Source organism: Nomascus leucogenys, chromosome X (genome assembly GCF_006542625.1).
Source record: "Nomascus leucogenys isolate Asia chromosome X, Asia_NLE_v1, whole genome shotgun sequence".
NCBI lineage: Eukaryota > Metazoa > Chordata > Mammalia > Primates > Hylobatidae > Nomascus > Nomascus leucogenys.
This window is the reverse complement of record NC_044406.1, coordinates 115,360,888-115,432,976: the sequence shown is the minus strand read 5'-3', so window position 1 is coordinate 115,432,976 and position 72,089 is coordinate 115,360,888. Positions and strand designations below refer to the sequence as shown.

The 72,089-nt window shown below is 42.1% G+C and overlaps 1 protein-coding gene across 1 annotated transcript; it reads right to left on the bottom strand.

The window, feature by feature from the left end:
• Nucleotides 1-21,084: 21,084 nt before the first annotated feature.
• On the bottom strand, nt 21,085-71,861 carry OCRL (OCRL inositol polyphosphate-5-phosphatase). Its single transcript, XM_030807030.1, has 24 exons — nt 71,591-71,861; nt 71,239-71,309; nt 67,086-67,165; nt 63,523-63,561; nt 54,797-54,907; nt 54,282-54,371; nt 53,486-53,606; nt 53,238-53,399; nt 51,556-51,657; nt 50,917-51,031; nt 49,675-49,791; nt 49,389-49,576; nt 47,428-47,539; nt 45,944-46,053; nt 44,228-44,363; nt 38,379-38,489; nt 37,567-37,732; nt 37,076-37,311; nt 29,271-29,294; nt 26,513-26,629; nt 25,368-25,452; nt 24,617-24,744; nt 23,676-23,787; nt 21,085-23,486 (listed from the first exon to the last, which is right to left on the bottom strand). Exons 1-24 carry the CDS (start codon nt 71,627-71,629, stop codon nt 23,362-23,364), a joined length of 2,697 nt encoding a protein of 898 aa, XP_030662890.1. The 5' UTR covers nt 71,630-71,861; the 3' UTR covers nt 21,085-23,361.
• Between the last annotated feature and the right edge of the window lie 228 nt (nt 71,862-72,089).

Below are 72,089 nucleotides of genomic sequence, written 5' to 3'. Positions count from 1 at the left end.
AGATTGCAGTGGTATGATCTTGGCTCACTGCAACTTCTGCCTTCCAGGTTCAAGCAATTCTCCTGCCTCAGCCTCCCATGTAGCTGGGATTACAGGCGCCTGCCACCGTGCCTGGCTAATTTTTGTATTTTTAGTAGAGACAAGATTTCACCATGTTGGCCAGGCTGGTCTCGAACTCCTGACCTCAAGCAATCCACCCACCTCGGCTTCCCAAAGTGCTGGGATTACAGGCGTGGGCCACCATGCCCAGCCAGAACTCAAGTATTCTTAAACATGAGTCAGCACTGCCTCTTCCCTACCTTGCAGGAGACAAAGGCTATAGAGACCTCAGTCCCTATTTTCCCTTGGGAAACTCACAGTCTAGTAGGCTCAGCCCTAAGAAATTTCTCCGAAGACATTCGGAAGTAAGTAATTGATGAACAAGATAGGGGATGATTGTGATCGTTATTAACAAAGATATAAACTGGGTGATGACAAAGAGTATACGTGTTTCTGGGGGACCAAGGGAGGTACTTTGACTTTATATGGGTTGTCAGACCTCTATGAGCTAGTGGCTTTTGAGCTGAGCCTGAAAGATGAAAAGGAAGCAGCCCACAAAAATCTGGAGGAAGAACATTCCAGGCAGGGAGAACAGCAAGTGCAAAAGCCCCAGGGCAGCAAAGGGCTTGGGGCCTCTTGGGCCAGAATGGAGGCTGGCGTCCCTATGGGGTTAGGCAGAGAGATAAGGTTAAAGAGGCAGGTGTGGGCTGATCATGCCAGGGCGTTTAAGCCATCATAAGGGAAGGTCATGAGCACAATAACAATTCATAGCATTGAGACCTTTCCCAAAAACACCCTGTCACTACACACGGCTCACTGATCTACATTCTATAAGAGCAGAGGAAAGACGTGGCACTCAGTCAACCATTTTCCCGTCATATTTCTGAACATGTTTGAAAAGCAAAGTTTCTGTCTTTTGTACTTCACCAATTCAAACTTTGAACTAGTTCATGTAGAGGTTGGGCTATGAGAGTGGGTTTGATACACTGCCTCCCAGTACCCACCAAAGGAACCCAGGATCTTCTGTTTAAAAGAACAGACCCACCAGCAAGTTAGAAATCAACCATGGCTGTGCTGGTTGCATATCAGGCTTATCTATTCACTAAAGCCCGCTCCTGAAGATTCCTATTTGACATAATTGTGTTAACCCTCTTCCTGTTGCTATGTAGTGGAAAATGATTGTTAAAAAAAAAAACAAAAAAAAACACGTTGGCCGGGCACAGTGGCTCACGCCTGTAATCCCAGCATTTTGGGATGGTGAGGCGGGCGGATCACAAGGTCAGGAGATCGAGACCATCCTGGCTAACACAGTGAAACCCTGTCTCTACTAAAAATACAAAAAATTAGCAGGGCATGGTGGTGGGCGCCTGTAGTCTCAGCTACTTGAGAGGCTGAGGCAGGAGAATGGCATGAACCCGGGAGGCAGAGCTTGCAGTGAGCCGAGATCGGGCCACTGTGCTCCAGCCTGGGTGACAGAGTGAGACTCTGTCTCAAAAATAAAGAAATAAAAATAAATAAATAAAATAAATCACGTAGTTTTGGGGGAAACATTCAATATGTTGATTTTTAAAAATAGAATAAAAACTCTGATCTCTGCCTAATTCATCTGAATTTCCTGAGTGTCTATTGATATATCTGTGATGAAGCATTTGTGTCCACATCCTGGGCAGGAGACATAGTAAACCTCGAAACATACCAAGCATAGGGACAAGTTCCCTCCTCCCCCCTCTTCCCCCAAGAATTCTATTCAGAACCAGGTTCCTGGTCTTGGTTCCTTGAACCTGCCTGGCAGACAGTCCCAGGTGTGTGTGTTTCCTTACACTTTACATCCGAGCCACTGTTCTGACTTTCAAGACTTTCCTTCTTCCTCAAGGCTCAGCCTAGAAGACAGTGTGTGGCACAGATTGCACTCAGCAAATATTTGCTCCCCTGTGTTTCCCAGCCTTTCTTGCAATTAAGCTTGGGCCACATGACTAATTCTGACCAAGAGAGTCAGTGAACTTAATGTGCATCATTTCTAGGCCAAGACAGTTAAGAGTTGGTGTGCTGTTATGGGCTGAATTGTGTCCCCCATATCCATATATTGAAACACTAAACTGCCAGTGTGGCTGTATTTGGTGTTAGGAAGTAATTAAGGTTAAATGAGTATGGGGCCCTGATCCAATAGGATTAGTGCCTTCATAAGAGGAGATACCAGAGAGCTAGCTCTCTCTCAGCCATGGGAAGACACAGTGAGAAGTCAGCCATCTGCAAGCCAGAAAGAGGCCCCTTACATGACACTGAATCTGCCAGTGTCTTGACTGTGGGCTTTCCAGCTGTGGAACTGTGAGAAATGAATTCCTCTTCTTTAAGCTACCCAGTCTATGTTAGTTTGTTAGGACAGCCCATGCTGACTAAGACTATTTACTTCTCCATCTCTCTTTTCCCCTGCTGTGGAGTTCTAGGAGGCCACATGTTTCAGGTTGGCCTCACTACGTATCATCCAACCTGCGCTAGACTTTTGTGAGAACCAGAAAGAAGCCTTTCTTGTGTTAAACCCCTGAGATTTCAGGGTTTCTGTGTTATTTCGGCATAACTCCACATATTCTGACCAATGCGCAGTGACAGAGAAAAGGACATGGCACACCATCTTTGTCCAAACAAAAGCAAAAGCAGATGTAGGCCACCAGCTGTTCTCCCTCTGGCCCATCTTGTTTCCAAGGCTGAAGGTGGCCCCAGTGAGTCCTGGGTATTAAGACAGAGGCAAACTGTGCTTCCTGGGTCCTGGGATTCAGCAAACGATGAAGATTTAAACTGCTCCAGGAATCCACTGAGGTTTCAAGTAAGAAAACAAGAGCTCCAGCTGCTAAAAAGTTGGGAAACCCTGGGAGGTAAGGCATTGTTTCTAGAAAGCCCCCATTGAAATGCATACCAGTTCCCTGGAAGGGGTCATGCATTTATCCACTGACAACCAAGAGGCACATGTTAGGGACTGATTTATCAGGGGAGGGCTAGAGGGACCCTGGGTCACAAAGTAGGAGGTAGACCGCACAGCTTGGCCCAGAGTTCTCCCTCGACTGCCTGTGAAGAGGTTCGAATTTCAGCAGGAGTAGGAGGGCCGTGTCACTATGTCAGTTTCCCTGTGACTTCTCATTGGCATGCCCCTCTTGGGCCAGGCCACCTGCATGACCATCTCTTTAGACCATCTAGGAGAGAGGATGGAAGTAAACTTTGGGGCCTTACTTTTTTATTCCCCCAGTGCTTGGCAAGACTTACTTATATGCAACTTTTTCTGACATTCCAAATTTGTCTCCTGTTTTCAAGGCCAAATTCAAGCCTAATCTCCCATAGGAGATTTTCCCTGACCCCTCCTTCCCTTTGTAATGGCTGCTGATCTCTTAATAACCCTAGCTACAGCCAACATTTATTGGGCACCACTATGTATTAAGCCCTGTGCTAGCTCATTCTTCTTGTGTACCCTCTCATCAGATCCTCCCAGGTCCTGAGGGAGGGGTTATCATCCTTACTTTACATCTGAGGAAACTGAGGTTCAGAGAGGGGCAGTGACTTATTCAAAGTCACACAGCTAGGATGTGCCAGAGCTAGAAACCAAGGTCTCTGCTCTTAACAACTGCTCTCTACTGCCTCCCACAGCTCAGCCCTCTGTCATAATCTCTTATGAATTGCTACCCAATCCCTGCAAGATCTTTGATGGTAGGGATGGCTTCTTTAAAACTAATTAATAATTAGCTTCACTCCTTTGATCAGTGCTTTACAGTTTATATAAGGCTTCTACATACATGATCTCATCTAATCTTTACTACATTCCTGGGACATTTGTGTTATCTGCAGTTTACAGATGAAGAAACTGAGTCTCAGGGAGCTCCGTGACTTGCACAAGGCATGCATCCAGTGAGTGACAATGAGTTACTCTTTCCACTACTCCAAGGTCCCTTTTACTTGAGAATGGCTCCCAGCTAATCCTTTCCTCCATTCTTGGCACCTTGGTACTCTATGCCCCATTTCCATCCAATGTAAAATAGCTGAGGTTAAGAGGGGACACTCATTTTCCCTCCAGTCCTTAGGAGTTGGAACAGAGGCCTACAAAATTACACAACTGACATTCAACAGGATGTGAGTGGGACTTCTATAGACCTGAGAACTGGCAACAAGGGCCCAAAGCTGAGAACTAGTTCCAAGAAAGAAGTGCCAAGGAACTTCCAATGATAGGGGACCAATGCTTCCTTCAGGGCTTATTAAGAGCTTAGCAAACAGGTTCTACTGCTCCCACCCCATCTAGATAAGCAGAAGGTAATGGTGGGGCACCACTGGGATGATCAAGAGACTTTGGCCCAGTGTTGTGGCCAAGTGAGGGGTTCCAAGAGAATGCCATCAAGATTGGGACGGCGTAGGGGGTCAGGTTGTGAAGTGGGGACATGTTATCTCATTCCTGGTTGGACATCTGCTTGGGTGGCAGCCTTGTGGCTCTGCCCCGAGCCTATGAGAACAACTAAAGGGAGTGGAGAGAGGACAAAGAGCGGAGGCAGCAGTGGTGTAGCCAGCCATGTGCGCTTTCCTCAGGTCAGAGGGACACCTCCAAAGGTCGTACATTTGAATTGTCTTACCTTGTGCTGTTCAAGAGGACTGGCTTCAGGGCAAGGGGACCTCAACAACAAAGGTCTTTGGAGATACTGCTGGGGACAGGTGTGTGCATAGGTGTGGGTAGGGATTGGGTTGGTTGGAAGAAGTAGTGGCCAAATAGCTTCTCCCACGTCAGGGAACTCTGAAGTGGGGAAGCCTCCAGAACCCTGCCAAGATGGTTCATGACTGTGGAAAGAGAAAAGCATTGTGTGTTTGTACCCTATTGAGTTGAGGCTCTACAATGAAGCAGTTACACAGGGCGGAACACAGTCTCTGGTGGTCACTTGCCATCCATCTCACCTTCCTTAAAGAGCTCAAGTGGCTCCTGCCTGCTTGAGACCTCTCCATGTTTAGACTGGCCTAACAGTTGGAGGAAAGGAGAACAGGGTTTCTGTTCAAATACTGCACCCAGGGCCAAGGTTAGAGGGAGGCAAGTGAGGCCCCTAGGGTGCACATTGTCAGGAGGGGCTCACTCTTAGGCATACCCCTGCCCTTGCAGGAGTGCCTCCCTAGAGTCTGCATCCCAGATACCCTCATTTGTCTTACCTATTTGTAGCTGTCACAGGGCCTGGGTCAATGCCCAGTGGTTCCCCACGGGATTCACGGAAGCTGTCAGTCCCATGAAGACGTTCTGGGCTTGAGTGCTGAGGATGTAGGGATCTGGGGTTAGCACCACCCTGCCAACATAAAGAAAGCCAAGCAATTAGCTGGGCATGGTGGCACACGCCTATAGTCCCAGCTATTAGGGAGGCTGAGGCAGGAGAATCACTTGAACCCAGGAGGCAGCAGTGAGCTGAGATGGCGCCACTGCACTCCAGCCTGGGCGACAGAGTGAGACTGTGTCAAAAAAAAAAAAAAAAAAAAAAAAAAGAGCCAAGCAAAGATTTGTGAGTGTAAGAGAGTTAGGGACACTAGAAAGGAAGACTGGAGACCTGCCTGCATCCATCCAACTCCCTGCTCTACCACGGCGTGATCCAGTCAGGTGACAACCTCTCTATGTCTGTTCCCCACCTGCAAGACAACAATAGTGCCTCGCTCATGGGGCTGCAGTGAGGATGAAATGGGATCATGTCTGCAGAACACTGGGCTCCAGGCCTCCTTGTACCGCTCACTTGCTGTGTAATTTGGAGCAAGTCCTCTAACCTCTCTGTGATTTGTCTGTAACAAACCAAAGGATGTTTTTCACTACCTGAAAACAGATAGTTAAGTGGAAATGGAAAGAATTTTTTAACTACGAAAAAGCAGAGGACTGGTCCCCATGGTTTCTTAAGGTCCATTCTTGTTTTATGTTTCCGTGATTTAAAAACAAAACAAAACAACAAAACAATAAAAACTCTTCTCTTTGGAACTGGAGAAGGGAGCCCAGAGCCTAGAAGTCGGCTTTCTGTACCACGCCCCTCTCCCTTAAAGAAAACTGAGGTTATTCTGCCCCCTGGTGTCCTCTACTGTCATTGCAGTCACTTCCAGTGCCCCATCTAGGCTTCAGATTTGGAAACACGAATTCCTTCCTTCCTTCCTTCCTTCCTTCCTTCCTTCCTTCCTTCCTTCCTTCCTTCCTTCCTCCCTCCCTCCCTCCCTCCCTCCCTCCCTCCCTTCCATTGAATGCCCCACTCTGGGCCAGGCACTGTGCTGTGCACTGTGGTTGCAAAGATGAATAACACTGGGCCCCTTCCTTGAAGGAGGACACAGTCTAGTGGGGGAAGTCAGACACCTAAACAAATCATTTAGGTACAGCTAAACAAGTGCTCTACAAAAGGCTACTATACAGTGCAAAAAGGGCGTGCTTGTCTTGGGGGAGGCAGGCGACATGTCTGGAAGAACCTGACAAAAAGAGTTGGTAGTTGAGTTGGATGACCATGTTTGAATTCTTTAGGTGGCTGGACAGGGATGGGTGTGTGTAGAAGTATGTGGGGCACATTTAAGAGGCTACAGTGTATTTGGTTTGCTGGGGGCATGCTGGGGGCATGCTGGGGGCATGCTGTGGGCTTAGGGAAACAGTGGAAGATGGAGTTGAGAGCTGGGAGGTGGTCACGGTTTCAAGCAAGGCAGTGACCTGGGTAGATTTGACTTTCTGTATGTTCATTCTGGCTGCTCTGTAGAGAAAACCTTGAAGAGGCACAGGGCTGAGAAAACTCTTTGTCGAGTTGCCAGATTTAGAAACAAAACAAAAGAGTGAAACAAAACCAAACCCCGGATACCCAGTTAAGTGGGAATTTCAGATAATAGAGAATGGTTTTTTAGTATAAGTACATCCCAAGTATTGTACAAGATGTACTAAAAATTATTCTGTGTTTATGTGAAATTCAAATTTAACTGGGTGTCCTGTATTTTATGTGGTAACCCTATCTTGGAGACATCAAGGAGAGATGATGGTGGCTTAGACAAGGGTGGAGGGAGCAGATTTGGGTCAAAGAGGAAAAATTCCAGGGATATTCAGGAGGTAGAAATGAAAGAACTGGGCGATGACATGGACGTGAGAACATGAAATGGAGATGTCAAAACAACACCCAGTCTCCCGTTTGTTCCGTGTTGGGTCCTCCACTGCACCCCATACCTCCAATCACCACACACGTGGAGGTCAAGAGTCCTTCCTAAAACATCCCAAAGAACCCGCGAAGCCAGGAGCCAAGACGTCCTCCAGGGCCCCGCCTTCCCTGCTCGTCTCCGCTTCCTGCTTGGTTCTGCAGAGTGGCCCTCCCCGTTTGTTTGGGCCAGTCATCTGCCAGTGGCCGGTGCCTGGGATGAATTAGGGCCCGTTTAGGTCTCTGTTTTTTTCCTCTTTGGACCACCCTTCGCAACGGCCAGCATGAGGTGCCCAGCCCAGGTCCCCACTGCTGACTAGAACAGATCCTTTCTGCCAGGGAGGGATGTCCCAAAGAGTCCCAGAATCCTGCACGTTTCCCTAGAGGCTTTCTCACTTCCCCGAGGCTGGGACTGAAATGGTGGCCGCGCTTCTCCAAGCTTCTTGTGACCTCACAGTGCCTCTTAGTGGTCACAGAGCACATTGCAGGCCGAGGTGAGATGGAAGACGGATTTGTAAGCACTGGGAAAGTTGTTTTTGTTTGTTTGTTTGTTTGTTTTAGAGTCTCGCTCTGTCGCCCAGGCTGGAGTGCAGTGGCACGATCTGGGCTCACTGCAACCTCTGCCTCCGGGGTTCAAGCGATTCTCCTGCCTTAGCCTCCCAAGTAGCTGGGACTATAGGCGCGTGCCACCACGCCCAGCTAATTTTTTGTATTTTTAGTACAGACAGGGTTTCACCATGTTAGCCAGGATGGTCTTGATCTGCTGACCTCATAATCCACCCAGCTCGGCCTCCCAAAGTGCTGGGATTACAGGTGTAAACCACCGCGCCCGGCCAGCACTAGGAAAGCTTTTTCATTCCTGATTCTCCCCTGGCAGGGCACAGGGCTCCTGCCTCTACTGCTGGCCACCCATCCGTCAAGCGTGCTGTTGGCACTCCTCAGCTCTTAAGGATCTGAGCAAGACATTTGTGCAGTGGACCCGCTGGTAAGGAGGTGGCCTAAGGTGACATTTCGCAAATCAAACAACTAGGCCCTGAGGTCTCCATTCTTGGTGGGACTCAGCAAGATGCTCCAGGTTGAATGGGTCAGAGACTCTGAAATCCCCAGCCTTCCAGATTTCATAGGTACCAGCCTACAGATAAAGCTTGATGTGCCAGAGGACCCGCCCACACTTGCCTGTGGACATCTCTGCCCAGAAAACTGGGGTGAGGCAGAGGGGAATCTCACAATTGGGTTCCCCACAGTGGGCATGTTGCCAGGCCGGGCGGTAGGGCTGGTCACCATAGAGGGTGGCTGTCCAACTTTCCAGCATGATACCTCCCTCTCTGGGGTCACAGCCAGTCAGAAAGAACCCCCAAATGCCCCATCCTGTATCCCTTCCACACTGGAGCCTGTGTACGGCAAGAGGTGAGGATCCATGTCCCAAGGAGAGGAGCTGAGAGACAACCAGACCCCAGATGACTTTGTGGGCCGGAGCTTGAAGCTGGTCTGGGGTGACTGAACAGGAACCTGGCTCAGGAAACTCAGCTCCCTCTCTTGTCTTCAGACTGCAGGCATGTGCTATGAGGACTGGGGACACCTCAGGATGTAGTGCAGAGGCTGAAGCTGTCACAGACTCACTGCTGGTGCCTCCCTTTGACTTCCAATGTCCTCTGGCAGCAGATGGTGAGCCATGCCCTAGGAATGGCAAGCCCCCTCCTTTCTCTCGAGTTTTGGCCATTAGTCTTTACTATACGCCCTGAAGAGTAGCTGGATTACAGGTGCGCGCCACTACGCCCGGCTAATTTTTTGTATTTTTAGTAGAGACGGGGTTTCACCATGTTGGCCAGTCTGGTTTCGAACTCCTGACCTCAGGTGATCCACCCGCCTCGGCCTCCCAAAATGCTGGGATCACGGCGGTGAGCCACATTTCTTGAAAGGGTTGTCTCCGCTTGCTGAACCTCAGGTTCCACCCAGGAAGAGGAGGGGTCTGGTGCTTCCCCGCTGCAAATGACAGGAACTTATGTGGCTCCACCCCACTTCGCATTCTTCCCAGTGCGCAGGCCGTGGGAGGTTCTGCCAGGGAGCCCTTCCCATCTGGCTGTCTCACTATGTTAAGGGGCCCCAAGCCTTCAGTGGTGAAGGCTGAGACCACAGTCTAGATCAGGGCTGTCCAATCTTTTGGCTTCCCTGGGCCACACATGAAATTAACGATAGCTGAAAAGCTAAAAAAAGAAAAAAAAAAGAAAGAAAGAAAGAAAGAAGAAAGAAAAAAATCAAATCACAAAAACATCTCATAATGTTTTAAGAAACTTTATGAATTTGTGTTGGGCTGCCTGCAAAGCTGTCCTGGGCCGCATGCAGCCCACGGGCCACTGGTTGGACAAGCTTGGTCTAGATCAAAGTTTGGCAAACTTTCTGTAAAGGGTCAGATAGTAAATATTTTAGACTCTGCAGACCATACGGTCTCTGTAGCAATCACTCAGCTCTGCTGTTGCAGCCCCAAAGCAAATATAGACAATATATAAACAAATGAGCATGGTTGGCCAGGCGCAGTGGCTCACGCCTGTAATCCCAGCACTTTGGGAGGCCGAGGCAGGCAGATCACAAGGTCAGGAGTTTGAGACCAGCCTGACCAACATGGTGAAACCCCATCTCTACTAAAAATACAAAAATTAGCCAAGCGTGGTGGCACACGCTTGTAATCCCAGCTACTCGGGAGGCTGAGGCAGGGGAATCGCTTGAACCCGGGAGGTGGAGGTTGCAGTGAGCTGAGATCATGCTGCTGCACTCCAGCCTGGGCGACAGATCGAGACTGTCTCAAAAAAAAAAAAAAAAGGATGTAAAGCTGAATAGGATGTAATGCCACTGTAAGCAAGTCTGAAGTGTGTGGTGGCAGCGACCGACTGCTTCAGATAGAGTCTGGAGACAGCTGCAGACAGAGGAGTGAGTGGGGTTTATGGAGAGAGAGAGAGAGTATAGAGTAAGAAGAGAAGTGACCCAAGCCTAAACCTCAGCACATGCCATCATCTAGTGGCGGGGCCAAGAAAGTAGAGGAGCCTGCAATGGAGATGGAGATGGAGTGGTCGGTGAGGCAGGAGGAACTCTGGGAAGAGTGTGGAGTTCCTGCAGCCCGGTGAAGGGAGTGTTCCTGAAGAAGGGGTGGAATGCTACTGAGAGGTTGGGTTAGGTGAGGACTGAGAAACGACCTTTGGTTTTGGCAGCATGGAGGTTGCTGGTGACCTTGATGAGAATCATGTCAGAGGAATGGGCTAGAAAGGGTTGAGGGGTGAGCCGGGCGCAGTGGCTCATGCCTGTAATCCCAGCGCTTTGGGAGGCTGAGGTGGGCGGATCACCTGAGGCTGGGAGTTCGAGACCAGCCTGACTAACATGGAGAAACCTCATCTCTACTAAAAATACAAAATTAGCCGGGCGTGGTGGTGCGTGCCTGTAATCCCAGCTTCTCGGGGGGCTGAGGCAGGAGAATCGCTTGAACCCGGGAGGCGGAGGTTGCGGTGAGCTGAGATCGTGCCATTGCACTCCAGCCTGGGCAACAAGAGCAAAACTCCGTCTCAAATAAAAAAAAAAAAAAAAAAGAAAAGAAAGGGTTGAGGGGTGAGTGGAGGTAAGAAAGTGGGGACAGCAAGTGGGGACAACTCGTTCAAGAAATGCGGCTCACACCTGTAATCTCAGCACTTTGGGAAGCCGAGGTGGGTGGATCACCTGAGGTCAGGAGTCCGAGACCAGCTGACCAACATGGTGAAACCCCGTCTCTACTAAAAATACGAAAAATTAGCCGGGCGTGGTGGCACGTGCCTGTAATCCCAGCTACTAAGGAGGCTGAGGCAGAAGAATCGCTTGAACCCGGGAGGCAGAGGTTGCAGTGAGCTGAGATCGCGCCACTGCACTCCAGCCTGGGCAACAGGAGCGAAACTCTTGTCTCAAAAAAAAAAAAAAAAGAAAAGAAAAGAAAAGAAATGTGATTGTGGAGGGGATGATAGAATGGTAGAGGAGGAAACTTCTATCCTTCAGCCATCACCCCCACGTATCAGGTCCAACAGTCCTAGAAGTGAGTGAAGAAATTCTATTCCGATTTTACCACTATTTCATGGCTCCAAAAGCCTTGTATTAGTTTCCCAGGGCTGCGGTAACAAAGTACCACAGTGGGAGGCTTAGAAACATGTTGTCTCACAGATCTGGAGGCCAGAGTGTGAAATCGAGGTCGGCAGGGTTGGTTCCTTCTGAGGGATGTGAAAGAGAATCTGTCTCATGCCCATCCTGAGCTTCTGATGGTTTGCTGGCAATTTTTGGCATTCTTTGGCTTAGAGATGCATCACCCTGATCCCTGCCTTTGCCTTTACACAGTAGTCTCCCTGTGTGTGTGTCTCTGTCCAAATTTCCCTTTTTTATAAGGAAACCAGTTATATTGGATTAGGGCCCACCCTACTCCCAGTATAACCTCATCTTACTTAACTAATTATATCTGTGACGAGTCTATTTCCAAATAAGGTCACGTTCACAGGTACTGGGGATTAGGACTTCAACGTATCGATTTTGGGGGGATACAACTGAACCTGTAACAAGCCCCATTCCCTTCTGGTCTCCTTCCTCTCCACTTTGCTGTGCCATTTTCTGGCCAGGGATTAGTCTGATTCTTCCCAGGTCACAACTGTGTTTCTCCCCGCCTCTCCAACTGCCTCGATTGATTCCATCGTTCCTTCTTAGCTGACCCCTCTCCAGAGAAGATCGAAGTCATTACCTTTCAGCAGCGAGATCACCTCCCAACCATTGTTGATACTTTCAAAATAACTTGAAACATTGATGGACAGTGAAAGAGGCAAGAGAGGAAAATGTGATTTAATTCTACCTGTGTTCAATGAAGAGTGCTGAAACTTCCATGAACTTTAGATACTTTTAACCTAGTTCTGAAAAAAAAAAAGTTGTTTTTGTGGACTTTTAAGGCCATAAGTAAGAGACTGTAAGGAGAAAAGCCAACCGAATTTCCCAAAATAGAAATGATCATGAAATAAGGAAAGTAACTGCAGCTTTAAATACCAATTTTATTATACAACTGGGAACCGTCATTCTCCTCTGCCATCTAGTGGCCACAGCTACAATCAGAAAATGATCCTTGCTCTTCAAAGCCAGGGCCACCGTTAGAGGTAGAGGGGTATAGCCCATTGCTGCCAAATGGCCTTTACAAGTGTGCTTGGCCCGTGGACATGCCTTAGAACTCCATGCTCCATAGTGCTGACTCCGAGGTGCACAGTCAAGATGGGACCTTTGCTGCCCAGCCGTGTCAGCAGCTGGAGGACAGATGCCTGCGGGTGCGAGGGAGAGGGCAGGCTTGTGATGTGAGGGAGCTGCGGTGAGCGGCTGTGCTGGCAAGGCCCTGTCCAGCCGCCTATGTGCTTGAGCAGGACACTGTGTTCATTCATCCCAACACACAGAAGTGCCTTTCTTTCATGAAATAATGTTTTCCTTAATCTTTTTCTGATTATAAAAGTCATACATCTTCATTGTAAAGCATTTAGAAAACCAGACATATAAATAAGAGTAAAAAAAAAAACAAAACATTGAGATTGGCTCCAGAGAGTGGCTTGGGGGCTTTATCCTAATCTCCATCCGCACCCCCATAGTGACTCTGAATATAGATGCAGTGTCAGGCAAAACCCTGCTTGCTATGCAAAGGCATCTTGCAGCTTCAAGTCAAATCCCCTAGCCTACCTTTCAATGGTTTCTAAACCCTCCTATGCAGACATTCTGAAGCCACGACTGCCCATGATGCCACCCTCTAGGGGTGACTGCTATTAACCGTTTGGAGAATGGACTTCCACTATTTTTGTGCCTATGTATTATCTTTATATCTGATATTTTAAATTTAGGAACATTAGGTACATACCTACTTATAGGCTGCCTTTTCCACCTCATGTTATATCCTAACATTTTTCCACGTCACAATTCCTCAAAAACATTATTTGAAAAGGCTCCATAATATTATATCCATAAACATCTACGATGTGTTTACCCTTCTTCTGGTGATGAAGGTTATGTAAATTGCTTCGTTTTTTGTGCTAATGAGTATGTTGAGATGAACAGGGGTGGACTTACGCCATTGCGCTCCTCTAGGATGATTTCCTAGAAGTGAAATTACGAGTGTGAATGCTTCCAGGCTCTTAATGCATGTTGCCACATTGCTTTTAGAAAGGTGACACTCATTTACTCTTGTCTAAGCAGCAGGCGGGCTTGTTTTTCCTTGCCTTTGCCAACACTGGAGTAATCAATGATGATTACTGGATGCCAGGCATCAGGCTAGCTGCTGGAGATATGATAGTAAGGGGAGGAAAAGATGTGGTCTCTGCCTCAGCAGCGTTCCTGAGCTGGTGGGAGACAGTGACCTTGATCAAATAATAAATGTGTAATTACAAAGTGAAGGAGAGGAAAGGGTGCAAGGAGAGTGTGTTACAAGGACGTGTTACAGCCTAGGCTAGGAGGTGGCCAGGGAAAGCTCCTCAGAGAAAGTGTTGTTTTTGCAGAGACTGAGGCCTTGGGAGGAGTTGGCTCTGTGGTGAGAGGGAGCAGGGAGCAGACAAGGACAGAAGTCCAGTCTGAAAAAATGGGGGATGGGTCTACGGCCACATCACCGTGAATGCGCCCCATCTCATCTGAAAGAATGGGGGATGGCAGGATGTGGGAGGAGGCTTGAGTCCATGACAAGCAGACAAGCCAAGGCTTGTGGGTCCAGGTAAGAATTCTGGGACCCAGAGAGGGGTGATGTGATCAGACTTGCCTTTGGAAAATCACTTAAGATAAAAAAAAATGTTAATCATGGTAAAAAGCACAAAACAGGGGCCAGGCGCGGTGGCTCACGCTTGTAATGCCAGCCCTTTGGGAGGCTGAGGAGGGCAGATCACGAGGTCAGGAGTTTGAGACCAGCCTGGCCAACACAGTGAAATCCTGTCTCTACTAAAAATACAAAAATCAGCTGGGCATGGGGGCGGGTGCCTGTAATCCCAGCTACTCGGGAGGCTGAGGCAGGAGAATCGCTTGAACCTGGGAGGCAGAGGTTGTAGTGAGTCAAGATCGCGCCACTGCACTCCAGCCTGGGTGGCAGAGCTAGACTCAAAAAAACAAAAAAAAAACAAAAAGAAAAGAAAAAAGAAAAAAGAAGCACAAAACATAAAATTGATCATCTTAGCCATATTTAAGTGTAGAATTCAATAGTGTTAGGAGTATTCACATTGCTGTGCAATGAATCTCCAGAACATTTTCATCTCGCAAAGCTGAAACTCTATACCCATCAAACAACTGCCCATTTCCCCAATCCCCAGCCCCTGGTAACACCATGCTTCTTTTCTCTATGGATTTGACTATTCTAGGGACCTCATAGAAGTAGAATCATACAATGCTTTTTGGGACTGGCTTATTTCGTTTAGCATAATGTCCTCAAGGTTCATCCATGTAGTAGCATGTGTCAGAATTCCTTCGTTTTTAAGGCTGAATCTTATTTCATTGTATGTAGAGAACGAACACATTTTGCTTTTCTATCCATGGACATTTGGGGTGCTTCCATCTTTTGGCTATTGTGAATAATGCTGCTAGGAACATGGGTGTGCAAATATATCTTTGAGACCCTGCTTTCAATTCTTTTGGATATATCTCTAGAAGTGGGATTGCTGAACCATATGGTAGTTCTATTTCTAATTTTTAAATAAACTTTTGAGAATCAATTTTAAAAAGCAAATTCAACAAGGCTGATTTTGTTGCCTACAAAACAATAGAAAATAACTGTACTGTGTGGTTGCTAAAAACTATCTTCTTGGATTACATTAATATAATTCAGTAAGTCCCCCCTACCACATGAACTCCTCTAAAGTTAATAGAGCTCAGAATGAATAATTAAATGTATATACATTTCAGGAACACTTATTGGATACACTTATGCTTTAAGAGACAATCTTCATTTATTAGCCAAACATCATTGAACACTTACTCTCTGCAAGGCATTGTGGGATAACTAAAATACGCCCAGCTTGGTTCCCACTCTCCTGAAGCTTCCAGTCCCAAAGAGGCAACAACATCCTTTGGTATGTAGTGTGTTAAGATAGTGGCACAGAGGGCAGGTTCTAGGAGTTCGGGGGTGGGGAGGTGGGCAGGGGTTGTGGGAAAAGGCTTCCTGGAAGAGGTGACATTTGGGTTTGATGGGGTTTGGGCAGGTGGAGAGGTGGGGGCTGGAGGGTTCCAGGTGGCTGGTACAGACCGAGCCAAAGCAGAGAGTGTGCATGTGTTTAGGGAAGGGAACGGCATGAGAAGGTCGAGTGGGAGACTCAGCCTGAGAGGTGGGTGGAAGAGACTAAGGAGAGCTTTGCATGCCAGGCGGAAGGATTGGAACTTCCGTGCTAAGTGGGCTGGAGGGCCAGGAGGGGTCTGGAATAGGGGAGAGACATCAAAACAGTGCAGTGATGTGTACAGGGAGAGAAACCGGCAACTGAGAAATTAGTTAGAAAGGAGTTAAATACATTAGGCGATTTAACTCCTTAAATGAGGCAATGAGTGTTTGAATTTTATTGGTGGGGGGGTGGGGCAGGAGTTGGAGGAGCTGGGAAATGGGCAGTGGAAAGGAGGGGCCAGCTAGAGACTGCGGTTGAGCTTATCTTGGCCCCTTTTCCATGGAGGTCCTTCCTTCCTCCCTCCTTTTTTCTTGCTTTCTTTCTTTTTTCTCACCCTTCCTCCCTCTTTTCTTCCTTCCTGCCCTTCTTTCATCCATCTTTCCTTTTTTTCCTTCTTTTAAAAAAATATTGGCCAGGTGCAGTGGCTCACACCTGTAATCCCAACACTTTGGGAGGCCAAGGCAGGCTGATCACCTGAGGTCAGGAGTTCAAGACCAGCCTGGCCAACATGGTGAAACCCCGTCTCTACTAAAAATAAAAACGCAAATAAATTAGCTGGGTGTGGTGGCATGCACCTGTAGTCCCAGCTACTAGGGAGGCTGAGACAGGAGAATCATTTGAACCCAGGAGGTGGAGGTTGCAGTGAGCCAAGATCGCGCCACTGCACTCCAGCCTAGGCAACAGAGTGAGACTCCGTCTCAAATAAAACAAAACAAAACAAACAAAAATATTATGTCTGTCTTGTAACGACCAGTCTCACCCATTTTGGTTTCCTTCAGAACCTTCCATGGTAGCCTGCACTTGGCAGGTGCTGGATAAATATTTGTTGAATTGCAATTGGTAACTGATTAGAAAGTGGGGCAGGGGCCAAAAATAACCAAAAGCTTAGGCCTGGGTGTTGGGAGAGAGGAGGATGCCAGGAGAAGCTGGTCAAGGTCAAAGAAAAGTTGAATTTGACCTACCAGCAGGCAATCTAGCTGACATGAAATCTTGGGATGTAGCTAGAAGGGACAGGGGTTTTAAGAAGCACCCTCACCTTCATGCCCACTCCAGCTGGGGAGACAATGGCTGTGTTTAAGAGCACAAATTTGGGCTCTGAAGTCATTTTCTGGTCAGCCACTAGCCGAGTACCAAGTTATGCTGTCTCTCTGAGCCTCAGTTTTCTCACCTATAAAAGTGGGCTAATGGCCGGGCACAGTGGCTCACACCTGTAATCCCAGCACTTTGGGAGGCCAAGGCGGGTGGATCACGAGGTCAGGAGTTCGAGACCAGCATGGCCAAGATGGTGAAACTCTGTCACTACTAAAAATACAAAATTTAGCCAGGCGTGGTGGCACGTGCCTGTAATCCCAGCTACTCGGGAGGCTGAGGCAGGAGAATCGCTTGAACCCAGGAGGTGGAGGTTGCAGTGAGCCGAGATTACGCTACTGCACTCCAGCCTGGGTGACGGAGCTAGACTCCTTCTCAAAAAAAAAAAAAAAGTGGGATAAGGTAGTACTTTATTAGGCTATTGTAAAGGCAAAAGTGATGTTAAATGTATTTAGTATCTGGGATAAATGACAGCTAGAGTTATTAGTTATTACTCTTCATAAGGTTAGGAGAAGGAGCATACAGAAGTCACATCATGTCACTTCCCTGAGTAAAGCCAGCCATGGCTCCCTGTGGTGTCGAATGAAATGTAAGCTCCTGCCTGGGGTTGCTCAGGCCCTCTGTGATCACGTTCCTGCTCACCGGTTGTCCAGCAAGTCCTGTCCCTCACAGAGTTCTGCCTGGCTGTCCCCTGAGCACAGCCAGCTGTTTTGCTGCCTTAGGGCCTTTGCATTTGTCTTTTCCTTTGCTCAGAATGTCTTTTGCCAGATCTTGCAAGTGTGGCTCTTTTCAGGGGTATTCAAATCAAGATACGGTGTCTTGGCTTCCTGAGGTTTAAGTCTCAGCTAAAACATCATCTCCTCAAATAAACTTTTCCTGACCAAGGCCCCAAGCTGTACCCTCGAGTTCATCCCCATTTGATACTCTCCACAGTACTTGTCAGGATCTGTAGTGACCTTGGGTACTGTTAATTTGCATGTCTGTCCACCCTCATCCCTGCCCTGCCCTCTTGATGAGGCAGCATGAGAGCGGCAACCTTGTCTGGTTTAATTCTAGATCCCCAGCACCTTGAACAGCACAGGGCGCACAGGAGCCACTCAACAAATACTTGTCAAGTGAATAACCCATACTGAGATGTCAGAGGAGGAGTGATGGTTGATGGGGAAAAGTCCAGAGAGGGTGGAGGAGAAGGGCTCAAAAGTGCAGGTGGAAGAGCTGGTCTTGGCGAGGAGGACTGCTTATTCTCAGACAGATGGAAAGGGGGAGGGATGAGGTTAAGCTGAAGACATTTTGTGCAGGGGGCAAGACCGTTTTGACATTTTCACAAAGTAAAGGGTACAGTCACTTGCTGGGAGTTGAAGGGCAGCAGAAGCGAGTTCTGGGCCTGGAGGCCAATGGAGGGCTTGGGAATAACTGCACTAGCTGCCATTTATTTAGCACTTAGGCACCAGGCACTGTTCCAAGGCCTGGAAATGTAGTAACTGATCTCATCCTCATGATGATACTATGAGGAAAGGTGCTATCATTACTTTTAAGGTGTGGATACAACTTCAATACATATAATTTTTCTTCTCAATTATACCCAATAAAGCTGGTGAGAAAAGACATGGAAACCAAGGCACAGAGACGTCAATTAACTTTTGATCAGGGTCACACATCTAGGAAGTGGCAGAGCTGGGATTTGAACTCAGGCAGTCTGGTCATTGGAGCCTATGTGAAGAACCACTATAGCTTCCTGCCTCCCCAGGCCCCGTGGAGCAGGTACGTGAGGTCATCAAGAGAGGAAGAGGAAGATTGCGGAAGAGTACATGGCAAGCCCAGGGGCAGTCAGCCAGCATGCTATACCAGGAAGCTCAGGAATGAGGGCAGAGAGTCACTGGGACAGGGCGGGTGACTTAGGGTTAGGCACAGCAAAGATGGGGACTGAGGCAAGAAAGAGAGAGGAAGGAGTTTTCTGGGTAAATGTGCCGTTTACCCAGAAAACTCCTTCCTCTCTCTTTCTTGCCTCAGTCCCCATCTTTTCCCCCTGAGGTTGGAAAGAGTTCAGCTCACTGGGAGGAGTAAAAGGACAGTATCAGAGTATACTGGCAGGGGTGAGGAAGGGTTATGGTAGGCAGAGGTCAGATCCTTTAGGGTGGTATTCTCAAAGTGTAGTCCTGCATCAAAATACTCTTGGGTCCTGATTTAGAATGCAGACTCCTGTGCCTCATCTCAGACCAACTGACTCAGAATTTCTGGAGCCTAGGAATCTGCTTTTTAACAATGTCTCCAGGTGATTCTTCTGCACATGAAGATTTGAGACCCATTGATGCAGGGCCTGGTGGGCCATGGGGAAGCTTAGGTTTCATCGTAAATGTCACTGAAGGGTTATCAACAGGGGAGGGATGAGACTGATGTAATTAAGTCATGCTGCCTGCTGCGCGGAGAATGGATTGGAGGGCAGCAAAGTTAAAAAGACCAGGCAGGGCATGGTGGGCTCATGCCTCTAATCCCAGTACTTTGTGAAGCCAAGGTGGGAGGACTGCTTGAGCCCAGGAGTTTGAGACCAGCCTGGGCAACACAGGGGGACCCTACCTCTACAATTTTTTTTTTTTTTAATTAGCCAGGCTTGGTAATGTGCGCCTACAGTCCCAGCTACTCGGAGGCTGAGGTGGGAGGATCACTTGAACCTGGGAAGTCAGGCTGCAGCAGTGAGCCGATCATGCCTCTGCACTCCAGCCGAGGCAACAGAGTAAGACCATGTCTCAAAAAAGAAAAAAGAAAAAGAGAAAAAGAAGAGTAGGCAGGAGGCCATTACAACACCCTAAGAAGGGATGATGGTGGTGGCCTTGACCAATAAAATTGGCAGTGGGGATGATGAAAAGTAGATGTGTGGGGCACGTTGCTGAGGTGGTCGGTCGGTAGGAAAGAGAGAAATCAAGGCTAACTCCTAGATGCTTAGCCCCAGCAACTGGGCAGATGGTGTTGACATTCTCTGAGCTGAGGGAAGACAGGTAGAGGATCTAGGTTGGGTGGTAGTAAAAGAACCAGAAGTAAAAGAATTCCACTTTGGACGTGTGAAGCTTGACATGCCTGTGAGACATCTGAGGGGAGATGCCAACTAACTAACTGGATATACTGGGTAGGAACTCGGAAGAGAGCTATGAGGTGGAGACATAACATTTGGAATCAGGGGTATTACAGACATTTACACCCATGGAAATTGATAAGATGCCACCAAAGGAATTAATGAGCAAGCAGAGTAGAACTGCTTGAAAAAACAAATGCCACTATGCCATGCAGTGTCACTAACCTAAGTAACCTTAGGTCAGTCATTGTCCCCTCTGAGACTTCCCCTATCCAAACAATGAGATCAGATTAGGTCACCACTAGGGTTCTCTCCCTTTTAGTGATGCCACTGTTGCAATGTGTGGCTTTTACATTATGAGGCTACACCAAGAGCCAGTTCTTCAACTTGCCCTGCAATCAGAAAGGTCCTAATGGGTCTCCTATAACAGAAGCCTCGCAGCTGGGGATGCCATTTCCTCTCCAACCTCTGGAAAGATCGACCACCTGCCTGCTATTCTCATTGCCTGCTACTATGTAAAAACTTCTGGTGTCAGTCTCCATCTGCTGGGGGGAAAATCACTCTCAGAAAGAAACACCTTCTCCTGCCAAGGCTTTGGGTGGGGCTTTGAAAGTTGTTTATGACAACACTGAGTCAGCACATTCATCAGGGTGAAGCTCACAGTTGGAGGGAATTGGAAGAGGGCCTTAGTAGAGAAGAAACCTCCAGCTGAGGCTTCTTCAGTCTCAAAGGGAATGGAATCAGAATCCACAAATACATAATGGAGATTGGCAGGGAAGCACTGGCACCATGCTCAAATCAGGGGTTTCCTCCCAAAGTGTTAGGCAGTTCAGATTAGAACAACAAAAAAGTACTAAATTTATGGACTTGATCACCCCAAGAAGTCATAAAAGTTCAAAACTGGTTTTCAAAAGCTGCAAAATAGGATTATGTGAAAACAAGCTCTTTGGGGAAGCGCGTCTAAACTACTGAGACTACTGAGCAGGGGTAGCTGAGTTCTCCCCAGATGTGTATCTTAGGGTTTGTTTCTGGGGCAGGAGGGATCACAAATCTGACCTAGTGTGACATTTACATGCATTAAGAATCAACATCCTTTCCTCTAATTGAGTTGTTTTGTTGCCTGAATCCTTAGGGTTAAAATAAGGGTACTTGGCTGGCCTCTGAGAGTATAGGACACCTTTATTAGCCTCTGAAAACGCATGGTTTCTTCTCATCTCTGAGGGTGAATATACTAAGAATTCTTATAAATGGTATTTCCCTGTAAGACAGGTGATGACAGTGCAGGCACAGCTGATGGGGACTGCAGTCAAGTCAAATGGAACCCAGTGACACATAGGCCCTCCCTCCTGAGTGCTTCCTCACCAAAATCACACTTTGATTTTTCACACAACATATATTTATTCAGAAAAAAATTTGCAATAAATTATAATAAAAAAGATGACACGAAACATAGAATCCCACTAGCAGCTTTGCTTAGTGATCAAGACGTTTTTGGGAAATATAACAAACAATTATAGAATAAGAAAACAGTGAAAGGGAGACTAATGCAATGTCACCACATGGATTTGAATCATTTCTTCCCTAAGACAGCAGGTGCAGTCTTTCCCTACCAGCTGAATCTGAAATCCTTACTTCAGAGCAGCTACAAATTAGTACCTTAGAGGACTTGGGAATTACAGGTTGGGGTGCTGGAATAGGCATAGTAGGGAAGCAGATTTCTTCTGTCTGGGTCTACGTCTTGTCTCCTCTACCTAGAGATTGTCTAAAACTCTCAACCCTGTATATGTTCCAGGATGAGCTGAAAAAAGGTCGAGGCAGTACACCAACTTAGTGTTTTGATCTGATGTAGAAAGAGATAGGATACTGCATACATGCAGCACAGAGCCTCCACTAACCACACCCTTGATCACCCAAAGATCCCAGGTCAGCGATATGCTAGAAAACAAGCCCAGGAAAGGTATTTCCCTGTGGTATGACCCTACCCCAGTGTCTATCATCTGCCTCTTTTTGTGATCACTTTCTGGCCTTGCGGAGATGACAAACCTGTTCTGCTCTCAGTCTTCCATTAACTAAGTTCAACACCCAGCCCCTGACCTATCATACCTCCAGATCTGTGGCACCAGTAACTTGACTCCTATTGCTTTAACTCTCAATCAGGAAAAGGTTTAGCCATATTGCAGAATACGTACCTTTTTTTTTTTTTTCCCAAGAAACGGGGGAAATCACTGGTGGTGCCTTGGATATGCTAGAAATGTCATGGAGTCAATGCTCAGGATTGTACATAGAGCCTGTACGTTATGCTCCTTGCAATTAATGTAAACAGGCAAGGGTGGTTGTAACAAAAGAAAACCAGGAGGAACCCAATTGCATCAAGCAGTTTTGCAGTCAGTGGTTGGTGGCTTGTTTGTCAACCAATATAGATTAATTTATTTAAAAAAAGGCTGTACCACAGAGCTTGAATAACTGAAAAGCTCAGAGGGTCATCTTGTATGGGAGAGGTAAGGTGCTTGGTTGGTCCTGTTGGCCAGTCTCTTTACACAACACTGGATATGGTGACTGGGAGCCAAGGGGAGTCTCTGAACCCTTTACGTGCAGGAGCTGGTTGTAGAGCCCAGAGTCAGTCCTGCTGAGGCAGGTGACATCTGCCCTTGGTACTTCAGAAGAGCAGAGAATGGATTCTAACAGTCATCCACGATACCTTTGCTGTGGGAAGGAGCAATAGCTCTAGATGGGCCTGCGTGAGGTACAAGACTCCCTCTTTTACTGTGGGGCCAGTGTTGCTCTGGAGGTGGATGTCTAGGCAGGAGATGGGTCTCAGAGACACCCAGGAATAGTCCTTGTGTAAAATTTGAATAATAACAGGAAAAGGATAGTGGGAAGCAGGACCTGTCAAACATGAATGCTCTCACTCTTCAGATACTCAAAGTGCTTCCATTCTGATTGTGATTCTCTCACATCGATGAGATGCCATCTCTAATAGTCCCTAAAGTTATGCTACTAAATGTGATCTAAGAGAATATGGTTCCACCCAGTGAGGAGCCATGAAAAGGCCAATGTTACAGAGACATAAAGATGCCATTGTAGTAGAAATGCACAAATGCATGTAATAACTGCACGCAGACAGTGAATTCACTGTTGAGGACACCCAAGGAGTCACTAGCCTCACTCAGACTTCGTTCAAAGTGACAGAACGAGGGGAGTGGAGTGCAAAGGAGTGATCCGGGAAGGGGTGGGTCAAAAGTGCAATACAAAGGACTCTAGACAAGTCTCAGCTACAGCAAGTAGTGCTTGTAGGCCTAGAATGGGAACATCTCAGAATCTAGGCCTAGGGTACTAAGGACAATCGTGACAATTGGGTAGGAGGGCAACAAACACATTCCTAGGTGAAGGAGTGTAAATACAGATCTTTTTGCCTTATAAAGAGAAAACACAAAAACACCAAAATATGGTAACTTTGGCTTGGCAATATAAGTCTAAAAGTATTTTGCTGTGTAGGATATGGTAAAGAAGGGATTAGGAAACGCTCTTCCTTTTTACCATAAACAGAACTTGAAATTCTGCAATAGACCCTTCCTGTGGCATGACTTTTTAAATCATTCTGAAATACTTGGAGCCCGAGATCGTCTGCTTCTAGAATATGAGAATAGTAAAAGGCTTAGTCTTCTTCGCTCCCAAGCAGAAAGCCCAGAAGGAACTGAATAGCACGCTGGCGGTCACTTGGAGTCTGTCTTGCCATAAGGTTGGGTGGAGGCCTCAGGAGAAGACTAGTGAAGAGAGTAGCTAGAAGACGAGAGAAAGACAAGTGGAAACTTTTGTCAGACATAACCTAAGCAAAACTTCAGGGCTGGAGGGCCTGGGGACAAGGAATATTGACTGCCATGTGCCTGCACATGCAGTAAGGTATATACTGGATACAATGCACGAAGAGTATTCTCAACAAACGCCCCGTGTTGCATGAAGCACTCTTACCGATCATGTTGGCATTGACGCTATTGTATTCAGAGAATTTTAAGAGTTCTCGAAGGAATGCCATCAAGTAACGGAAAACATTTCTATGGCATCTCGGAAGCTGGGAGATCACCTGTTTTTAAAAATAGGGGTAGGCAGTGAGAAAAACAGGTGGAAGATGAAAGTAAGAGGAACTTACAGCTGCTGTAATAGTAGTCTATAATCCAACCCTTGCAGGACCCATTTCATCTGTCTAACTTCTATTATCTCCTCATGGTCAACACAACACCTTCCAAATTATAACTTCAAAGTAAGAGCGGCTGTGCTGTTTGGTCCCTGTCCACTCAAGGACCAGGCCACGTGGTCATCACACATTCACACGCACACCCTGCCTCACAATAGGTCGGTGTTCATCTGCTCTTTTCCCATTTCTGCAGGCACGTAGCCATGGCACCTACAAGCTGAATGGTTTTCCGTTCTTTTTTGTTTGAATGGTTTTCTTTACATGTCACTTAGCATGGATGGGGACTCCTCCCAATACTCACTAGTCCAATTCACAGGTACTCTCAGCTACTGTGCATTAAAATCATTTCAGGATTAAAAACACACACCAAGAAGAGAAAAAGAAGAAAGGCTCCCAAGTGTCACCCATCCTTTCTGGTAATGTCAGCAAGAATTCCACGTACAATCAGCTTCAACAATTTACCCCAGAGTAGAGGGATCCACCCCACTATGTTTTCTGTAAACAGAAATAGGCCAGTGGGAAAAAGGTGGCAAATACCACAGGAAACAACACAACCTAAAATTTAAGGGTAGCAACTCTCAATGTTGGTGTCCTGCCATTAATAACAGATGCAGACCCATCCTACCAGACAGCTGGCTGCCTATCTGGCTCTGTAAAACTGACGACTTCTCTATGGGGGAATCTGTGTCAAACACATCCCCAGGTCAGTAGAACCCACCTGTCGGCAGATCCGGGGATCATGAGCAGAGTCAAGACATCGCTGATACAGCTCGTAACAGATGACTGGCTCTGGCAGGGCTTCCAAGAAAATGAGCAGTGCTTCAGCCACAGAGTGGTTGCTGCCAGCTGAATCAACTTAAGTCAAGGGAAAGGGGCTCCAGGAGAAAGGCCACACAGACCCCTGACGAGCTCCTTTCCTCAAGCTCCTACAGGGACTGTTTCCCTCCTCTTATTCGGGGGCACATTGATCCTAATGGGGGTTTGATATTTTATTGATTCAAGTGCCCTGCAGCTGAGTTGTTACAGAATTGGTCAAAGACTCTTGGTAGCTTTGGCCCAGCTTCAGGGTCAGGGGAATATAGCCTGCAGAGTGACAGTTGACACTGGAGCAGTCCTATAAACCAGGTGCCCATGTTTCCCATCCTTCTCCCTGCCCTGTCAACAGTACGTGTGGTGGCAGGAGTGACTGATCACCTGAAGGAGAATAGTACCAGTGCTGTGGCTTCTATGTCCCATGCTTTTAAGTCATTGTTATCTACCCCTTGCTTCCTTTTAGTAAGAGCTGGATATGGAAAGAGGTCAAAAGTTCCTGAAAGGAAATGAGAAACAAGTGGATAGTCAGTGGTTATCTTAAAATAAAAGACATTACAAAGAAAATACATATAGAACCACAAAAATCAAATATAGGTGCAAAGAAGAGTTTGACCAAGTACTCATCCAGCTTCTTAAGCTTTGGTCGCAAAGGATACGGATTGTCTCAGGAATGCTGGTATCCAGACAATCAATGATCTGCTGGAGCTCTTCCTGCATTCCAGGGGTCTGGAACAGGTCCTCCTACCAAAGAAGTCAGAATGAAGGGACAGGCAAGATAATCACTCCTGAGGTTATGATGATTACCCAAGGATCAGAAGAGCAGCAGGAAGCAAAAGGGAAGGGTGGTATGTGTGTTAATAATTACAAATGGAGGTGTGAAAATAACACATTTTTCCTTTAGCATTTCTCTAATCCGTGTGAAATGTTATTTCAAATAGGAAAATGATCTTTTCAAAGGTTTTAGCCTATACCTAATAAGGCAGGGGACTAGATGGCTAGAGCAGGAAACCAGGTGTTCTAATTCTAGCCTCCTTTTAAATTTTTTTTTATAGAGATGGGGTTTCACCATGTTGCCCAGGCTGGTCTCAAACTCCTGAGCTCAAGCAATGCGCCTGTCTCTGCCTCCCAAAATGCTGGGATTACAGGTATGAGCCACCGTGCCTGGCCTACTCGCAGCCTCTTGACAAGAAGCAGAAGGCAGAGTCCAAACAGAATAACCACATTCAAATACTAGTACTACTGAATGCTGGGGAAGAAGGAAATCGCATGCTCATACTAAACCTTGCTTTCAAGTTACATTATTCTTCAGGAGGTAAGAGAACATTACCTTTCAATTTAGTCCCAAGAAATGTCTCTTTTGGGGGCGAATGAGTTGGGGTGGCATTTTAGATAGGATTTAAAAGAAAAATTAGGACCAAGTTAAAAAATGAGTTAAAATCTGCTTTGGATTTTAAAATCTCTAATGCCTACATGACTCATAGCCAAAGTAGGCATTATAGACTCAGGTGTGCAGCTGTCCAGGGAAAACGAGAGAGTAGCCAGGAGACAGGTGCTCTTAATTTGGCCCTGGTTCTGCCACGACTACACTTAGGCCTTGGTCTTAGTAAATAACTTAGCTTTACATGCTTCAGCTGTGACATCTGTGACTACGGACACTTCCACCCACCCAGTCAATCGGACAGTGCCACTGTGTGCAGGTAGCTTGGGAAAGTTAAAAGCGCTATGCTGATGTGAGGTGTTATGATTTCCTATAGTAGTTACACACCTTCCAAAGTTGTAGGGAAGGTCTACTCTCACTTACTTGGTGACAGGCGTATTTGAATAGGTGATCTACTAGAAGCCAGATCTCCTTGGGGACCTGAAGGGGTCTCTCGCTGGCACCTTCCTCCAAAGGAACCATTTGCAGAAGGGATTTCTCCTAATGGATGGAAAAGTATGAGAATCAAAGGGGTCTCAGAATAAAGACTTTGGTGTATAACTTAAAAGTCCTTCAAATTCTGGTCATGCAGGTACAATGTGATCTTCATCTCTTAAGATTTTCCATTTCTTCTCACTGGGGACACCCCTGGTCAGAAGGCACTTGATAGCGAGTCCCATAGTTAAAGGATGTCGTTTCCTAAATGCTTCACTTAATTGTTCTGCATTTCATTTGCGTTTATGATGTTTATTACGTGGATGCCTTGTGTTTAAATCCTTTCAAAGGTGACACTGAGAACCAGTGCTCTGGTGATACAGTCACAGTGGAGTCCATACAGCACTGGTGACTTGGGGACTATTAAATTACTACTGTCAATATAGTAATTTGAGAGATCAGGGTCTACACTTAGGTTTCTGTTTATTTCTAACTTACTCTTCCTTCAGGTCTTACCACAGATACTGTTGTTTGTTTTCAATGTTGATTTAAACGAGCTTCTTTGATTTTCAGGAATTAAAGACAATTCTCCACAACATTAGACCCACATATGTAAATACTTCAGGCTTGATGGAAGTTCTAATCTTAAGGTGCTAAAACTCATAAGCCTTAAGGTCCAAAAATAGTAAACTGCATACAGCTAAGCAAGAGGCAGAAATCCATGAAAAGTTTAAGGTCTGAGTCCAGAAGTTACAGTCTCTAAGAATAGCTCAGCCAAGATTTCTAGGGGCTTTTACTCCTTTCATCTATCTTTCTACTATCTGTTATATTCTTCTGAAAGAATTTTGTAAGAGAAAAACCCAGAAGTGACATAAATTAAATCAATCACTATATGTGAATTGGAAATGGCTAGGAAATAAACTCAGTTATCTTAGGTTCATGTAGTCAAACATAAATTACATGAAAAAATGTTTGAAATAGTAAAGCATCTGAAGGCACCCTTCATAAAAATCCCAGTGGAGAGAACCATGACCAATTTTTTTGCATCCTCCCCCCTCCCCCGCCTCTAGCTTGAGGTCATATATATTCTGTATGTTTAACTAAGAAATTCTTGCCTAACATTGTGCAACTTGTGAATTCCATCCACAACCCCCAGTCACGTAGCTTTAAAAAAAAGAAAAGGAGCATGTCACTACTTTGACAGAGACCACATACACTACAGCTGAGCTGAGGTCTCTTCTTAACATTGTGTTCTTTAACAAGCACTGATGACCTTTAAAAGCTGCTGTGCCTTTCTAAGGGAATAAGAAAGAGAAGGGAGTGTGACAGTTGGTTACCATTTAAAATCTTTTTTTTTTTTTTTCACATTCAGTTTGCTTCCTTTCTTTCCCTGGGATTCTATCACTTGATATTCATGTTCCTAATAGTTGCCAGAATGTCTATCAATGGCTCATCCATTTACTTCTTTCCAGTTGCAAATATCAAATCCAGGCATCCACATGGTATTTGAGCCAAAACACTGTCCATCATGCACTCTGCTAACTCTCTGGACGAAATGCAGCATGTGTACTGATTCTTTAGCAGATGCCTCCAAACTTGCCATATAGAAATTATGCAGCACTGATTCATGTACTTTTTAAAAAGCCTGACATCCAACTGGAGCTTTTCCTGTACTAAGGCATTAAGGCAACACAAGGCACTGTCTCAGATAAAAAGACAGCACATGGACTGCTCTTAACAGGGAAGGGCTAGGAAGCACAGCTGTCTCAAACCTTGGTGGTTTAAAAAGGTTAATAAAATGTCAGTAGATTATATACACCATCCACTATTCATTTTCAAATTCCTGTATGATAATATGGAATGCCACAGTTGTGTCTCCAAAGTCTAGAGAAAGATCATGCACAAGAAACAATACTTGAATAATTTCACAAATTATCCTGAACTCTAATTTTCAAAGGAAAACCAAGGTACTTTGTCTTCTTTCAACAAGACACATTCAGCGCCTGATAAGCCCACACTCTGTAACCTTACTTAGTGTTAATAACTAAAGCATGAAAACAGTATACCATCCCCATCATCAAAAGGCATTAAATTCCACCAAGTGGGTAGGGTGTATGACTTCAGCAAGTTTTTCAACCTCTCTGGGCCTTGGTTGTCTCATCTATTAGAATGGAGAAAATGCCTTACCCTGTCTGAAGGTAGAGGCCTGAACCAGATGATCTTTTATGATCTTGTTCAGGTCCACGATTCTATTCTATGCTCTATTTCTTGATCATATCTGTGTATTTTTTTCTGAAATTAATTGCTATGATCATTAACCTCAAATCATTTTTAATGCAACAGAAAGCTACTTCTTCAGGTTTTATTGTCATTGGAAATGGAGGACAGCTAACTGGTACCCCCCCTCCAATTCATGAGCATTCAGATACATCAAGACGGCTCTGTAGTTACTTCTCATTTCAAAAATACAAATCTAGAACCTTGAGTCCTACTGTTTTTATGTACCGAGTCTCAATGACTTGACTGCTACAGTAAATATCTTTCCTGTACTTCAAACACACTTAAGGACAGCTGGCAGGACTTGACGGGAGTCTCACCAAGTCAGAGGTCTCTGATATGGGAATGCCTAGGGACAAATTCCAGGGACCACAGTAAAGTGTTAATCAAGCACAGGGAAACTCTCATAACCACCAATGGATTGCATTACCTTTTCTAGGAAGCTGTCTTCTTCCTGAGAGCGGAGCAGGAAAAGAAAGTCATTGACAGACAGAATATGATTAGAATTAATTTACAGAATTAGAAACAGATCAGTATTAGAACTCACTATCTTACCAGATATACATGCTTTAAACAGCTTTGAATTCTTCAAATAAATTATGATTGTTGAAAATGAAATACATTTTTCATACACAAAGTTCTCTACTATACATTTTAAATTTTTGTGCAGTTTGAGAATATCACTCAAGAAATATGTGCAGTTCTAGACTTCAGTGCCCTTTGGCATCTGCCAACTGACCCAGCCAAATGCCCCTGATGTCTCTTCCTGTCTGCTGCTTGGAGGCAGGTGCATTGAGATATATACCTCAATGAAAGAATATGGCTGTGGGCCCAACAGTGGCCATCTGGAAGGAGACGGTAAACCACTCTACTTTCCATTTTCATTCTTCTCACCCCAGCCAGTCTCCTAAGCAGCATCCCAGATTCCTTTCTATCTCCTCATACCTACTCCCCTCCTTAAAGGCCCCCAGAGTGCCCAGATTTGAAGGTCCTCCTGAACTATAAATGAATTTCATTTCAGACCTTTGTGGGTCAGAAGATCCATCATTATCCCATTTTTATTTTCCTATTGGGCATAAGAGAAAAAAGAGAGGCAGGGGATAGGTAAGAAGGTATCTTTTTAATCTTCCTATCTTTTATGCTGTTATTACAATCCAATAATAATAGCAGCCATGATAACTACCACCACCACTTAGGGAGCATCTGTCATGTACCAGGAACTGTGCAAAGTGCTTATATACAGTCATTTAATCTGTACACATGTGCAAAGTAGATATTATTCCCATTTTACAGATGAAGAAACTGAGGCTCTGAAAGCTTAAATTATTTGCCCAAGGCCACACTCACTATTAGGTAGTAAGTGGCTGAATCAGGAATGGATCCCAGGTCTGACCAACTCCACAGTCATTATCACAATGTTCCGTTAGACAATTCAAAAAGGACAATGTGACTGCTTCCTGGACAGAGCGGTAGAGGAAAGCTGTGAGAATGTATTCTCCATAACAGGCTAAGAACAGTGAGAAACCCCACTTAAAAGACAGTGTGGTTAATGGAAAGAGTATAGGCACTGGTGTTGGACAGGGTTGGGTACAAATCTTCGTTCCACCTCTTGGCAATTTTGTATAGCCCTCACACAAGTTACCAAACTTCATAGAGCCTCAGTTTCTTCATCTCTAAAATAGGGATAGTAATATTTACCTTGAAGCAGCCTAAAACCAACGGGTGATGGGGCAGTATGCCAGCAGAAGGTCTGGGTTCCTCAAAGTTCCTCATACCTCCCCAGTGACTCCCAACCTGGATTGTTTAGAATCTGACTATGGACCACTAAGCACTCAAGTCTAAATTACATGTCTTAGTTCTGATAGGTAAAAGGAGAAATCCCAATCTTACTGTCTGAGATGCACGGGAGCTGGGAGTGGAGAGGGAGGAGGAAAAGTATGTGCTCCCTGGCATTCCTAGTGGTAATACTGAATGCATTCCTCCCAGACTATTGCTATCCATGGGGATTAGGCATTTTAATATTGGTAGATACTTCACAAATTAAACATGCTTTTGTGGGTTTATCTAGACTCTTAAATATCACATGAAATAAAGCAATTAGAATAATGGTCTTTATAAGGTACATATTTATAGTACTATAATTACAATACCTTTTAATGTCAAGTTGATTTTGAATGCCCAACATCTGATACAATTTTAGACTAGAACCTCTTGTAAAATTTAGGACCTGTTATCAAATGAAGAATCTATCTGACACATTTTATATTTTTCCTCCCATGAATATCTAATACATGATATGAATAAAACTAGACAGAGATTTTGTATACTAACCTGTCAAACCAGGCTCTCAAAAAAGTTTTCTTTAAGCAGCAGCCAACCTCCGGTACAAGGCTTTGTACTAAAATGCCTTTGCAGGGGAAGGCAATGAGAAATGAGGATAAAGGAGAAAGACCTGGTTTGTCCCTGACTCTGATTTGCAACTGAGTTGGGGTGAGGAGTTCCAGAGTTTACAGACTGGAATTGTTATAATTCATGAATACGAGTTCTCAATAAATCATTGCTAGCCCTTTGAAAGACTCACAGAATTTTAAAGGGTAGAGATGGGGAGAGAATATTACAAGTGGAAGAGGCAGAAATAAAAGGCACAGAGACAGTAAATCACAAATTGATATTAGGAAGAAGTTAGTCATCTGTTTGTGGGGGGCATGGAGAATGCCAAGAAAAATAGTGTGAAATAAATATGAAAAGGTATGTTGAAGTCAGACTTGGGAGGACCTTGCATGACAGATTAAGGCATCTGGATTGTATTCAGCAGGCATGGGGAAGCCACTGACTACCTTTAAGCAAGGAAGTGATAGGCCCCAAAGCAGTAGTACAGAAAGATCAATCTGACAGCCCTGAATAGGAAAAAATGAAGGGCAGAGACAGAGAGAGAGAAAGAGAGACAGTGAGAAAGACAAAGGGATCATTCAAAGGCTACCGAGGTAGGTCAAGCAGAAGGTAAACATCTTAATAATGGAAAATTTTATATATATATATATATATATATATATATATATATATACACACACACACACACACACACACACAGGTATATATATATATATATATATATATACAATTTCTAAGTATATATATTAAAGGGTATGTTATATATAGATAAAATAAAAGATATATACATACACTTACAAATGAATGAAAACAAGAAAAAATTCTGAAAGAATCAAAAGGACTTCGATTAAATACTGATGGAGGGACAAGAGATTTACTTCTCTAGGTACAGGCACAAAGAAACAACATAGAAATTACATTGAATTCAACCTTGGTCTCAATTTTGAAAACAGAAGCATCACTTAACCTTTATTTGTAAACAGCTTACTCCTATAATAATCCTAAGGTTTCTACTATGAATCACTTAGTTCAACCAATTTTAAAGAGCAGAGATGCCCACTCTCTGCAAAAGGCTATATATGGATTACATTCAAAAAGGGAACTTAGTTCAGGATTTCCCCAGTGGGACAACACTGGCACATAGCAAATACAATGCAAATCATTCTTTACCCCAACATTCACCCTCAGAAGACTGTTCCCCGTGGTAAATGCAGCTGAAATAATATAAAAGAGTCAATTAGAGGTGGAAGATCCAAATTTAAAAATAAAAAGCATAGCCGGGCATGGTGGCTCACACCTGTAATCCCAGCACCTTGGGAGGCCGAGGCGGGTGGATCACCTGAGGTCAGGTGTTCAAGACCAGCCTGGCCAATACAGTAAAACCCCATCTCTACTAAAAACGCAAAAATTAGCCAGGCGTGGTGGTGTGCGCCTGTAGTCCCAGCTACTTGGGAGGCTGAGGCAGGAGAATCACTTGAACTGGGAGATGGAGGTTGCAGTGAGCCAAGATTGTGCCACTGCACTACAGCCTGGCCGACAGGGTGAGACTCCATCTCAAAAATAAATAAATAAATAGCTGAAAACTGAACGGAAAATGAAGTTCTAAAAAGGATTAGTTCATATGAAATAGAGAAGAAATACAAGCCATATATTTAACAGAGTAAGAAATGGATGGTTAGATTAGTAAGACAAAGTAAAAACATAGTGAAAAAAACACTATGGACAAATTAACAAGTTATTCCTGTTATTTCAAATTTTTGATATTGTTCCCCCAACAGATATGTCCCCAAGCAAATATAGTTTCTCTACCCATCCCTCAACTTTTTTCATCTCTGTATTTACAACTTAGCCATATCTGGCAAGTTCAAGTCTTGTCTCCTTTCAATTAGTCCATTCTACAAGCAACACCAGAATGTTCTTCCAACTATATCAATTTGCAACCTCATACTAATCAGCAAACCCTTCTGATGGTTCTAGATACCCTCTGGCTCAAGCATAAACTTATCTATTGACTTCAAGACTCTCTACCACCCACCCCATTCCACCTAACCAGCTTCATACATTCTTATCTTTGATCTTCACTTGTCCCAGGGAAATTGTACAGTTTTTCATACATGGTCTTTTCACTGTCACCTTCTACCCTTTATTCAAGATGTCCCTTAAGCCTGGAAGAGCCTGCTCACCCACTATATTAATACGTGTTTCCTAAGTACTTGGACTTGACAGAAAATACTTCTATAACCCCAAATCACCTTCCTAGTTCACTTTATTCTTATGTGCTAAACTTATTTCTCAGTCATGTTAATGTTACATGTGTCAAATATTCATTAAAATGAAAACAGGCTGATTCTGATTTCTACAGGGATTATCTGGTCAGTCAATAAGCTTTTATAGCATAGAAGGGCTTGAATAAACAACATAGGAAAGGAACCTATTGTTAATACAAACTACAACCTTCATAAGTCATTTTAAATGACTTTCCAAAATACTGACTTACCAAGCACACCAGACATTAGCCAGTAAAGGTGGTTAATGTTCAGATTATCTTTAACCAAACTCCCTATTACCATGACTTAAAGTTCAGCCATATTTTACATGCAAAAATACTTTCATCACCACTAAATTATGGGAACTCACATAAATTCCATAATATTTTGTATCCAGTGTGTAATGAATCAATATTGAGGATTATTTGCTACTTAAAATTCTAGTTAATATAACAGAAAAATCTATCTTAATTCTGAAAAACAATAAAGATGATTACAAATGGTAGATTTTCATCCGTTTCCCACTTGTGCTAATCTCACCTATTCTAGGAGTGGCAAAGTCACTGTTATGAAAAGGGCTGGAAGGATGAAAAATAATTATGTCAGTTATTTCATTCTGCATTTGGTGGGAAGACAGTGTGGCATAAGGATCTTTCTAAAACAGTACGTAGAGAGACAACACATACATTGAACTCATTTCTGGCTTTACCAAAATTTTAGAGCAAATAATACAACAGAGGGCAGGTACCATTATTAACAGCATCATCTCATGAGATTTGAAATACGATATTTGGTCTTGGGGAAAAAAAACATGAACACTATACCTGAGGAATCATTTCAGAAGGTCAAAATCAAGTCACAACAGAGTGAGAAGGTATTAAAGATGGGGTACTAATTGTTTTTAGATTTCTTGTTTATTGCTCCACAGTAATGCAGGTTGAGTATTCCCAATCCAGAAATCCAAAATGCTCCAAAACTCGAACCTTTTTGAGTACTGTCATGATGATCAAAGGAAATGCTCATTGGAGCATTTCAGATTTCCGATTTCCAGATTAGGGAAGCTGAACTGGTAAGTATATAATGCATATATTTGAAAATCTGAAAAAGATTGAAATCTGAAACACTTTTGGTCCCAAGCATTTTGGATAATGGATAATCAACCTGTATAGATAATTTCCTCATCAATGAGATACAGGAATTTAATAACACTGAAATGCAACAGACTGTGAAAAGAATCAGAACCCTAAATCCTACAAAATAAAAGCTTTAAAAGAAAAATGGCCACACACATACAATTTAATAAAAACTCAGAAAATCTGTAATTAAAAATGATCAGGGTTCTATTATTTTAACCCTGAATCACTTGTGCACAAAAAGAAGGAAAAAGGCTTCCCAAAGAGCCATTCATTCCTCTAATGATTTTGGTTCCTTTCTATTCATGGGCAAACATGGTAAAATTACCTGATAGTATACTTTACATAAAATAAAAACTTTACGCTGGTTGAGCCTCTTCTGGCCAATCCCAGAATATGAAAAACTGCAAAGTTTTTCATATTAATGGCTTTGCAGTTTTTCATATTAATGGCAAAGATATTCTAATATCTTCACTGACTCTGACTAAAAATAAGGGTAGGTTCCTGTTTACATGAAGGCGGAAGGAGAGAGTATAAATGGGATAAGTTTAAAAAAAAAACAAGAAGGAAACAACCAGAAGAATTTAGGAAATGGTGGACCCTTGACTGGACATTTGTACTGGACTCCTAAAAAAGTCAATGTCACTAAAGAAAGTGGGAACTGTACTACTCCAATAGAGACTTCAGAGACCTCACCAAATACTATATGAACCCAGATTGGATTTTGGTTTAAAAAAAGGTGTAACAGAAATTCTTGGGACAACTGAAGAAATCTGAATATGGACCGAATGTTAAATGATACTATGGATTACTGTTAGTTTTCGTATACATAATAATGGTATTGTGCTTAAGTGTGCCCTTTTTGTTAAGAGATGCAGGATGAAGTGTTTAGTGGTGAAGTGACATATTACCACTTAATTTTACATGACACAGCAAAAAACATCTGTGTGCATATATGTACAGAAGGCATGTGGGGGTGTGTTGTACTGTTCTTTCCATTTTTCTGCACATTTGACATTTTTCATAAAAGGTGGAACAAAGAAAGCTGGGAAATTATGTCTGAGATGAAGGAAAGGGGGCATGAGAAATAAAAACAACTTCATCATCCAAAATGTATTCTAAAAGGTGAAAGACTAAAATCTAAAGGACAGAAATATAATGTTAGGAGAAAAACAATTATCATGAAAAACAGCAGAACGGTAGGATATGAATTTCTGAAGAAAATGGTTCTCTCTCAAACAGAGGTAATATACTCAGTCATGAGGGCTCTGGGGAAATAAGTGTAATTCCAAGAAAGAATGCCGGGGCTGGACTCAGTGTTTTAATCTGCTATCTGAGTCACAGCTAAAACAATTCCATGGCAACAGAACAGATCGGACTCAGACAAGCCAGCAGCCTGCCCGCTGGTCTAGACCTCCCTGCTAGATACAATCACTCACTCTGGCTAGGCCTAAAGGATCCATGTGAATACTAACGGTAAGGATAACGTATGCTGTCACCTCACCTAATTTTCTTTGGTAAAAAAAACCAAGAATACACTTTTGTAGTCCAAAGAGATTCTGCATACAATCCAACAATATTTTCATTTAGAAGGAAATTTCTTAATACAATGAACTTCATTACTAAATCAATTTATGTTACTGAAGATAGTAAGTAATTCCTTCCTAAAAACATTAATATTATAGCTTGGCTTGGGGGAGAGGTGGGAAAGTCAACCTCCTTTTCTTTCTTAAGCACATCACATCAAATAAGTATCAAATTTCAATGTACATTATAAGCACCTGGAATGCGGATAAAATGCAGATTTGTAGGCTCCATATCCTGAGATTCTGATTCCATTGCCAGAAGTGAGGGTACCTGTAATAAGCACCCCCAGGGATTCTGATTCAAGTCCTCTAGGGTTCCAGGATAGTTCTATGCTTCCATAAACAGCAAAGTTTTACTCTGATTAGACATAATGTGATATTAGTGACGAATACTAAACTGGGAGCCAGGAAATCTGGGTGCTAGATTTGTTACTGATGGTATTTGACTTTGGGCACGTAAATGTCTCTGTGCCTCAGTTTCCTCATATGCTCAGTGAGGATAATTCTGCCTGCCCCACTTAGCATACCTCACGTACATGCTAATTTATACAAAAGTGACTTGAGAGTATGAAGAGCTTAACAAACAAGCATTATATCTTTGAGAGGGGAGTCTTTAATCTTATTTGGTGAGCTTAGTATTACCTATTGTCCTCCCAACAAGAGCCAACTGCAGATTAGTCCCCCCTCTTTCCTCTTAGGCTTAATCTAATCAAAACAGTGCTAAAGTAACATTCTTCTTTATCATTTGACATCCCCCGTGGCCAAAAGAAGACAGAAAGCACAAAGATAATGAGGACGTCACTTAAGTATTGTGAAAATTAAATGTAAAAGAGGTTTATGTCTTGGGACAGTTCTTACCAAGTCTATGAGTTTGGTAACAGGAACTTCTCGGATTGGTCTTTTCATACGGCACAGAGCCTCTAAGGATGTGCCAAAACAACTTGGGAGGTAATTTCCACTGATGGTCAAGAAGTAATCTTTGCCTCGATCCAGGTGAAGGACGAGAATATCTTCGATCTTATCTTCCCCGGAGTTCAGGATGGTTACAGAGTCTTTGCTGACATACACATCAAGAGAAATGTCCACTGTCTCATCTGAAATTAAGAGATGATACATGGTAATAGAAAAACCTCCAGTGGGAAAGCAAAAAGAGTATAAGAACCAACAGAAAAGTGTCCTCTAAAAAAATCATTAAGCAATGAGGGGGAAGAGACAGGACACACACCAGAGGTATCACCAATATGACAGTAAAGGTAAGAGACATGTGGTTAGAAAACAGAAAGTTAAACCAAGGGGATGGGAGTCATGAGGACATCACCAGCAGAGACAATGGTAAAGGGAAAACTCACTTGGCTCCAAGTAGCCCTCAAAAGGTTCAGCCCGAAGCCATGGCTTGCAGTACTGGCTGTCATTAAGTTTAGGGATGAAAGAAAAATGGCAGGGAACCTGTCCATTGTTGCTGATCTGGAACTTCTCCTTTTGTAGTTGCCGAAACTTCACATTTTCAAACACAAACTGGGGAATAACAGACAGACACAAACATGCATCACTAGTAGGGGAAGTAAGTCAGTTGGATTATTCCATAGAGGATATGAGGAGTAAGGTAATTGTTAAGCAGGTGTGCAAATGCCATAGACATTCACCAACTGAACCAACTTCACACCATCCACTTGCATGTATTATTATACTCACACCAGCAGGGAAGGAGTTAGGTGGCTCTTGCTACTTCTCCAGGCTACTCTGATCATTCCTAGGATCCTAAGAGGGTAACCCAACCTTGGTTCAGAGTATTCATCCTGTGACCAAGTCCTGGTTTCTGAGATATAAATTAACTAGCAACTCTGAAATATTAAATAAGAGCATCTAACAGCAGAGGGCTTACTATGTGCCGAGTGCTGTTCTGAGAGCTTTGCATGTATTAACTCATGTAATCCTTACAACTACCCCTTAATCCAGAAAAGGAAACTGCGGCTCTGAGCGGGTAAGACACTTGCCTGAGGTCATACATCTACTAAACAGTAGTGCTAGAATTGGAATGGAGGCAGTCTGACTCCAGCGACATAGGCTTAACCACTTTGCTATGTTGCCTTTTCTAAGTAGCAGTTTCTTCTGTGCTAACCACAGTGAGCAGTAGACAGGGAGATCATGTATTTTTGCTCACCTCCCTCCTGCTGAGTTCTAAGGAAGGAAGGAAGTCATTTTCCATTCTGTCCATGATGCGTACACTATCTTCAAAGACTTTCCGGTACCTTCGTTCATCCACAACCTTCACCTGAAAGAAAATGTATCCTCTTTTCAGTCTTATATCCTTCTAGCTCATCTCCCTTGGAGATTATCTAACAATTTAAAACTGGTCATTACAGTAACCATTTAAAATAAACTGTGGTGCAAACAACATCCTCAAACACTTTCTATATCTTGCTTCATCCACAACTTTCACCTGAAAGAAAACAGATCCTTACTTTAGTTTTATGTGCTCTCAACTTTCATATCTCCAAGAGTCTCTAACAATTTTTGAGGTCACTAAAGCAAACACAAATTGAACAAAGCATTATAGAAGCACACGCTTTAAGGTAAAGGTAAGATTAATTGGCTACCGTCCTGTAAAAGTTAAACCCCTACGTTAAGAAGCTTGGCAATAATAAATATTTGGGAAGAATATTTTCTTGCTTCATTGTTAAGTTATTTGGTAATGGAAAAAATGTGGTAATTGTGGTAAAAATGATTGCTTGCACTGTACAAAATGACAGTGTCAACACACAGCAATTACTGTTTCTAACAATCATAACTTGGTGAGGTGGCAGAAAATATTATTAAAAAGCTTTTAACTCTATTAGATTCTATGTACAATACCAAGAAGTATAATATCACTGCTCAGATTATGTAATAGCAGAAATATATTAATAAATGGAACCTACAGCCATTTTAGAAAATGGCTGAAACAAAATGTCCTAGACTAGAGTAAAACCATGACAACAGATAAACACATCTCGACCGATAAAAAAATTTTCCACCTGACACAGCACTTTCAGCTTCCTGATATAGCTGTGTTTTTTTAAATATTAAAACTTCATACAAACCAATGCCAAAATTAACATAACTAACAGATTTTAACTTGAGATATTGGTTTCTTTTTTAGACTAGGAAATTTCACAAAAATTCATGTCAAAAAAAATTGATACATACAGCAAAGGTTCTAAAAAGATGTGGAAAGAGATGCTAGTGAGGCTGTGGAGAAATAGGAATGCTTTTACACTATTGGTAGGAGTGTAAATTAGTTCAACCATTGTGGAAGACAGTGTGGCGATTCCTCAAGGATCTAGAACCAGAAATACCATTTGACCCAGCAATCCCATTACTCGGTATATACCCAAAAGAATATAAATCATTCTACTATAAAGACACATGCACACATATGTTTACTGCAGCACTACTTACAATAGCAAAGACATGGAACCAACCCAAATGCCCATTAATAATAAGACTTGATAAAGAAAATGTGGTAAATATACACCATGGAATACTATACAGCCATAAAAAGGAATGAGATCAGGCTGGGCACAGTGGCTCACACCTGTAATCCTAGCACTGTGGGAGGCCAAGGCAGGAGGATCACTAGAGGTCAGGAGTTCGAAACCACCCTGGCCAACACGGTGAAACTCTGTCTCTACTAAAAGTACAAAAAAAAAAAATTAGCCAGGCATGGTGGTAGGTGCCTGTAATCCCAGCCACTTGGGAGGCTGAGGTGGGAGAATCCCTTGAGCCCGGGAGGCGGAGGTTGAAGTGAGCCAAGATTGCACCACTGCACTCCAGCCTGGGCAACAGAGCAAGACTCCACCTCAAAAAATAAATCATGTCCTTTGCAGGGACATGGATGAAGCTGGAAGCCATCATCCTTAGCAAACTAACACAGGAACAGAAAACCAAACACCGCATATTCTCACTCATAGGTGGGAGTTGAAGAATGAGAACACGTGGACACAGGGAGGGGAACAACACACACCGGGCCACTCGAGGTAGTGGGGCGAGGGGAAGGAGAGCGTTAAGGTTAAATAGCTAATGCATGTGGGGCTTAAAACCTAGATGATGGGTTGATAGGTGCAGCAAACCAACATGGCACACATACCTATGTAACAAGCCTATACATTCTGCACTTGTATCCCATAACTTAAAGTAAAATAAAAATTTTTTAAAGTGTTGAAAATAAGAACATCAAAGCTGAGTCAAGTATCTCAGACTGGGGAAGTTTTTCACATATTTGAACTGTAACTCTTAGAGAACCAAGGATCAAACAATCACTTTACCATCACCAGGGTCCATACTATAGCATTAGGTTAAGATGAATTTTATACTTTTACAAAACTTTGCAACTTTTAATTTCCAAAAGTATTTTGCACATGTCTTTTTATTTTCACAACCTGGAAGGCTACCAAAACAAGGAATATTTTTGTTCTGATAGTTGAGAACATTAAGATACAAAACAATCAACAAACTTGCTCACTGCTACAGTTAATACCAAAGGTGACATCTGGACTAGTTTAAGACTCCTTCCAATATACTAGATATGTGACAGAATCAACTTGAGTATGTCTTAAAAGCACAGCTGCCTGGGCCTACTAATCACAGTCTCTAGGGGTGGGGACACATGCATCCACACTTTTTTTAAAGCTCTCTAAGCAATTCTTACATCCACTGAAGTCGGAGAACCAATGCAACAGATCACAGCACCAAGTGCAATGTTGGAACCCTATCCCAGCTCTAGCTCAGCCAGCCCACAGAAAGTCTTCTGAAATTAATTGGCCACAGTGCACTTGGCTCCTTTGTTAACAGTCATTGGTGCCAATGGTGGTGAAAATGTGGTTTTTAAAGTCTCTAATCATAGCATGCCCAAGAATCCAAAACATGGGGTGATTACTCAATAAAATCAAACTTTTTCTCAGCGGGTTATCATGATCACAGCACTTAATGGCAAATCAAGGATAATGAGGGGGGGAAAACCCCAAAGAATTTCACAACCTGACACATCCATTTTAGTAAAGGAAATTACTGACAAAATTAGGAATTTGAAAAAAAGTACGGTGAGCTAGGTCTTTATGTAATAAGATGGGAAGTTCTCCAAGACACACTGCTGATTAAAAAAAAAAATCAAGTTGCAGACCAACACATACATATGAGACCATTTATGATATAGAGACACACACAAATCAGTATTTTGTCTATGGGTGAACAAAAAAGCATATACAAAGGTCTAGAACTGCACTGTCTAGTACAATAGTGACTAGCCACATAGGAAATTTTAATTTAAATTGCTTTAAATTAAATTAAATTAAAAATTCAGTTCTCAGTTGCACTAGCCACACTTCAAGTACTCAATAGCCCCCTGCGGCTAGAAGCCACTGGACTGGACAGCACAGATACAGGACATTTCCATCATCACAGAAAGCGCTATTGGACAGCACTGGTCTAGAAAGATATAAACTCCTAAGGGTAGTGGCCTGGCTGGGGAATGGGGGTTTAGGCAAAGTTGGGAGTAAGAGACAGAACAGGGATTGAAGAACTTCTGCCTTATCTGTCAATTCTGCTTAAATTTCCTTTTAATTTTTTTAAAAGCACTTGTCATTGCTGTATAATTTAAAAATCATTAAAAACTCAAAAGGCAGATCTTTATTAAAGATATACATAAATACACAGGAAGCCTGAAAAAAAATGTAAATATCCCACTAGAAGCTCTGCATTAATGTGTATGGAGTATTAAAAACATCCCAAGGTTGGCTGGGCACGGTGGCTCATGCCTGTAATCTCAGCACTTTGGGAGGCTGAGGCGGGCGGATCACAAGGTCAGGAGATGGAGATTATCCTGGCTAACATGGTAAAACCCCGTCTCTACTAAACATACAAAAAATTAGCTGGGTGTGGTGGTGCCCGCCCGTAGTCTCAGCTACTCGGGAGGCTGTGGCAAGAGAATGGCGTGAACCCGGGAGGCAGAGCTTGCAGTGAGCCAAGATTGCACCACTGCACTCCAACCTGGGTGACAGAGCGAGACTCTGTCTCAAAAAACAAACAAACAAACAAACAAACAAAAAACATCTGAAGGTTTTGAAAAGAAATACAAACAAAAAAGCCAGACATAGCTGATCTAACCAGAGGTTAGTATTTGAGGAAAGACATCCTCTCAAAATGGATTAAGAGAATTCAAATGAAGAAAAAGGGGCAGCCTGCAAGTTCAAACTAGAAATTAGATGGGCTAAAAGAAGTTATCTAAAGGTATATTTCATCAAGATCTATAGAATTATAGAGGTATTGTGGGGTAGTAGAAAGAGCACAGAGTTGGGAGTTAAGCCAACTTGAGATTGGAATCTCAGCTCTCCTCCTAGTTGAATGCTCTTAAATAAGTTATTTCAACTTGCTGTTCTCCATCTGCTCATCTGTTAAATGGGAAATACAGTTGTCCCTTGAGATCTGTGGGGGATTGGTTCTGGCACTGCCTGTGTATAATCAAATTCACGCATACTCAAGTCCCACAGTTGGCCCTCCTTATACGTGGGTTTCACATCCTGTGAATACTGTATTTTCCATCTGCATTTGGTTGAAAAAACCTGGGTATAAGTGGATCTGTGCAGTTCAAACCCATGTTGTTGAAGGATCAACTGTATTTAACTCAAAGCGTTGTTGTGAGGAGTAAATGAGATGTGTGCAAATTGCCTCACATAGTCCCTGCCACACAGCCACTAGCTGCTATCTGAGGAACAGTTACTATTATTGATGATTATTATTTTAAAATTTCAAAATGGACAAAAGTAAAGTCATGATTGTCTTGATAAAATTTAAAATCTATTCTAAGACCAATAACTAATTCTGATCTTAAATGAAAAGCCCCGAAGTCTTTCTTCCTTAAAACAGGAGCAGGATAAAACAGGTTGGCGATATCTATCTCAGAAGCCCCCTAAATCAACACACACACAGAGGAAAGAAACCTATCCCATTATGCTCTTCACATGTCTGAACTCATTAATCTTCATGAATATGTACCAATATTACCCACACTTAATAGAGGAGGAAACTGAGGCATAAATATGTTACATAAATTGTCCATGGTTACACAGTTAGAAAGTGGTTGAACTGGGATGCAAATCCCAGAAGTCTACTACAAAGTCCATTCTACTAAGCACTGCACTATATACATTCTGACAGATTATAGGGCTGTAGATCTGAAAAATCCACAAGAAATAACCTAAATGTACTGGCTGTAACAAATTAAATCAGCATGATTACAAGATATAACCTACATACCAATAACCCACAGTTTAAAAATACAATGGGAAAAAAAACTTTACTCACAATACAGACAGAAAATTAAATAACCGGCCATTAATGCAGCCCAGGATAGAACAGAGTTAAAGAAAACATTGACTGGGCACGGTGGCTCACGCCTGTAATCCCAGCACTTTGGGAGGCTGATGCAGGGGAATTGCTTGAACCCGGGTAGAGGAGGTTGCAGTGAGCCGAGATCACACCACTGCACTCCAGCCCGGAGGATAGGGCAAGGCTCCGTCTCGAAAAAGAAAAAAAGAAAAAATAAGTGTAGGGATGACACTATATCCCTTAAGACAATATACAGAGTTGGTTGTATTCTGATCAGTCTGTGCCTTTGCTCCTGCTGTCTCTACCCTTCCACCCAGAATCTCTCTCCTGGTGTTTCCCTTCCTTACTATCTGATGAAACTTAGCTTTTAACTCTTCATTATGCATGCCTACTTTAGGAAGCTCAAGTTACCACCTAACTACTATGTAGCATGAGAAACATCTGTGTCACTAAAAGGCCTGGAGCATTAAGAGCTCTACGGACAGCATTTGGGAGGGTTGGGGGCACTAACCTCTCAATGCTGCAAATGGTTATCTGGTTATGGAACATTTATGGCTTGCTGAATTACTGATCTGTTCTGAGTCTAAATAATCCTCTAGTAATTGATACTTAACACACAAATAAATGAATGTACAAACAAGTGTTTACCCCAATATGGAAGAGAGCGCTAACAGGCTTGTGGTCACTGGTTTTCAGTTCCATGTGACTCCGATAATTAAGCTGATTAACATTTGTTCCTCTCCAAAGAATTCGGTCACACCAGGCTGGAACCCGGCATTTCCCACTGTAAGTAAAGAAATGAGTTATAAAGAGAACATATCACACAAGAACATAATACCTACCACACTGGTTTAGATCAGGGTTAGGCTCTCTTGTTACATGCTCCCAAAGAACCGTGTACTTCTCCTTCCCTAACACCCCCTAACTATCATCTTCCCTACTATTTTGCAAGCTCTGTGAAGGGACTGTATTTGCTTTTTTGCCACTGAACTCCTAGAACCTAGCATGGTATCTGGTGCAAAGTAGGTGCTCAATGAATAGCTATCTAATGAATGAATGGTTCTGTTAAGATTGGGAGTACATCTTCAACAATGTCACCACAGGAGAAAATAGCACATTCTTAAAATATCCTCAGAAGATTTGGATTATATTTTGAACACTTCCTTTTCCTTTACTCTATGAGCATCAACAACACTTCACAACAGATAGATAACTAATCAAGTCTAAAATTCCAATCTTCTCTTCCTAGACTGGGCTTAATCTTTGGAGAGGAATAACAGTATTGATTTCCCCTTTAAACCAGACATTTATGGACAAGTCTAGCATCTTCTAATAGAGACGAAATAAAATCAAACCATGCAAGTCTGAGCAAATGTCAGTCCACAGAATACCAAGGGTAGGGAAAAAGAACCTATTCATCATTCTATTAAAACAAGCAACACCTTGTACACCTGATCCAGAAGGTGACACAGATATTTCTCATCAGTAGCTCTGCAGCTGACTCTAAAGTCAGGTGAGTGAAACAAACATGGCAAAGTGTACAAGATCTAACAGTGCCACTTCATTTGCTGGCCAGTTACCTAGGAGCATAGGAATATCGACTCCCCACCCATGCCAGTACTCTCAGAGTTCAAAACAGCTGAACATGCGTGGGGATTCTTTCTCTTTCAAGTTTCTGTGCTCAGCCAGCTAGGAGAAAAAGGAAGAAAAAGAAGAAAAGAAAAAGAAAAAAGGAAAGGAAAAGAAAAGAAAGAGATAGTAGGTAGAGGACAAATAGTCACTAAGAACTTACTGGGGGCACTTTACTAGGATGATTAGGAAATCAAAAGGGTCTACTAAACAGTGGTTCTCAGTGTTCTCCAGCTGTGGCAGATATTAGGTCCAAGCATCAGTATTTTTTGAAGTTCTCTAAGGGATTCTAAAGTCTTTTAAGGATTGAGAGCTACTGGTGCTAGAAGAACCTTTCATGGCTTTGTTTTTGCCTTCTGCTATCCTGAGTTAAATAGCTGAGTAGTTTGGGGAAAAAAAAAGAGCCAGAACAGGTAACAGGTAAGAAACAAAGGCAAAATCAGGAAGGCAAAAATTTAAGCTGCTGAGGTGAAAAAAATAAGGCACTGTAGGTAGCCCATAAAACTTCAACAATCTTGACATATAAGTAATAACTTCCCTAAGATAGGCTCACCTTTGAGTATAGATGAATGAAACACTCTTATTGTTCTATAATAGCACTGAGGCACTGAGCCATTAGGTTTATATATCTGCTTATGGCATGGCCTAAAAAATTCCTAGCCCCTTACCAATATGGAGGGTCAGAAATAAGATCAAGCCTTAACCTTTTCTGTGAGAAGGTTATTACTACTTTACCTGGAATCCCACCGGTCTGTTTTAGAGTCATACTTATAAGTGGGGATGAACTTGATTTCCCCTTCATTGAAGTCAACAAAAGCTTTTTTCTGTGTGCGCTGAATATTTAGCTACAGATAGAAAGAAGCATCAAATAAGCAGGATAACACTATCTTAATATAAGAGATAATCAGGTTGATAAGCCACTGTTCCCATTTCAAAGTATCTAGTTCCACAACCTTTACAACTGTAGTGAGAGTACATAAATGAAATTTCTATACCTTATGAATTAAATCTCAGCATTCCCACAGCATCTAAACTCACCCTCAGATAGGATGCTTGTTAGTAGCACATCACTATTCTTTTATTGCTAATAGTGGCAGAGGGTAAAATGGAAAAATGAAATCTGAATAATTGTAAGTTCCTTGGAGCTGGGCAGAAACCACCCAGCATAATTTTAATTTAAAGAAAAAGCACACAAATGTTGAATGAATAATTCCGCAAATCAAATTCAGCGAATAGTTTCAAATTGTTTTGAAAGATCCTCACTCAAATATTTTAACAGAGTTACGTAAGACTCAGAATTTATCCTAAATGTACCCCTTTTGGAGGCAGAATAGAGAAAGAAAAAGCAAAGAAATTTGCCAGCCAACCACAATGTGAAGATAGACATGGACAAGAATGGCTCACTACAAAAACCATTCTGCTGCAAATCACCTGAATGTTGGCTACGTCTGAAGGTTGAAAAGGCTCTCATAACGATTTAAAGATTATTCGAATGAAGTCAAAACATTTTCTTCCCTCAATAAGAAGCATTCACTTTTAGCAGCCAGTATCCATATGTTGAAGTAAAAATTCAAGTCACATGCCAGGTTCTGAGGCAAATTTACTGCTTCAAATATATGGAAACCAGGTTCTTGAATATCAGGTTTTATGTAAATGTTACCCACTCAATGCTTTTTCTGCAGGTTTTAAATACCAGCTAGCTTCAACTTATCATCTAGTTCCCATGAGCCCATGGCCTATGCTGTTGATTCCGGACAAATTTCTTTTCTGTGCTTCCCAATTCCCCTCACAGGGCCTCCCTCTTTTACCTCCAAGCTGTTCCTCAGCCTGCCAAGTAATCATAGAACAGTTTTCACTGTTCCATCTGCCAAACCACATCAACATAGCTGAAGGCCCACTTCCTCCAGGAAGTGTTCTCCAATTAACCCCACCCATTCGCCAACTCATTTATACAAATCTCTGAAATCTCTTAATGATAAAGACGTTTTGAATAAATGTTGTATTTACTTTTTATCACTAATGTTATCTTCCCTCCTCCCATCCAAGCACTTAATAAAAGCACTACAAATCTTGTATGTAGTCAATGCATCACTAGTCACACTGTTTTCACAAGACAGTAAGACGTTTCCATCACTCCCTAGAGTAAGATATACCTCCCATAACTCTAACAATCTCATCTCCCATCTAGGAAAGTCCCTATAAAATGAAACTTTACTTACCTGGTCGAATTTCAAGAGTCTCTGAAGGTCTTTCTTATTAATAAGACTTTTCACCTCACTGGCATCAGGCATGCAGAGTCTATAATTCAAATCTCCCAACCAAATGACAACACTAAGGATCAAAAAAATGTATGAACAGAAGTAGCAGCGATTAGCATAAAAAAACAGAGAAGGATGGAGAGAAGAAAAATGGGTAGATTATTGATAAGGGCTCACTCACCACTATCTCACAAGGGGTTTAAAGTTGTAACTAATCCTTTGAGGGCAACTACTATCAACACCTGAGAGAGACAATGGATTACAAAATAGGTGGGAGAACAGGACTCTATACATGAAGAATGAAAAGGGGAAATATTATGTATGGGATTCAGAAGCCAAGGAGTTAATGGACTGAGAAGCATGCAGTTTATTTGCTGGACTAGCTTCAAAATTTTGCCTGGCTGCTAGCCAGGTCTTTAGGGGAAGAGAATCTGAATGTTTTCTGCCTCTCAGAGTCCTGAAGTGCTGCAGGCTCTCCACTAAGTTCTGCATGGTCTGAGTGACAGCTCTCCCAGGCAGGACCCACTAAGAAAAGTAGGTCCAGGGCTCTCTAGTGAAGCCTGATCCGTCTACCACTGCCCAAGTTACAGGCAGGAAGGAGACCTGCATTCCATGGGATCCTCAGCTCCCAATAACAGCAACAGGCCCTTAGATGGGCTGAGAGCCCCACAAAGGGAGACAATGCAATTAACACATCAAAATGGACTCTCCTGTTGAGTGATCTCAAGTTCCCAATGGGTCATTCTGACAATCTCAAATGCAACATGAAATTTATGGAATCTGGGAAAATAAATTTATGGAATTTCATGGCAACTTCATGACCATACATTTTAAGGCCTTGACTTTACCACTGTGAAATAGAATTCCACATGATCCTAATTATTGAGACATTATGGAAAATAGTTGAATATCCCTACTCTTTCCTCCTCTTTCCCCAATTACTCTACTCTCTATATTAATTTCTTTAAAACTAATCATTTTCTACCACCACCATATCTACTCCTCAACACATCTCTGCTTCTATGCTTATTAAATCTCATTCTTCACTGACCTCTCTCTGCTGCCTGTTTTTAATAAGCACAGCCATTAAAAATAATAATGTAGATCTATATATACTGGCTTGGAAAGGAATCCACAATAAATAGAATAATACAGTCTTATACACCAAGTACCTATGTGTGTGTTTGTATGTGAATAGACAAAAGGCTGGAATAGTGCTATTTCATAGAATTATAATGCACCTCACAATATAATTTTAAGTTTTCTAGTAGCTGCATTTAAAAAGAAAAAAACAAGTGAAAATATCAATAAATTTCATTTTACTCAATATATCCAAATTATTTCAACATGTGATCAATATTTTAGAAATCAAGATATCATACATCTTTTTCCTAAGTCTTTAAAATCCAATATATAGTTTATGCATACAGTATATCTTAATTTGGACCAGTCACTTTCAGGTATCTAACAGCCATATATGGCTACTGGTTGTCATATTAGACAGTACAGATCTAAAAGGCTACACACCCAACTGTTAAGAATGGTTTCCTTTGGAGAGAGGGACTGGCTAGGTAGAGAATAAGAAATGAGGAAATTTAACTTCTAATTTTATCTTTTATTACATTTGCAATGAATATTTCTATTTTATCATAAAAACAATAAAAACTGACTCCAACTACAGACCCTCCAGCATTATTCTAGGTGCCCCACTAATAGAACTATCCTTTCCTCTGATATCAAGTCTAATTTCTCTGCCTCAATGATTTTTATTACTCAAAAACCCTCTCTTCTTTATGACCCCAATCCCTCACTGGTAATCTTTCACTCTTCACAGCTCTACAGTATCTCACCACATTTAATCTCTTCACTATCCAAACTCCTGTAGCCACTACTCAAAGGCTACAGGTGAGTTAACCACTTACTCATGTTTCATGATGTTCAATTGCGGAAGGGTCTGATTTGGGACCACAAAACTCATTCTCGCACAAATGTCCTTATAATCTTGATTCCTTCTCTCAAAGTCCTCCACGTGGGCAGCCAGATGGGAATTGACAATGCAAAAGGTGGTGTTGTGAAATACAAATCTCACAGCTACCCCACCTTTGTTTCCCTGTTAGCAAGAGTAATTATTCAATTAGTACACAGAACTAGCAACTGAACTTTACATGAACATGAATAATAATCAAGCTCATTTCCAAAGTAACTCACCATTTTCCCCATGATTCCAGTTCCAACTGTTTCTGTAGCAATATCACGAATATATCGACACTGATCCTTTCTGGCAAATATAAGAAGCATCATCCCAACAAGGCGCACCAGTTGAACCTATGAGTTCCAGGGAGTTATAAAAGGTTAATGTTAATACCAATCTTTGCCACATTTCTAATGTCCCACGACTAATTTTCCATCAAGATGATATACCAGTGCCCAAATCTGACTTCATATCCTCTAATTTCTCAGTGGACCCCATCAAGTGGAAACCAATATTCTCTGGGGAGGCTCTAATCTGGCACTGACCAATAAGAGTTAAAAGCCTGGAGGGACAATGAGTACTTTCAGCTCTAGATCTATTCTTTTAATCACTTCTTAGCCTACCAGGAGTAAGCAGCATTAAAAGTTCAAATAATAAAGCCACTATCCCAGGTTGTTCCTTCCACCTTTCCTTCCTAGTTTCTGATGTCTAATTTTCTAAGAAATTGAAATCAACCAGACAGCAATCCTTTTTACTTCACCTATTTTTAACTTGTGAACTACAGCTAGAAATATGTCTGAGATATGCCTTAGTCAGGGACCTATATGAGAGGAATAACATCCCCAGGAGTTTTATTACCTATATAAACTGTTAGAAGATGTAGAGAAAAATTACTCACATTACTTCTTTTAGAGAGCTTAGTATGATAGCCCTGTAATTAACTCTTCTGGTAGCTACATGCCTCTACCACATACCTTCTAAAGACAAACAAATTGGCCCATCTTGCTAAAGTCGACTCTCCTCTTAACTTAAAACCAAGTTTAGAACTCGTTCAAATTCCACACCACTTCTATTCTTGCTCTGATTGCAACACATGCACCATGCACCCACGTTTCATATTGCTTTTCTGTAAAGCATTCAATTCTGACCATGTCAGTGAGTAATCTAAATCTTCAAGTTTTATTGCATAAATCAGAAATCTTATATGTAATTATTTCAAACTAAGTATTGATATAAGAATAATAAAATTCTTTTTTTCCCCTAAAAGCTATCTAAGCAATGAAAATATAGTATCAGAGAGCTTAGGCATTTTTTTTTCTAGGAAATAAGGATGAATAATCAATCTGCCCTACCCCAGTATTACACACAGAGAAGAATTCAATTAAACTATTCTTTTGGAACAAGTTGTAGATAATGGAGTAACTCCCGGTGAGCCCTATTTAGTCATATACTTAAAAAGATAATTAAATGCGGCTTACTTTCTTATACTTGGCTTTGGAATGCAAACCTCTCTCTACAGCCATGGACCATTCTTGTTCCTTCACAGATTCAAAGTAGAAAAAGGCTTCTGTGCTCAAGTCCAGTTCTTGGAATCTGAGGAAAAAAGGGATGTGAGATCTATACATATCCCATAATTATCTCTGGCTACCTCCTGTCCCATATGTTGAAACATTAGATGAAAAAAAGATGGGAGAGAGAGAAATTTTATAGAACTGCTCTGTTCACCCAGGTTATCAGTAAGAACAAGTAGCTTTCTTTTCTAAAGAATTCCCACAAGTACATTCATAAGCTATGCAAAAAATAAATCAAAATACCTCCCACAGAGGATAACAGTAGAGCTTTGCTCTTATATCCTAGAAGCTGTCACTGTTAGAACTGACCTCAAGTCTTAGTTTCCATGCAAAATATATAGATTCCTATGGGTTTCAAGAAAATTAGATGCTTCCTTACACCATTTTAGGTATCTGTTCCTTTCTGTTCTCACAAATTTGACCCGCAAGTTAACTCCCCTGTATAGTCTACAGTAGATTTTACCAGTCTTTTTTAAAAAAGGCAAAACATCATGTAAACGAACACCAAACATATAGCCAAAAGGAAATTCCAGAAGTGTTCTTTACCCAATGCAGTAGATATCAGGAGGATTGGGATCACAGTTCAGCCAAGGTTCTAACCCGCTATCTGGAGACTGGCCATTCACATTCCAAGTTCCAACAAAAAATCTAATACATAATATAAAAAGATAATTTGAAAACAAAGATCAAGTATAAACCAACAGAAGGTCTTTCTTCTCGCTTCCATACAAAGGTATGTTCACAATATGCTAACATAATTCCTCAGAATGTTTTGCCACATATGTAAGAAAGATCTTTTGCATCTAGAACACAAAGGCAGTGGGCTTATTTTCTCTAAATTTTACATTAAGTAAAACTACAGAAGGAAACCAAGTCTTTATTTTTAAAAAATGCAAAGGTAATTGCTATACCACATTTCCTTTCAATTAAGCTCCATCCAAACTCCTACTTGAAAGGAGAGCTTATGGATGGAAAAGAGGTATCTTCATGCTGTAAGCTAGTCAAATATGGATAAATGTTCTATAAGGGGCTATAGTTGACTCCAGAAACTCACTTCCTGAAGGATTACAAGGACATCTGTGTAGGAAATTCTGATGAGGCAGACATAGTATTAAGGGGGAAAGCAGAAGGGAAAACTCATGACTATCTTAACTGTTTACACACAAATATAAGCATAGTGGGGAATTTGAGGAACTGGAAGTTTTAGCATAGTGATATAGTTATGACTGAATTAGAATAAATGAGGTATGACAGGATAGCAGATGGGACTAGAATCTTGGACTAGAAGGGTACATTCTGCTCATGAATAACAAAGAAAGGTGGTGTTGCTTCATGCACTGGCGATACACGCCACATGGTATCTCACGTGCAGCATATATACACAGGTCCAGAAAAGAAGATGTCAACAAGTAAAGATGAAATAAATAATAATACAGATGAAAGAATCCAAGATAGACCTCCCAATCAAGAGGACTGGGTGAAACTTTATTTACCAAAGTAAGTAAGTTAAGAGCTAGTGGTAATGATGGACTTTAATTTTCTAATACTGGCTGAAAAAAAAAAAACTTAACAGGCCAGATATATAAACATGCTTGCTTATGGAATGTGCTAGGGGAAAATTCTCTAGTACATGTGACCTTGATTTGGTTCTCTAGGACTCAATAGAGACATTAGTAGACATGGCATTATTAGTAGTTAGAAAATCCAAGGGAAGGCCAAGCATGGTGGCTCAAGCCTGTAATCCTAACACTTTGTGAGGCCGAGGCGGGTGGATTGCCTGAGCTCAGGAATTTGAGACCAGCCTGGGCAACATGGTGAAACCCAGTCTCTATAAAAAATACAAAAATTAGCTGGATGTGGTGGTGTGCACCTGTAGTCCCACCTACTTGCAGGGCTGGGGTGGGAGGATTGCTTAGGACTGAGAGGTTGAGGCTACAATGAGCCATGATCTGCTCTCCAGCCTGGGTGACAAAGAGAGACCCTGACTCACAAAAAAAAAAAAAAAAAAAAGAAAAGAAAAGAAAAGAAAATCCAAGGGAAACTGTAGCATCTGCATTATTTCTGATATGCATGTTATTGGCCAGCATAGAGACAGGAGCTTGAAACAGGCAACCATTCCTTTTTATCATATTTTGATTCTTAATTAGGCTAATGTCTTAAATATCAACAGGCCACTGTCTGTTATATATACTAACTTTTTAGACTCAGGAAGCAAAAGAGACACTAACCTGAAAGTCTGAATGTTGACATATTCTTTCTCTCGCTTCGCCAGGATATGTTTGATGAGACCCTCCCGCTGCCCAGATTGGGTATTTGGTACAAAGAGCTTCCGCATGGTGTTAGTCACTTTGGGCTGCTCCTTGTTAGAAGCTTCTTTTTCACGTGGAAGCCTAGCAAATAAATGAGATATTCAAAAGTAAAATTGTTTAAACTATAATTCTCCTACAAGGGAAATATGTTTTCACATGGGACTTACATTTTATTCACTGAAGAGGGTGGAGGTGGGGGTTCCCGATGAATCCCAGTAGGCTGATTTTGTGAATTTATCTTCTTGTCCAAATTCATGGAAGAAAAATTGTCTTCAAATCCAAGAAGCCCTGAAAGACACAGACCCCAAAGTCAAACGTGGAAAAAATCTAACATCCAACATATCCAGGGTAACAGGGCTTTGATTTGATCACAATTTGATCAGTGGTATTACTAAACAGAAAACTATCATAAGGGTAGAAATTACTTGGATTGGAGTTCGAAGAAGCACACCTATCCCTGAAGCACTGATATACTAATTAGAATAGAAGTTTATAAGAACTTGGAACAGACTACTAATAGCTAACATTTATTGATGACTGAGCACAATGCCTGGTTGAGAGTAAGAGAATATATCATTATCTCACTTAATCATCATAAAAACCCCAAGAAGTACTATTAAAAATCTTCCCATATTACAGAAAGGAAAATGGAAGTTCAGAATTGTTGAGTAACTTGATGAAGGTTGTATAACTAATAAGTCCTTTACTTGGGATTCAAATCCAGGCTGTCTGGCTCTCGAGCTTGTACTTTCTACCGCCCTGCTAAGCTGGCTCCTGAACAGCTACCATGCTACAGAAAGGATAAGGAGTGAACATGGTCAGTGGGCCTGGACTTGATAAAACTACTCTGCAGGAGAATGTGTCTGACATTGGCTTTAATCTACATCACCATATTTGGCCTGACAAAAATCTACTGACTCTGCAATGACCATAGCAACAAGGAAACCAGGAACATTTTAGTACCTGAAAAAACAGAAGGTTTGTCCTTAGTGTCTAATTTCTGGTACCAGCTAGATGAGTCCTTTTGCTCTGGAACAAGAAGTTGTGACTGAGCTAGAGAGATAAGGTTCATGGTCAGAAACTGGGAAGTCTTTCATTGAGTAGAATGTACTATAGCCAAAAGCCATTCTTTCAACATTCCTTATATGCAGGGGCCAGCACCATTTTTTGATACAGTGGAAGAAACTAAGGAAATGAGGGCAGCTCTGGGGTCATCTAGGGGCAGAAGGAGAATTATAGTCTATGGTAAGCTGTTCTTGCCATGACACTGAATATTCTGAAAACTTGCCTAGTGTCCTTAAAGCTGGGCAGATTTTTTCCCTAACCTATCCCTGTGTTCACTCCTGAAGAAAAAAAAATCAGCTATCAGGGCTTAAAGGGTGAGGTATTTTGCCAACGGCCACTTTCCTCTGTATCAGCATGTCAGAATTCCACTCCTGTTGAAATAGAAGAAAGAAAATTGCTGAGTCTTGAGTTACCTTTCTGAGCAGCAAGGACAGCTGAGAGGAACTTCAAACAGTGTTCCTCATCAGGGATTTCAAAGCGGCGCTCTCTGATCCAGTCCCCCTGAACCCGAATTTTGCAGCCACCTAAAAAGAATTGAAATCCATACATATACTGCTATGGGATAAAATGTTTTACTGGGATCATATTCTCAACTTATCAGGTTAATAGAAGAAGGTCCAGATCACAAATATTCCAGATCTCTAATATAGGAAGCACACATACAAGATCAAGAGAGTCAGTATGACGGTGGTGGAAGGGGTGATGCAGAGAGGGAACCCTAAGGGAAGTGAGAACTCCTAAGGCTGATGAACCGTGTCCATGAGCAGCCCGATCTAAGGATATGACACATACTAAAATCATACTTTCCTGCGTTCTGATCTATCTCTCAGACATCAAAGCAGGGACCTTCAAATTCCAGCGAAAGGTAAATTCCTCAATCACCCTCCCTCCCATTCCTTAGCTGGAAATTCCTACCATTTCAAGTCCAGATCACACTGTCCGAGTATCTGAAGCACGAAGGGAATAAAAGAAGTAGGATGGTTTGTCCGTAAGTACAGATTAAATTTACAAAATAACTTAAAAATAGTGATACTGGTTTGAAGTATTCTGAAAAGAGGCATCTACAACTCATTACCTCAAGTTTAAAATGTATGTCTTGAATAAACATACAAAAACAATATAATGACCTATGCTCAGAAGTGGTTTGGTTCAAGTACAGCCAATTGGAAACTAGGACAATTAGAAGCAAAGTTAGCTAGGGCTTTAATTTCTTATGTATATAACATATTGTCTCCCCTTTTCTGATGCCCTATAGTTATCATCTATATCAACTGTTTGGATGTGGTGATCCAGGAAACCTATGTACTTCTTTCTATTCTTATTGTAACTGATTTATTACATACGTTGTTTTCTCATGCCTCTGGAAACTACAAGCTCCTTAAGGGCAAGAGGCCGGGTACACATGCAGGGTGCACATACAGGGAACCCAGCACTTTTAGGAGTCTAGGGTGACCAACTGTCCCAGCATTGTATGGCACTCAGAGGCTTCCTAGGACTTAGGACTTCCAATGCTAAGACTGGGAAAGTCCCAGGCAAATAAGGCTTGCTGGTCACTCTACTGGTGACAGTAACATCAGACTTCACAGACAGAAAGTATTTAATGACTGATGAACTGGACTCTTTACCACATGTAAATAACAAATACATGAGAAAATGAAACGAAAATCCTAGTTTTTTATGGTGGAAATCCACTTCTGAACCTTTGGCTTTTTGTCCTCTGCATTTCTTCTTCTTTCTGTCTTTGTAAAATGAGTTACAAAAAGGAAAATAAAATAATTAATTAGAAGAAAAGAGATAAAAATGGAGAAAAATGTGAAAGAAGGCACCCAAATAGACTACGGATAAGAAAATTAACGAGGGTGCCACTGTAGAGAGGAAAAAAGGGAGGGAAGGAAAAAACTGTCAATTATAGCAGCCATGAAGATATAGGGAAAACTCCTTGAGGGCCTAACAAGTCCTTTCTCTCTCAGATTATTTATACTAAATGTGGTTTTAAAAGAGTAGTTTCTATCTGACATAAATTTAGAACAAAAACCCTTATTATCTCACACACACACAAACACACAATTCTTGAAAGACATATTTTAGCAAATATATAACTGACCTATTTAATGGGCCAGAAGATTCCAGAAATTGCTTACAAAATAACACTTGATGCTCCCTCACCATGTTGCTTAAGAGAACAAATTACCTCAAGACTCAACCTTCTACTCTTCTTGTCCATCCTAAAACCTTCTGGACCTCTGTGATCTGCAAACACTCCTACATCCTCAACTTCATCTGAATATTCTCTGCATCTCTCAGTAGTTCTCAACTATGCATGCATTAAAATTACCAGAGGCACTTTATTTTTGTTTTTATTTATTTTTTGAGATGGAGTCTCGCTCTGTTGCCCAGGCTGGAACACAGTGGTGTGATCTCGGCTCACTGCAACATTGTCCCACGGGTTCAAGCAATTCTCCTGCCTCAGCCTCCTGAGTAGCTGGGATTACAGGTGCCCGCCACCATGTCCGGCTAATTTTTGTATTTTTAGTAGAGATTGGGTTTCACCATGTTGGTCAGGCTGGTCTCGAACTCCTGACCTTGTGATCCGCCCACCTTGGCCTCCCAAAGTGCTGGGATTACGGGCGTGAGCCACTGTGCCTGGCCACCAGAGGCACTTTAAAAACAATATTGAACCCAGGCCCCACTCCAGGACAATTAAAACAGAACCTCTGGAGGTGAAGCCCAGGCACTCGTAGTTTCTGAGTGATCTGATCATAGGTCCACATTAAAATTCACAGTCAACTGCAAAACTGGCTGGTCCCTAGGAGGAGCACTTCTCCTACAACCCTCTTATTTTTTATTTATTTATTTATTTATTTATTTTTTGAGAAGGAGTCTCTATTGCCCAGGCTGGAGTGCAATGTCGTTATCTGGGTTCACTGCAACCTCCACCTCCCAGGTTCATGCGATTCTCCTGCCTCAGCTTCCTGAGTAGCTGGGATTACAGGCACACACCACCACACCCAGCTAATTTTTGCATTTTTAGTAGAGACTCGGTTTCACCATGTTGGCCAGGCTAGTCTCAAACTCCCGACCTCGTGATCCGCCCACCTTGGCCTCCCAAAGTGCTGGGATTACAGGCGTGAGCCACCGTGCCCGTCCTAACCCTCTTAATGGAGTCTGTTTATATTCTCTCACACCTGAAGTAATTTTGAGTTGGTGTCTTTATTTGTCCTAATAACACCATCAGACTACTCTTTCTCCTTCTCCCTCAGGCAAAATCCTTTCTCCTTTGAAGCTCATCCATTGGGATCTACCGTTTCCTCCCTTTCCTCTACAAGATCATGCACCATCCTGCCATTAATTTTGGGTCCCTTTAAAATTAGCACAGAAAACCCAGTCAACACCTTCAACTTCCTCATCCAATGACATTCCCCCTCCACCTCAGCCACCACTTCCTCAGTTGCTACTGGGACCCTCTCAGTTATACCCTGGATTTTGTCATCATAGAAACACCACCACTTCATAAACCTCTAATTCAAATATCCCACCCTGACATGTTACTCCTTCCAACTTACTTGCTCATTATCCCCACTGTAACTGTTTTTTTTTTTTAGCCTGATGGGAACCTCCAGCCCATTGATTTCTCCGTTTTCTTACTATCCGTCAGCCCCTTCTTGCTCTCACTTCCCCTTTTATCAAACAGATGCCATCATTACACTCTTGCAAAAACCCAGAACTGCCTTACCTCTCTGTTCTTCCATGGCACCTACCTGGCTAAATATCAACCCTCAGAAATCCAACTAATTGCCTTTCTGTACTTATACCTGAACAACCAGAGGGGGTAAATATGCACACCCACAACCAGATGGCTATCATTATACATTCCTGATTGCCAATCTCAACTGGGTCCTCTATCATAGGAAGCAACCTAAGTTCCTACAATCAGTCTCCAACTACTATCTGAAACAACGGTTTCACACCTACTCATTTATCCTCAAAATTTGGATGCCCCATCTTCTTGAGCCCTCTTAAACAGAATGCTTCAGCTCATACTTCAGAGAAAAAATAAAGCTATCACATGGAAACTTACCTGTATTTGTACTCATCTCATCCTTTCCCTACTGATACAAGGAAGAAGATCCCTCCTATCAAGCCTCCTTCACTTTGAATTACAACCCCTCTGATTCTCTCAGTAATCTTACTCACAACTAATCCCTAGACACACCCCCATATCCTTAACGCTTTCCCTTTCACTAGCTCCTCCACATTAGCATATAATCGTGTTCTAAGTCCTTCTCATCTGAAAAACAAAAATCCTCCTGGATCTCAGATTTCCCTCCAATTCCAGTCCATCTCTATATTCCCCTCCAGTTATGTTTCTTTAAAAGACACACAGTCACAGACCTCCCATTTCTCATTTGAATCCATTCCAATATGACTTCCATACCCACTACTTATCTGAAATTGCTTTAAGTTCACCAATAACCTCCATCCCATGGATATTCTTCAGTCATCTTATTAGACCTATTAGCAGAAATCAACAGTTAATCAGGGCTTGATATAATCTCTTCCAAAAGCTTCTATGATACCATACTCATCTAGTTTCTCTCTCATCACTAATTTTGAGTGCCCTTTGTGAAGTATCTCTTCCTCTATCTAACATTTAAAAGTGGAGTTCCTCAAGTTCAAACATAAATCTTTTTTCTCATTCTATACCAGTATTGTCCAATGGGACTTTCTGTGACTATGAGCATGCTCTAAACTGTGCTGTCCGATATGGTAGCTAACAACTTGATATGTGACTACTGCAGCTGAGGGACTGAATTTCTCATCTTATTTCTAATTATTTTAAATAGGCACATGTAGCCAGTGGCTACTGTATTGGATAGCACAGTCCACACACAATCACATCATCTCTTATGATTTTGAATATCATCTACATGCTAGTGACCCAGACAACTTTCTTCTGAGATTCAGATGCATACATTCACTTGCCAATTTATCATCTACACTCAAGTGTCTCAAAAAAAATCTCAGCCGGGTGAGGTGGCTCACGCCCAGCACTTTGGAAGGCCGAGGTGGGCAGATCACTTGAGGTCAGGAGTTCCAGACCAGCCTGGCCAATAAGGCGAAACCCCGTCTCTACTGAAAGTACAAAAATCAGCTGGGCATGGTGGCGGGTGCCTGTAATCCCAGCTACTCAGGAGGCTGAGGCAGGAGAATAGCTTGAACCCGGGAGGTGGAGGTTGCAGTGAGCTGAGATTGCGCCACTGCCCTCCAGCCTGGGCGACAAGAGCGAGGCTCCATCTCAAAAAAAAAAAAAAAATCTCAAACTAAACATGACTAAAACTAAATTCATGACCCTTCCCCCTTGAGGAAAACTCATTCTTTCTGCAGTATTCTTATTTCTGCAAATGGTACCATCATCCACAATCACGTCAGAAACCCGAGATTCATCCTTGACACTTCCTCTCACCTCTTACACCCAAACCAATTCCTATGGATTTTACCTCCAAAAACATCTATCAAGTCTGACTGCTTCTCTTCGTTACTAATGCCACCACACTCTCTAGCTTATACTACAGAAACAGCCTCCTAACTGGTCTCTCTGCTTCCATGCAAATGATGACAACCCAGCATAAAATCCTTCATATGATTCTCATTTTTGAAATCTCAAAATTCAGATTTAATACAAGGCTTACAAGATCCTGCCAGATCTGCCCCCAGCCTGTTTTTCTTACCTTGGTGCCCAAGACCTGTTTTAGGCACCCTGGTCTTCTATCACTTCAAAGAAAGTGTCAAGCTACTTCCCAGCCTGGAGCCTTGTGATTCCCTTTACCTGGTAAATTCTTCTCTCTCCCATCTTAACCTGCCTCTTACTTAGCCCCTCTGGTCTCAATTTAAATGTCAATTCTTCGAAGAGGTCTTCCCTGACCACCCTCCTAATATACTTACTCCTCTCATAAACTCTTAGTACTTTTCCTCAAGAGCATTTATTAAAACTACAATTATCTGGGCCGGGCATGGTGGCTCATGCCTGTAATCCCAGCACTTTGGGAGGCCGAGGCGGGCAGATCATGAGGTCAGGAGATCGAGACCATCCTGGCTAACATGTTGAAATCCCGTCTCCACTAAAAACACAAAAAATTAGCCAGGCGTGGTGGCAGGCGCCTATAGTCCCAGCTACTTGGGAGGCTGAGGCAGGAGAATGGTGTGAACCTGGGAGGCGGAGCTTGCAGTGAGTCAAGATGGCACCACTGCACTGCAGCCCGGACGACAGAGCAAGACTCCATCTCAAACAAACAAACAAACAAACAAAACTACAATTATCTATATCTTATCAGTTTAAAGTCTGTTTCCTATATTAAAATCCTTAAAGTATCATGACTGTACTGCTTTCTGCTATATCCCTAGAGCCTAGGGTAGTTCCTGGCACATAAAAGATAGTCATATTTTTATAGAATGAATGATTGAATTATAGGTATCTGTGTGACACTAGTACTGAATTGCACAGAAGCAAGAACCAAAGTAGGAACAGCAACTTTATCTTTGTTGTTCTGTACTGATTCTGCACTTACAAAAGTGCCTGACAAATAGAAGGCACTCAACACATATTTGTTGAATAATGGATAAACAAGGGACAGTTTAATTTTAGGAAATTAGTACAATACAGTGTACCAATTGGTCAAATAAGGAAGAATAAAATCATCTCCATAAATACCAAAAAGACATTTGCTAAAATTCAGTATACATTCATAATTTTAAAAAACGCAAACTTGAAATAAATGCAGTTTCTTAATTTAAAAAAAAACCCTGTCAAATCAACAAGCAATAATGTCATTAACAGTGAAATACCACCTGAGGCATTCTCACTGAAATCAGGAGCCAAACAAGAAACATCATCATTTACCACTGGTCCCAAAATTCTCACTGGTATAGTGTACAACAATAGTAGCTACTAGAAAAGAGACAAAATTATTATTTATAGATGATTAAGGTTAGCTATCAAAATGAAAAAACAAAATGAAAAGCAAAAAAGATTAAAAATAAATTTCAATGAAGAAACTGGATAAAAGATAAATATCCACAACTCAACAGCTATTCTGTATACTAGTAATAAACAATTAGAAGGACATAGAAAAAACCTCCACTCGCAATAGCAGCAAATAAAATCCACCACAAAATACTTAACCTAAAAACTATATATATTAAGAAACTATAAAATTTTACTGAAAGATATAAAAGAGGACCTGAAAAAAGATATATCATGTTCCTTGACAATGACTTAATTTTATAAAGATGTTAATTTAATAAAATTTGGCACAGACCTGTGGTGAAATATTTGGTCTTTAAAAAGCATATTATAAAGTAATTGTAAATGACATAAGAAAATGGGACAATATAATGTTAAATGAAGACGCAGGATAAAAACTATATATGAGGATTCCAATTATGTAAAAATATAAAGACTGGAAGGAAATACATAAAAATGTTAACCACAGTGGTGATCTCTAGATTGCAGGAAAATAATCTTAATTTGATACTTTAAGCTTTTCTGAATTTGTAAATTGTATATAATGAAGATGTATTACTTCTGTGAGAAAAAATTATTTACAAAGCATTTAACACCAATATCCAGACAATGGGAAAATGCATATTTACATTAAAATCAGGCCTGCCTAACAAACCCAAGATCTCCTTCCTGCAACACACCGTGTACCATAAAGGTTTATGTATGAAGCCCAAGGATCACGATAAAATATGGTTTCAGTGCAAATACTACTAACTGGGTAGAAATAACAAAGGATTTTATTCAAGTGGTCACTTACCTATTTTCCCCCTATGAGCCAGTAACTAGAACTCTGGACATAGCAACACATGGCTAATGTAGAAGTGGCTACAACAAAACTAATGCCGAAAATTAGGTGCTTATAAGAGAAAAGGCACAGCTCAGTTTAACTTTTCAGCTTTGAATCAAATACCTCTCCACATCAAATATAGGACATTTCCATCTCTTATTTCAGCAGCAATGTCAGTTGTTATGGAATTGCCTTTGTTCTAATTTTGCTTTTTTAAGTGTCGTTTTTGCCTTCTCCTTTCTAAGCACAATAAGAAATAGACATTAAGTTATTTTCTCTCTTGGATACTTGCAGCTGGGGTTTACCTGGCCTTTCAGGCACAGCCTTTAAGACTTCTAAAATCCACGACCAAACGAAAAAAAAAAAACAAAAAAAAACTCAAGCCAGAAAAAAAGCCTACTTAAACTGTTCAATACAAATTAATAGTGCCAAGGGCAGGGACTCTGTCTAAACAAAGTTATGTAAACCCCTACTCCCTAGCTCAGTGCCAGTTCCCACTCATCCAAGGACTCAACCTAAGAGATAAGGCAACCCATTTGATTTAGATTTATGTGGTCAGATACTCTTTTCCATAGCAACCTCACAGTAGCATCGAGTGCCCATTTTCTCCACTCCATAAAATAGTACAATTAGATGATAAACAAAGAACAGCTTGCACAGAAAGTCAAAGATGATTTGCTTCAAACAGATAAAAATGAGAGAATGGAAACACTGAAAAGAAGATCATGTTCCCTCTAATAAAGAGATGCCTTGAGGGGATGGGGCTTAAATAAAAGACTAAACTTTTTTTTTTAAAGGAATGCCTGGACAAGCAATTTAAGGGACTCTTCAGCCTTCCAAAAAAATACAACAAATAAAGGAAAACATTATGACTTAACACACAAAATTTAAAAAGAGGGTAGGGAAAAAACTTAAAATGTAATAGCAGTTAAAAAATGACCAAAAAAACTCCACCAATAAACCTTATGTGCTTTAAACATTAGCCCTTCCTACAATTATCAATTCTGCAGCAATGATTTAACTGACAGCAACAATATCGGTAGCTCAAGGAAGTTCAGCATTAGAAAGGTAGATCATTATTTTTTATTTTTATAAAGATTCTTACCAGCCACCTGCTTTTTCTTAGGCTTAGCCTACATGTTTTTGTGGTGCTAATTTGTATGGCTGCTACAGGAGACTACAGGAAAAGACGGTAAAATAAAAAATGTGCCCCAAAAGGTGTCTTAAATGTAGTGAGTGTTCAAGTAAATATTTGTTGAATAAAAATCAAGCACATTCAGAAAGATACTCACTGTTAGAAGCTATGTCAATCAAAAGAGTTTCTTCTGCTTCTGAGAGGGGAAAAAAAAGACAGTAGGATTAGGGAAGAGAAAACCACTCATTACAACCAAAAGAACACATGCCTAACTAAATAACTGCTTCTCTCAGTCACTACTCCTAGGTCTTAGAACATATTTTTTTAAATCCTTTTTCGTTTAATATTTTTTAAAGGGATTTTTTATAGCACTGGGTTCTAAAGACTATGAGCAAATCAACTAAAATAAAAATGAACCGAAGAAGTAACCAAATGGAACTCCTCAAAGCAAATCAAGGAACGAGAAATTAATAGTACAGAACATAACAACATGTTAATTCAGCGAAAGCAAGTTTAATTCCCCTTAACTGTAACATACTGATTTAACTCTGGGTCCTTTAGATACTTCTTTAGATACCAGAAGGCAAAGGAAGTGACCCTGAAAGCCCAGAGGTGAATTACTTTCTTAACTCAGATCTATTCTCTGAAAATTTCCCAATGATCTTATCACCTCTGCCCCTGCCCCACACATGGGGGCAGAGTATACCTTCAGGTTACAACTACTACCTGTGGGCCCAAGGCCCTCCATACCAAACAGGGTGCAAAGCAGTCTGCAAGTTTAGATTTCTCTTATCTCTCAATAGTTCTCCTGGACTTCTTCCTTTACAGCAAGCGTCTAGACCCAACCTATCTCTTCCCCTCTGATTTCTCTGGATTTGACCAAGTGCACCTGCCAGACCCTCCTGGCAGATTGAACTCTGGGTACTGACTCCTTGGGATTAGCCTGGATCTACCTTGGTCAAATGGAGTAGTCTCACCTTTTTCACCTCCCTCCCAAGACTGAATTGTTTATTTGGCTCCATTACTCAGGTACAACAGAAGCAACTGGCAAGGAACTAACTCATTTAATACTAAAAAGTAGTCTCGACATTATTATTAGGATGATTAAACAAGGGGAATTAGGGCATCAACACATAGATATTGTATGTTTACTACTGTTCTTCATTAACTTTTAGTTCTGTAAAACCTGAGTGTTTACAGATGGTTTTCTTTTTCTTTTTCTTTTTTTTTTTTTGAGATGGAGTCTCGCTCTGTCACCCAGGCTGGAGTGCAGTGGCGCGATCTTGGCTCACCGCAAGCTCTGCCTGCCAGGTTCACACCATTCTCCTGCCTCAGCTTCCCAAGTAGCTGGGACTACAGGCGCCCGCCACCACGCCCGGCTAATTTTTTGTATTTTTAGTACAGATGGGGTTTCATCGTGTTAGCCAGGATGGTCTCGATCTCCTGACCTCATGATCCGCCCACCTTGGCCTCCCAAAGTGCTGGGATTACAGGCGTGAGCCACCGCACCCAGCCGGTTTTCTTTTTCTTTAGAGACGGCCTCACTCTCTCACCCAGGTTAGCATGCAGTGGCACAATCACAGCTCACTGCAGCCTCGAACTGCTGGGCTCAAGCAACCCTCCTGCTTCAGCCTCCCAAGTAGCTGGGACTACATGTATCTGCCACCACGTCTGGCAAATGTTGTTTTTTAAATTTTATTTTTGTAGAGATAGGGTCTCGCAATGTTGCCCAGGCTGATCTTAAACTCCTGGGCTCAAGCAATCCTCCTGCCTCAGCTTCCCAAAATGCTGGGATTATAGGCACAAGCCATCGTGCCTGGCCACAGTTTACAAAATAGATGCAGGGGTCAGGAAATAGAAAGGAGATGAAAATCATAAGTAAGTCTTCCTTCAGTCATGGGGAACTACGTTACACGTGTGCACATATTTTCCCAGATTCTAAGAAGCAGCACTACGATCTAACAATCAGCAATTGATTTCTTATTAAAAATACTAAGAGAAACAGGGTAAAAGAGATCCTAGAGGTAGAGTAAAAAGGTACAAAGCTAATAGGATATTAATTTAAAGTCATGTTCTTTGGCTCTTCTCCTCTGTGAAGGCCTACACCTTGAAAAGTGAGGTGGCCACAGCAACTTACTATGGAACGCAGCTACCTTGTTTAGTATGTCTCTTTCACATAGGGCAGGCTAAATAGCTATCACTTCATTCTTCTATACAAATATGGACACTATTCATTGAAGTTATTTTTAATTCTTAACACATGCATTCTTAAAAAGTCATATCCACTAGCTTAGTATTTTCACTTACAGGAATACATCCTGAGGAAATAAGAGATGTGCAGGTATATTTAGGGGCAGAGATGTTCATCATATTACTATTTATACTAGTGAAAAATAACCCAAATGTCAACATAGGGGAATAATTACATTATGGACCATTCATAAACTGGAATGGTATATAGCCATTAACGGCATGGAAAAGTGCTCATAATACGATAGCATATAGAAAAGACAAAAAATTGTATGAGTATCACTCACCCTGCAATGTATGTGTAGAAAAAAGGAAAATGTTAGGTGTTTATCTCTGAAGGACGGGAATTTAAGTGACCTATTTTCTTTACACTTTTCTGTTCTTTCCAAATGTATTACATTATGTACATGTCACTTAGTGATTAAAAAAAAAGTTCAATGTAGTTTAAGAAATAATCCAGGCAAGGTAAGATTTAAGTTTTCCAAGACAGGCCAGGCATGCTGGCTCACACCTGTAATCCCAGCACTTTTGGAGGCTGAGACGGGCAGATTGCTTGAACTCAGGAGTTTGAGACCAGCCTGGGCAACATGGCGAAACCCCATCTCTACAAAAATTACAAAAAAAAAATTAGCTGGGGGGTGGTACACCTGCAGTCCCAGCTACTTGGGAGGCTGAAGTGGGAGGACCACTTGAGCCTGGGAAATGACCTTGTCTTGAAAAAACAAGTTTTCCAAGAAGCTACAGTTGATACAGAATGCTTCTGCCAGATAAAGCCACTGGTCCTAGTGAAAACAGAATGCATTTGTTCTCTAGTATCAATTTCCTTTCTAGAGCAATGTGAGATGACAGAAGCAACACCTCCTACACAAACCTCCCAATTTTTAAGTTTCATTGTAGCAGATGAAACAACAGATTTTCTATGCTCTGTCCCCAAATTTGAGGGCAGGAGGCCAAATATTTCCTCCCTAGAGTCAATTTTCTTATGATTCACCAATGTCAAGGTTTGAGAATCAGCACAATTGAGTGTAAGGTATTACAATCTGGCAAAGTATGTTGCCAAATGTCTTAATTTCAAATAGCACATGGAGAAAGTGCTGAATGTGTGGGAATCCAAGTGACCTTGGTACCTTATAATGAGCACTGTGTCCGTTAAGCCCAAGAATGTTATTTAAATCCACATATAGGTCAGTCAGCATAAAAAACTACCTACACAGGTAACAATCTACATACATCTCTAACCCAAGCCAAGGAAACAGGTGAGACTATAGACACACATATACAAATATATTTCAATATAACCCTTCAGCATTCTTAGAGAAAGTATCATCTCCTCAATGTTATCTTTTTATGCAAAGAGTAATACATTTCATTTTACATGCAGTGACAAATTTAAATATGTACGGTATTACATAATGCAGTAATGACCAAGAAAAAACATTATAAAACCAGCTAAGCAATTAAAGCTAGTACCTTGAACACATCTGAAGTGGCTATTTATAGGAATGATATCTTGAACATGCTGTTCCTTCTCATGCAACTGGATTATTAACCTAGGAAACAGAAGAACGCATCAAAGAATAGCCACTGAAAAACCCATTTAGCAACAAAATACTTCGCTGTCCTGTTACACAAATCTAGTCTGTATTTATTAGACTTGCTGCATCTAGTTCCCTGGATCTGAGCATCATGACAGCTGGATATTGCTCTAGGCCTAAAAGGATGCTAGTGGTGATGAACATCTGATTACCCACACTGTTCTCTAGGCCATATATCCTAAAAACAGTGTACAAGCTTAAGAGCATGAATTACACAGTATATAGCTTCAGAGTATGCATACCAGAGTGAAGAACTGACAACTAGATGTGAAGTGCATGAGTGCAGGGACCACAGCTATCTTTACACCATGGAATTTCTAGTACCTAGCACAGACCTGGCACACAGCAGTTGCTCGTGTGTGTGGAATCAACGAATTAGAAAATTCATAAATTAACTTTCCAACTATATTCCCATGGCTTTTTACCAAAGAATGGATCTGTCTCTTCAAACAAGCATTCAGGTTCATGGAGGAGTAAGAGGGGGTGCTCAGCCAGCTGGATTGGCCAAAATATCAGTGACCAACAAGGTGGCAGATATCACAACTGGATTGCCTTCAAATCCCTTGTGTTTCTTCTCTGGTTTCCAAGTTTACGCTGGTATTTCTACATAAACATGAGTAAACCTGACTCCTCAGATGAAATCCATACTTCTAAATCCATACGTACTCCTGAAATATTAATTTTTCATTTATTATTTATCCTTAGTGGTCCAGAAGCAAGGTGCAACCTACTGGTAAACAGCCATTCTGAACGTCAACTAGCATTCTCAAAGTCAAGCACTCTTCAAGTATTGTTTTTAGTTTTTTGGTCAAGAACACTCTGTTTCTTCCCGAGTTTCATCTCAAATATCACCTCCTCCATGAAACTGTCCTCAGTATCCCCAAGCAGAACCAGCAGCCTTATCGCCTTTGTTTGCCCCTCTAATAAAACACTTATATACTCCATTATGGTTATATTTATTTCCCCTCACTGACTTGAGCTCCTTGAAAGCAAAGACCAGATCATATTCAGTTTTGTCTGCAGCCTAACAGATGCTCAACTAGCTTAATTACGTTGAATAAATTAACTAGCTTAATTAAGCTATAAGCAGAGGTGAATTTTTAAATGAAACTGTCCGACTTCTGACATTAAAATGTCATTGTTTTGAAGGGTTTGATTTCTATTTTGTTGTCTTTTGGGGGTGCTTGTTGCTTTTGCTTTTTGCATTTTTAAATGTGTTAACTTTGAAGAGGATAACCTGGGATAGGATAAGTAATTACTTAGATAGAACTAAGGGAAATAAAAGTATTAATGCTATTTTTCTGCTCTGATCCTTCTTGCCTAATTTGCAGGGGTTTGTATTCTAAGGTGATTACAGGAATATGGGGCAGGCCCCTTTCAATCTGGAAAGTTCATGAGTTGAGTGGAGAGTCCTATAAACCCAGATGGAAATCAGAAACCAGATAAAAGGCTGAGAAATCAAGGGTTGAGGAAGAGCTTACTTTGAGGAAGATAAACACAAACCACTACAATCTCAAAATACGTAAACAAGAAATGGTGTTGAACATTAGCATTAAAGCTTCATCTGGACAGTACTGTTAAAAACTATTACAAAACAAATAAACTGAGAATTTAAGTGAATTTCACAAACATTTATTGAGTATTTACTACGTGTTACCCACTAAATTACAACAAAAGAGTAGGGCTAAGAATAAGCATAAAAATTCTACCTGAGTGTAATTATTCATTTCAGAATATAAAGATTAGAAATAATTGGTATACAGCAAAACAATGGAATTCAGAATTTGGTAGCTGTCAAACAGAAAAGAGTGACAAATCCTGAATGCCAACTCTGCCTTATCCCTAGGAAATACTTTGATTTGTTCAAGGAAGGTTAAAGGTCAAACAGGTTTTGTCACAATCTATTATCCTTGAAAAAGATGAATCTTAGTGTTTGATTCCCTGTTTCCAAAAAAAACCTGATTTTTAATTGTAATTTTGGTCAAGTAAATTTCCTATGGTTGACAGTAGGAACCACAGACCTAAAGATTTAAGTCAGGCTTCAAGTTCTAGGATAAAAAAGCCAAAAGTAAAAAGTTCTGGACACTCGAGTCAGAAAAGGCACCAGAGAGACAAGAATATGAGGGTTACAGATGGTATTATGGTATTAGGTGTCTCCAGTAAATGCTTTCAAGAGACAGCTTCTCAGTGTAATTCTGAGACATGTTACATAGGATCAGATCTCAGGTATTCTACTCCCTAATTGCAAACAAGTGACTTAACCTGTCTGTGCTTCAATTTCTGTATCTATAAAAGGGGGATGATGATATTACTATTTTATAGTAACCCTCACATGTGGATTAAATGAACTAACTAATGAAAAGTGCTTAGAACAGTACCTGGCACATAAGCAGCCATTGAATGTTAGTTATATAGCAACAACTATATTAGTTGTTAGTTATATGTTAGTTTATATATAAACTATAGTTTATATATATTTAAAACTATTCACATAGTTTATATATAAACTGCTAATATAGCAACAACTATATTTGTTAGTTACATAGTTGTTAGTTATATAGTGTTACTTATGCATTAGTGTTAGTTATATATCAACCCATACCCCCACATATACCCCCAACTATACCCCCATAACTTACACAGAATTGGAACACAAGACTTCCTTATTAGCTCAACAGAGTTCAAAAGCCACTAATCCGAGGGACTAGATTCTGGGCTGTGGTCATCTCAACAATGTAGCTATTCTACTCAATCTTCATGATTTTGTTTTTACATTAGAGGAAACCAAGGCACACAAGTTTTACTGGTTTGCCCAAGGGTCACCTCTCTCTAACCTACTCTAGCCTTTGGAAATGTTAGTGGTGTTCCACTTTTCTGCTGAATTTAGTTTAGTTTCATCAAACTAGTCTTCCAGGGTTTGATGAACTTCCCAATAGAGCTGACTAAGCAGGACCTATGAAAGAGCTACTTCACAGAATTAGCTGACATCCAGTTAGAGTGGCACCAATAGTCTCAGAGAAGAGCAGGCTGGGCCAGTGGGAATTTCTTCCGTGTAAATCAGACAGCATAGACACAGAGGATCTAAAAGTGGGGACTGAGAAAATTGGTTTTAGGCCGAAGCCAATGTTGGGAGCTGGCAAGATTTAAGTGAACAATGTTTAAACTGGGAAGGAATATGATGTCAAGAAGCCAGTGAATATCCAAGTGAGGTGTCTTGGGCACATAGGGATAGGGGCCTATGATGTGTAATGGTCACCATGGATACTTTTGAGATGAGACATTAGTGACAATAGAGTGAGGTTAGCAGCTATGGTGATAGCTTATCAAAATAATCTTTTGATCAATCAGTCAACAGTATTTACTGAGCTCCTATGGCAGAGAGGAAGGTGACACACTGATAAAATACTGTCATTTCTATCTCTACACATTTCATTACCTTTTCTAACAGTCAAGTCAGTAAGTGAGGCAGTTTCTGGCCTACACTAAACCATTACTGAATTAATGAATATGCCTTCAACCAAGTGGGATAAGGGAGTGGGGAGACTGGAGAAACCAGCTGTATAGGGTTAAGACAAGTCTGTAACGTTAATGAAGCATTTCCATAGCACTTTTACTTTTTGGAAACCACTCTCGCATTTATTTTCCCCCCAGTTATAATTCCAAAGGCTGTAAGGTAAGGCAGTTAATGGTTTTATTAAACTGAAGAGTTAACTTTGGCCCAGAAAGCTTTATTGACTTGCCCAACGTTACACAACACATGTCAGTTGCAGGGGCAGGAACTAAGAACCCAGGCTTCCTGCTTCCCCGCCCATTCAGTCCTTCCACTGAGCCACACTGCCAAGCACAATCCAGAGGCTTGGAAGTTGGGGACAAAGCCCCGAGGTTAGAGAGCACTGGCACTTCACACCTGGACCTGAACCTGTTGCCCGCGTGGCCTCAGTAGGAGGACAGTGGGTGACCCGTCGCGGTTTGGGGTTGGGAGGTAATGGCAGGCTCCCCTCCTCTGTGGGAATCAGGTGGTTACTTACTCATATTGCCCGTTCCTCTGGGCTAGGGTCAGGGCGCAGGGCTCCCGGAGAGGACCCTTCATCTCCATACCCTCGACAGTATGCGGGCGCTAGTCAAGGGTCTCCTCTGGAAGCGCAGTGGGGAGGAGTGGTGCACTGCGGGGCGAAGGGGGTCTTCCACCCACGCCCACCCCCCCCCGCCGCCCTTCTCCGCCCCCGCCCCGCCCGGCTTCGTCTCCCGCGCCGGCCCCCTCCCCCTCTCTGCTCGGCCCCTGGGCCACCCGGTTGCCCCGCCCCGCCGTGTTCCGCAGGGCCCCCGACCCCCACCCCCGGCCCTGCGCGGCCTCCCCTCCCCCTTCTCTCCGGCGGATACGGCAAGCGGCTGGGTTCCGACCGGGAGCGGCGGCTCCATTCAGGCGGCCTCCGGGCTCAGCAGGACAGCGGACTGCGGGCGAATCCGACGACACTGGCTCCCGAGTCCCTACACCCACCCACCTCGGCTGCGTGTCGTTTGAGGAACAGCTCCGCGCCGGGCGCCCGGGCGCCAGGAGCCGGGAGCGGGGAGCTGGGAGCTGAGAATCTGACCCGAGAGAGAGCGGCGCCTCGCGCCCCCGCCAGTTTTCCAGGCCGCCGCAGATTCCGTCCCCTGCGGTCAAACTGCGGAACTGCAGCGAGAGACCTGACGGACTGGGGGCGTCTCTACCAGGTCCAGCAAGGAATGGGTTTTAAATGCCACCTGTGACATCAAAATTGTTCTGAGGACTTTGAAGATGGCCACAGAAACAAAACACAGTCATACCTATGGGAGATCTCAAACCTGTTGTGTCAATACGACCCACATCATTCAGTAAAAAAAATACATATATATATTT

Coding starts and splice junctions, on each gene's coding strand:
- OCRL (XM_030807030.1), bottom strand. CDS start 71,629: ATGGAGCCGCCGCTCCCGGTCGGAACCCAGCCGCTTGCC. Junction 51,032..51,555: donor CCTGATATCTACTGCATTGG/GTAAAGAACACT, acceptor TTTTTTCCTCAG/ATTCCAAGAACTGGACTTGA. Junction 37,733..38,378: donor TAGAACTCAGCAGGAGGGAG/GTGAGCAAAAAT, acceptor GTTATTCCCCAG/TTTGTGTTTGAAAATGTGAA.